Genomic DNA, 72089 nt, shown 5'->3' with positions numbered 1-72089 from the left:
GTACACGCGCCCGTGCGGAATTTCCACACGGTCGTGGATAATTTCCACACGCCCGTGTGGATTCTCATTCTCGCGATTTTCAGCCATTTGTGAACAAGAATGCTCTGCAGATGATTTCCTACGGTGATTTCCTACGATGAACCTACTACGAGTATTCTACCGAAATACTCCCGAATCCACTTTTTCATCGAGGGTAACATAAAGCGGGCACACGTTTATGCCGTGGATCGCTTTGCTTCTTCAATGACGGATAAGATGATGGAGATCTTGTTCTATGTGCATAAGTCGGAATACTTGAGTGTGACTGCCCTTGTGCCCCTCCAAATGGTTGTGTGAACTCAAATACGGGGAGGTTGGCACACACTCTAGCATCTCGCACCCGACTTATATCTTCAGCATTTGAACTTTTAGCAAGATTTCATCCAAAAATCGGTGCATTGTGATCCACATTGGCTTCTTTCCTTCATAATTGATTTCACAACCCTACATGCACGAAAAGTAACATAAAAACACACATATTAGTGTAAAAAACCCGAGGAAAGTAATGCTCAACATAAGGAAATAATGCTTCGCATTCATATCGCACAAGCACTTATCACATTCAGTAGTGGGATCAGTGGGTTTAGTCACCGAGAGATTGGGCTAACTTACTCACGAGGTCTCTAGGTCTCAACTATCGTAAATGAATCTTTAAACCATCCTAGTTTGGGACTTACTGATAACCCTAGGTGGATTCCTTGTCCAAACACTCCCTTCTCATTGCTTGATACTCCCTTGTTTGTTTATATCCGTGTGCTAGTTACCCGACCATAGGATTAGCTTAGGTTAGTTTATTTTTGTTTTTATTTGTTCTTCTTACTAAGGATTGTAGGGTAGATAATAGATGAAGAGTGAGTAATAATACTTCCTTGACCCCATGGAATACGACCCCTGTGTCACTCACAGGGTATTACTTGGCGATCCCATACACTTGCAGGTAATCAACCAAGTTTTTGGCGCCGTTACCATGGACTTCAAGGAATATTAAGAAAAATTGTAATCTATTGCTCTAGTCATTTTTCTTTTATTTGTACATATTAATCTTTGTACATATTTTGCTTATTTTATATTACTTTATTCTTTATATACTCTTTTGTGCAAGGCATAATTTTCTTGGCAAATGCAAGGGGCTTGCAGTTTGAATGATTCTAACTCAATTTCAGCAACTAAAGTTGATGCCCAAGTGGATTTTATTGGAGGGCAAAGAACTCAAGGAAATCCATACAGCACAACTTATGATCCTAGGAGAAATACCACCCATATTTTTCATTGTATCAAGGGCAACAACAACCACAAGTAAAGAGATTCACTACAGAGGATGTGTTGGAAAAATTCAGGATAAATACTGAATAGAGATTTCGAGATGTCAACACCAAATTTGATGCCCTCACCACCAAACTTCATGCCCTTGACGCCAAATGTAATGCCCGATTTGAGGCCATCGATGCCACACTTTTGTTGGTGCAAGCTTCTCTTCACAAATTAGAGAGTCGTGTTGAACAATTAATTCAAGAGCGGGCAATGGAACTCCCAACCACAAACAACAATGAAATTGAAGAAAGATATGATGGAAGGGAGGTGGATGAGAAATTTGGTGTATTAGAGGTGAAAAAGGTAGAAGAAGTGACACAAATATCACTTGAGCTGGCCCTTAGCATGGAAGTAATTCAAAACACCAAGCACAAAAGAGAATTATTCGGGATGATTGAAGACATGGGTTGGAGGTTGAAGCCATCCAATGATCCACCGATGCTAATGTTAGACACGTCCCAACCAAAACTTTTTCCTTGGAGGCCCAAATGGTTTTTGTGGGTAATTAATGGAAGATTGACAATGGTTGAAGAAGGAGACGTGGGTAGGAGGTTTACACCATCCAAGGACCCACCAATGCCAAGTTTGAAAAATTTTCGACCTTACCTATTCCCTTGGAGGCCGAAACAATTTTTGAGGAAGCTCCAAGGAAATTCAGCCGGGACCAAAGTAGAAGCGGGGAGGAGGTTCAAACCATCTAAGGATCCGCCCAAGTTTAAATTGCACAACTCTGAGCCTAAACTTTTCCCACGGAGGCCTAAAGGTACCATGTTCTTGGTCTCCACAAGCTCATCATCCCGGAAGGCAATTCTTTTCTTTCATGGAAGTAGCTATGCTACATGTTGCCAGGATGAACACATCCTCTTCAAGCCTCCTTAAGGTAAGAAAGAGGTAAGTCGAGCTAATGACGTTAAACAAGCGCTTCTTGGAAGGCAACCCAAGCATTCGGGGGTTTATTTTGATGTTTGTGTGTTCTTTGTGTTCATGTTCTTGTTATTTTTCATATTCTCTTGGAGTTATTAATTTGAATATGTCCATGCTCTCATTATTTTGTGTATCATGATCAATGTCCATGTGGTTGTTTACTTATTTTTATTGTTGAGTACCACTTGTTTGAGCTATCATTTCATGCATTAGATCAAAATTTTGAACCATTATTTCATGCTGGAGATAATATTGGAACACTTTGTAGCCATGCCCATGTGTTTGGAGTAGCATTAAAAGCCTTAAAGCTTAATTTTAATTCCTAACGGCCTCAATGAGGTGCTCATTGAGGCTGTTTCCTCATTGAGTTCATTTGGAAAATCCAAAAACTTTACACTACTCCAAACGGCATCAATGAGGTGCTCATTGAGGCCATTTGGAGTCTAGTGTCACATGGGAACCTTGCCACCTTTTCTTTCTTTCCATTCTTCTTCTTCTCTAGCCGACCCCTAGCTTCCATCATTCATCAAACCATGGCCAAATCTCCTCATTTCATGTTCTAAATCATCTGCTAATATCTTTGAGAAGTCAATCTAGTGGTTTTCTCCAAGCTTCACTAAAGTTTTCTAGAGCTTTTGTCGGTAAGAATCTTGATGACCTAGATTTATTTTCTCTTTTTTTTCTTGTTTTCTTGAGCTTGTTTGTGGATTGTTTCAAGAATTTAGCTTGTCTTGTGTGGTATGAACATCATGGTTATGAATTTTCTTGAATTTATGTACAAATTTTTCGAATTTCATGATGATGGGAACCTCTTGCAATTTGATTAGTATCCATATGGCCTCCATATGCCCGTATGGATCCTATTCTTTTGTTTTTCTTCATGTTTTACCCATTTTTCATGCCACATTTTTCATTCTCTTGGATTCCTTTAAGCCTTATATGATTTATTCTTGATGTAGGAATGTCAAACATTAAGAAATTTGCCTCCAAACTTCCAAGAAGCATAATGCCAACTCCAAAGAACCCCACTATAAGCTTGCTCTTCATAAAGCAAAGTATGAAGTTTTGAAGACCAAACTTTTTGAGCACATTTCACCACATAAGAATGGGGTATTTTGGAAACACTTGGGATGGATGAAAAAGTCAAGAAATTTCTTTTACATGGTTGTTGGAGAATTTATTTGAAATCAAAGATCCTACCTTTCTCCATCTAACCTTGGGGGTGTTGAGCACTTTCGAAGCACACCAAGACTACCTCATCCACAACATCTTGTGATGACTAGTTGAACATTTGAGCATGGACATTTGTTTCATTTCTTTAGTTTGTTGTCTTTGTTTTACTTTTCATGCAAGTGTGTTTGTTTAATTTTAATAAGTTGGGAAGGGATACCCTACCAACCTTGTGTAGAACTTTGCTACTCTTTATCTAGTATTTGTGTGTTTTGACTACTCCCTAGTATTTATTTTTGCAATCTTAATTTTTGTTTGGAATGATGATGCCTCTTTATGCCTTGCAGGGCATTAAGGGAGCTTTTTGAGCCTCTCCACATTCCATGGAAGCCAAACCCGACATGGAAAGCGTGCAACACCTTTTGTTCGGGTCACATCTCGCCGTGTGCACAAGAATATACTGGGAAGTTCGTTCCACCCTCCTTCTTTGTTTTCATTGCATATATTATTATGTTCTTCATAACTAGTGTACATTGGGGACAATGTACAACACTAGGTGTTTGGATGGGTGTATTGTATGTATTAGGGTTATTGTTTGCATGCTAGTGTTACCCATGATGGCTTATTCATTCTTGTGAGACTCTTCAAGCATGGATTAATGATTAATTTGAGTTACATACTTGTTGTTGTACTGTATTGAATCTTGTTTCACCTCTAGTATTGTCTTGTGCACTGAATCTTGTGTTGACGCCCTGGGAATAGCCAACATGACTACTCTAACTCTCTTGTATGCTTAACACACAACTTTGAGTACTTGGCCTTAGAATTCTAAGTTCTTTCTTTCAATGAACTCTTAAGAACTTCTAAGTCTTGTTGTGCTAGCCCTAGTTTTGTGGCATGTAGAGTAGTTTGAAGACGTGATCTAGGGTGAATGTGAAAAAGAAAATGTGAAAAAAAAATGAACATGAATGAAAAAGAAAAAAAAATGAAAAAAATTCTAAGGTGGCTTTCACACTTTCGAGGTGGTAGCTCTTTCTACCACGGTGGCAACTTTCACTCATCCCATGAGATAGCTCTTTCTCTCATTAGGGCATAACTAGTATCCGACTTATGAGAGTAGCTACATATAACATAAATGGTAGCTCTTTCCACCCCTAATGCACAAACAACAAATATATATATATATATATTTTCAGCAGAATTAACAATGTAAGTAACACTAACTAGTCCCTTTAACATTAAACTTGAGTTTCCAAAAGAGTTTAAAGAGCGAGTACTGCAACAAGTGTCATTCGGGCAAAAATTCCTAGAAATTCAAGTAAAAACTAGAGCATGAGAACATTCAATGTTTAAAATTCTCATAAACTCAAGAATACAATCATTGCAACTAAGGTGAACCACCTTTGGCTATGTGAGCATGTATGTCAATCAAAACATATATAAAAGATGTGTGCAACGTGAACTCCCCCCACACTTAAGTTGTACATTGTCCCCAATGTACACATGCAAGCTCACTAATAATGTATATCAATCAAGAATATATGTGGAAGAAGCAATTAGAACAATACTCCCCTGACTCCTAGTGTTGCATTTGATGGAGCTAAATCCTTGGGAGCGATGTTCCATCGGGTTGTGGAGCACACACGGCCAAGTGCTAAAACACCTTGTCCGTGTCCATAACTAGTTCTTGATTCCCACACTGTAAGACCATCTATACGCATATACGAGGGGTTTAGTGAAGCTCAATAAAAACAAAAAATAACTTGAGTATATAAAAGATAGAGCAATGAATACAACTCGAGACAACAAAATGAAACTAAAAGACATACTTAGAAGGAAAATCCTTTCTAAGTAGTGCAAGTCTAACAACAATACAAAATAAGATAACAATAAAGAAATAAAGAACGACGCATCAAGTGTCGGTGTCACACTCTGGGTCTGCTGCTGCTGGATAATCAAAAGGTGATGGTGGATCTGGTGATGGTGAAGCCGGAGGAGCCGTAGGGATCCGAGGTCTAAGAATAAATGATGGGGCAACGTCTTGCTAAAGAATCTGCTATAATATATCAAAACGTGCTATAAATTATGTATACTGCGCGGCCTGTGTAGCCTGGACCTTAGCGATCTCTGTCCGTAGCACTCCCACCACATTCTCGAGTTTCTCAAAATGATCATATGCATGAGACAGTGAAAACATGCGTACTGGGGTGGCTCCTCAGCTATAGGAGGTACCTTAGTCTCCACCGGTGTATATGGGCTTGAGAAAATGACTCCTGCTCTGACATACTGCCTCTGGTGGCGCATGTACTCAGGCAGAATGTGCCTCAAATGAATCGGCTCTCTCTACACCATTGACTACAGAAAAGTAGCTCCTGTCTGCTTAGTACCCTTGTGCTATCACCTCACCCGTTCACTGATCAGCTAATAACGCCGTGGATGTATCTGTATGCTGGCCGAGAAAAGCACGTAGCCTTGGACACTCCTGGCTCATACTGCCCCTCCCCACAGAGTGTCCTATACGCCCTCTGGGGAGTCAGACTGCCATGATAATCTGTGGGTAATCGATCATACTTCTCTGTATCTGTGTAAACCTCATCATACAAGCCCAGGTAAAAGGAGAACTTTGTAACACTCATGCTGTGATGATGGCCGAGTGCTCTGAACTGTATAACATCGACACTATCAAAGCTCGAGTAAGATCGGTCAAACTCAAAGGATGAAAGCACCTCCAAAGTGAGCTGCTGAATAGCTGGGTCTCGGATAGACAATAGAGGCCTCCAGCTACTTACAGATAACATCTCTTCGACCTCATCTACCATGTCTTTCGCTGACTGAACTTCCCCGAGAATGCTCATGTCCGGGAATCGGGTTTGATGTAACCTCGAGCTTAGACAGCCGCTTAAACCAAGCCTGGTGCTCGGGAATAGCAAACTCCATGTGATCCAACTCAAGGGAATGCTCACGCGGACGCTTGTCAGCTTGCTTCTTCGACCGGGGTGCCATTCCTGCAAGGTTTGAGAAGAAATTCGATCAAGAATGCTCATAGGTTAATGTTGCAAAAATCCACACAGCCGTGTGGGATTTCCACACGTTCGTGTGGATCCACGGGGCGTGAAAAATGCACGACCGCATGCTAAAAACTCACAAATACATCATCAAATCACCTCTAACTTCTTTCTAAGTATGCATACCCCTTCTAATTGTAAAAATGAAACAATATTTACCAGTTTTGTCAATTATATCAAACATATACAAAGAAGAGAAGGGAAAAGGGTTTACCGATGAGTTGGAGATGTAGAGCCTAAAATCAGCCAGAAAAATCAAGTAAAATCCTTCTAAAATGATGATGAAAGGTCGAGCGAGTGAGTTTTTTATTTTTCTGAACAATTTGGAGTGTGAAGATAGAGAAACTTGAATAGATTTTCAAGAAAAACCCGTGACTCTAGAGTGTCTCGTGACATCCACACGGGCATGCAAAATTACCCACGCCCGTGCGAGCTTTCACAGAGAGCTTCACCGCGCACACATGCCCCTGTGTGCTCTCGGGTAAACACTCAAATCTCTCTGAACACATACACACGGGCGCATTTAAAAATACCCACACCTGCACCTGACCCATAGGGGGCATCCCCGTGATCTTGTGGCTTCTTCGTCCCAACCCGAGAAAACTCTAATGTTTCACACGCTCATGACAGGCCGGGCTTCACGTGGTACTCGCACTCGTGTATTCTCGGGATGAAAGAGTGCTCCTTTGCAGAGATCCACACTGGGGTGGGGAAATTAACCACTCCCGTGCTGTTATTTAAGGGTCATCCAAAGGAGCGAGTCCACGCCCCTGTGTATTCTCGGTAAAAATCTCTAAGTCTCTGCAGGAATACACATGCCTGTGCAGAAATTACCCACGGGCGTGTGAATATTACAAGGTCATTCACAGGGGCGAGTCCACACCCTTGTGCCTTCTCTGGATGTGCTCTCAGTAGAGACCCACAGGGCGAGTGAAAAATTCGCGACCACCGCGTATTTTTCTCCGGATGATTCGGAAAAACTCACGCAGCTCTCGTAGAAAATTCCTAAACATGCAAACACTCTCAGAGGCTGCCATATCATGCAAAATATACCATAGAAAAACACGAAACAGGCTCAAACGACCAACAACTTTGCCGTAGACATTAAAGCACATGATAACACCAACTCATCCACAAGAAAAATCACAGCAATGCATCAAAAATATATAGACACCAACACTCAATGTTTTATTCATGCAAACACTAAACTAACAACTAACAAAATAGTAGGTGCTTGTGTTGCCTCCCAAGAAGCGCTTGTTTAATGTCACTCATATTGGCGTACCTTTTGTTACCTCACGGGGGTTCATAGATGAAGGTTTCCCTCTTACCCATGACTTGAAAGCATGATGAGCACAATCTCTTGAAGGTAGAGGGAGAGTTGTCGAGCTTGTTACCACTTAAAGACTTGTCACCCTTTTTCCATTCATGCACATCCCCAATAGCCTTGGGGCGTTTCTTGTGGTGTCTTCTCACTAGCTTTATCTTCTAGTAGGTAGTGCTTTCTCCTCTAGACCAAACATTATTAGTTCCTCATGCTCCTCATCTTGGTCTAGCAACTCCTTGTATGTGTCTGGATTCAACATTTCCTGCACATATTCATAGATTAGTTCATCATTAGTGTCAAGAAAATATAAAGTATCATAAAAGTCAAGAGAATGTCGTATGGCTTCGGCGAGGCGGTATGTGAGCTTGTCATCTCCAACCCTCAGGTCAACTCCCCGCGTCCATGTCAATCAATGCCTTGGAAGTGCGCAAGAATGGCCTCCTAAGTATCAAAGGAACATCTGCATCCTCATTGACATCCAACACTATGAAATCTAAAAGAAATATGTACTTGTCCACCTTGACAAACACGTCTTCAATGATGCCCCTCGGATGTCTTACCGTCCGGTCCGCCAATTGCAAAGTCATCCAAGTGGGCCTAGGGTCTCCCAAGCCTAACGTTTGAAAGAAAGAGTATGGCATGACATTGATAATGGCCCCTGAGTCTGCCAATGCCATCTCTTCACCCAAGTTGCCAATGTTGCACTGGATAATGAAACTTCCCGGGTCTTTCATCTTGTTCGGTATATTCTTTTGCAAAACTACCGAACAAGAGACATCTAAGATCACCGATGCACTCTCTTCCAACTTCCTCTTGTTGGTCAATATATCTTTCAAGAACTTGGCATACCGAGGCATTTGAGACAATGACTCCACAAAAGGAATGCTATTATGCAATTGCTTGAATAGACCCAAGAACTTTTTGTATTGCTCATCATTTTGGTCATTCTTCAATCAAGAAAGATAAGGGATTCTTGGCTTGTAAGGTGGGGTTGCCACCTCCTTCTCCTTAGTTGCTCCCTTCTCAACCTCTACGACCTCCGGTGCTTCAACATTGGTCTTTTCACTTGGAAGCCTACATTCAACCTCAAGACCACTTCTCAAAGTGATCACCTTCACATGCTCTTGTGGGTTGGTTTCGGTGTTACTCGGTAAGCTTCCTTGTGGTCTCTCAGATAAAGACTTCACGATTTGCCTCACTTGATTTTCTATGTTATGCAATGAAGCGGTGTGGTTGTGAAGTGTAGCCTCGACCGGTTGTAACCGTGTATCCGATGATTGCACAAATTGGGTCAAGGCTTTCTCTAAGTCAGTCATCCGGGTCTCCAAACCTGAAACTCTATTTTCGATGTTCTGGGCTTGTTGTTGTTGGAAACCCGGTTGTGCTATGGCCTTTTGCTGCCCTTGGTTACTCCATGAGAAATTTGAGTGATTCCTCTATCTTTGGTTGTAGGTGTTGCTATAAGGATTGCCTTGGTTTCTTATTGCATTACCCACAAAGTCAACTTGCTCAATGATGAAGTACCACCAACGGCTATCCAAAGAATCGGATGGGGGCATGTCCTCCCCACATCCAACATACAATTCATTACGGCCGCCAATTTAGTAGAAGTTAGAGTGTCTAACTTACTCAATGCCTCTACTTAGGCTGCCAACTATGTAACCGCATCGATCTCATGAACTCTGGCTACTTTCTTCCTTTCCATTGCATTCCATTGGTAGCTATTCATGGCCATTTTTTCTACTAATTCTCAGGCTTCATCGAGGGTCTATTTCCCCATTGTACCTCCTGCAGTGGCATCTAGAAGTTGTCTTGTACTTGGATTCAACTCATGTAAAAGGTTCGAATGATCATCCATTCGGGGAATCCATGCTCGTGAGCACTTCCGAAAAGATCCTTTTAATTGCTCCCATGTCTCAAATAAGGATTTGAGCTCCATCCGAACAAACGATGGTATATCATTGTGAAGCTTTGCCGATTTCCCTAGAGTAAAGTACCTTGAAAGAAAAGCTTCGACCATTTCATTCCATGTCGTGATGGATGCTCGTGGTAAACAATGTAACCATGTTTAGCTCTTCCTTTTAGAGAGAATGGGAAAGTCCTCAATCTAATAGCATCATCCGTAACACCGTTGATCTTCAGCATGTCACAAACTTCCAAGAGGTTCTCAATGTGATTGTTTGGATCCTCATCAGCCCCAACCATTGAACTGCTACCGATCAGCAGATCATTTGATGAATGTTGGGTTCACTCAAGTTCGAGTCAGTAATCAGGGGCCACATAATGCTAGATTGTGTACCCAGTACCGACGGTCTGGTGTAATCAGAGAATGTTCTCTGTTGTTCATTCTGGTCGGCCATGTTGTCAGATCCTTCAACTTCTACTTTAGCTAGATTCAGCGGTTCTTACACAGGTTCTTTACCTTTTTTTCTGAGTGTACGTTCAAGTTCAGGATCTCCTTCAATTAGAATCGAAAGGTTCCCTTGGGTTATAACATGTAGCTGCACCAAAATAAAGAAAACAAAATTTGAATGATGATAGGATATGAAGATATGAAAGAGAATGAATGAATAGCTAAGATAGCAAAGTGCAAAGTATCTCTAAACACCTATTCCAAGGCAACGGCGCCAAATACTTGATAACACCCCTTGTGTGTCACCCGCAAGTGCATCGATTTGTCAAGTAATAAATCCCAGGTCAGTAGGGTATCGTATCCACAGGGAGTAGGGAGTAAAAATACTTAAATTGCTACTTAACCACGTGAAAGTGAACAATGATAATGTTGATAAAATATAATGAAAACAAAGATAAAAAGAAATAAGAATAAAAGGCAAAAGTAAGTGAGAGGTAAGCCAATCAATAGAAATAGGGTACTCGGGCAATGCTCCCCCTAGAATTAATGTTTCAAGTGCAAGACCAACTATTGTACTTCCTAATCAATGCTCGATGAGTCGTGGAAATCCTTAAGCACACGGTCCCAAATTTAAGGTCACCGGTGACTAACTTTACACTATGTCTCGGCGGAGAAATCGCTCAGTCTGAACACCTCACACTGTGTAAAGATGCATGGAGTTCAAGGGAATCCAAGTGATAAAACCTCTTCCTATGTATAGACCTAACCCTTTGGTCCAGGCGAAAGGCCCCTAGTTACAACTAACCCCAGACACCTGGTTGCTCGCGCAACTAAACCCCAGTGGAGTTCATACTCTAGAACTTCCCTCTATTGTGACCGCCAAGAACTCAAGGAAATGGAGGTAGGATAAATCACACTGGAGGTGAAAGGGGATGCTTCGCTATCTCTCGACTCACCCTCTCAATCCTCTCCAATCAAGCAATGTCTAACCCTCGTAGTGTGTCACTCATCTACAATGATTACCAAGATGGACTCTCAACCCTAGTCTCACTCTAGGGGAGAAATTATTTCGCAAGCACTCATGATTGGAACTGAATTGAAACATCAATTACGGAAAGCATAATAAAAGATCAATAAAACAATAACATCCTAGGGTTTATAAAATCCAAGTACCCACTAGGGGGTTTAGCTCTCCATGGAGCACAATACAATGAACAATGAAATCGAAAGTGAAAACAAGTGTTCCATAAGAAAACCCCCTCTGTAGTCGTGTTGATGGTCTTGTGGAGTAGCCAAGTCTTCTCTAAAGGTCTTCTTGTCCGGCCTAGGGCACACCTCGCCGGATCTATGCCGATGAAAGCTCCCCAAATAACCTTCTTCCTAGCGAATCACGGTGTCAAATCCCTCAAACCACTCTAAAGACTTGCCAAAAGCCTCTCCAAATCCTAGCCGATGGCTTCCCAAACGATGGAGAAAAGTGGAAGAGAAGAGGGGAAAAAGATCCCTAAAATCAGGCTGAATCACAACTTAAATAGAGTTGGAATCGGGAATCCACACAACCTTGTGGATTCTTCTCACAGGTATGTGGAATTTCCACACGGGCGTGGGGAATTTCCACACACCCATGTGGATTCTCTGGAAATCTGTTTTCTGGCTAGCTGTGAATAGGGACTACTACAGTACTTTGCTACGGTGCCCTGCTACAGTACTTTGCCAAAATACTCTCGATTCCACACTTTTTATCGAGGCAACATAAACGGGCACACGTTTATTCCATAGATCGCAACTCTTCTTCAATCAAAGGTTTCGTTAGTGATGATCTTGCTGTCAATGCACAAGTAGAGATACGTGAATGTAATTGCCTTCGGGCCCCTCCGACTCATTGTAATAGTTTGAGTACACGGAGGTTGGCACACATTTACGCATCATAAGACACCACTTGTGCCTTTGCATTTGTTCCTTCCAAGATTCCACCAATTAGTGTGCTTACGATCTACTTTTGGCTTCTTTTCTCAATACTTAGCTTCACAACCCTACATGCATAAAAGTAGCACAAATGCACAAGCATTAGCCCTGATAAAAGTAATGCTCATCATAAGGAAAGAACATTTCGCATTCTTATCACATAAACACATATCAGATATATTACTTGTTGACCCATGCACTTGCGGGAGCAACCAATGCTTATGAAAACTCTAGAATTCCCAAGGAGAAATTAAAGCATTGGCATAATAAGAAAATTCTTTGATGTGAATTTCATCAAGGTGACTGGTATTACTTTTTAATTATAGATTGAAGCCCTTTCCAGGGAAGTTGAGGTCTAGGTGGTATGGTCCATTTCAAGTGCTCAAAGTATATCCCTATGGGGCAATTGAATTATGGAGTGAGGCCAGCGCTACCTTTAAAGTGAATGGGCAGAGGTTAAAGCATTTCTATGTTGATGAATCAAATGGTAGGGGGATAACAATCACCCTCTCTAATCCACTGGAGTTCATCCCATGACATAAGAAAGGGGTCAAGCTTAAGACTTAAAATAAGTGCTTCTTAGGAGACAACCCAAGCATTCTATCTCTTAGTTTAAAATTTTTTATTTTCTTTATCTTATTATATTTTATATCTTCACTGATATCGGCTTGATCTGTGTGTAATTTAGTGCATGTTTTTATAGATCTTTGCTCTAATATGAGCTAGGGATGTCTAAGGCCACATGCCTTTCCCGACCTACGTACCGCTATCTTCACGCCATTTTGAGTAAGTCGGTGAATGGTTGTGGTGACAGTACTGGAGTCCTGAGCCGGCAGGAGCTACTGTATTTATATTCGATAGTGCAGCGTCAGCTGATACATTTGGGGCTCATACTAGACGACTATCTGCGCCACTAGGGCTAGTACATCGGAGTTGATGTCATCTTTTCAGGCATGTACATTACCAGACTCATCATGGGCATGCATCTGGTGGACACATCTCTTTTATATTAATTTTGATTGATATCCATGCTCATATAGCAAATGGCGGTTCACCTTAGTTGCAAAGATTGTATTCTTGAGTTTAGGAGAATTTTTAACATTGAATGTCTTCATGCTCTAGTTTTTGCTAGAATTTGTAGGAATTTCTACCCGATTGACACTTGTTTCACTACTCACTCTTTAAATTCTTTTGGAAACTTATGTTCGATGTTAAAGGGACTAGTTATTGTTGTTTCTTTTGCTATTTATGAAAAAAGGGAAAATGAAAAGAATGAACAAAAATAGTTTTATTGTTTAGTTGTGCTTGTTTGGTGGAAAGAGCTACCACCTATGAAGTATGAAGCTACTCTCATAAGTCGGATACTAGTTATGCCCTAATGAGAAAAAGAGCTATCTCATAGGATGAGTGAAAGCTACCACTCCGTTAGAAAGAGCTACCACCTCGAAAGTGTGAAAGGCACCTTAGCGACCGCTTTGGAAAGGGCTACCTTAGAGGATGTGTGAAGCTACTACCATCTTTGAAATTTTGTTACTATTTGTAGATAAATAAGTCCCTTGTACTTAGAACTTTGAGGAGTATACTTTGGGTTGTTTTGAGTGAGTTCACACACCTACACAATTTCGGGTTTGTTGTCCTTTTTGATTCAAGTTTTTAGCTAGAGCATTGATTTTTCGTAATTAGTGTTGAAATTTTCTTTACTTTTAGAATGCTCTCTTTGTATGCTTTGGTGAACCTAAGGTGAAGAATTTCCAATATTCCTATCATCCATGCAAATAATGTTTTAATTTTTGCTTGAGGACAAGCAAAAGCTTAAGTGTGGGGGAGTTTGATAAGTGCTTGTGCGATAAGAATGCGAAGTGTTCTTTCTCTATGATGAACATTACTTTTATCGGGTTTTAACACTAATACAAGTGTATTTATGTTACTTTCATGCAAATAGGGTTGTGAGGCCAAATATTAGAGAAAGAAGCCAATGTGGATCGTAAATGCATCATTTGGAGGAAATCTTGAGAAGGTTCAAACGCAAAGACATAAGTCGGGTTCAAAAATGTGAGAATGTGTGCCAACCTCCTCGTATTCAAGTTAGCACAATGATTTGGAGGGGCACAAGGGCAGTCACATTCAAGCATTCTGGCTATAGCAAAACAATGTAGCAAAACACTGTCACAGGTACTGTTTACAGCCGCCCGAAGAAGGAGTAAAATAGAGAATCCACACCGGTGTGTGGAAATTCCATACGCCCGTGCGAAAAATCCACAGGGGCACCCACATGGGCGTGTGGATTCCCTATTCTAGCCCTATTTAAGGCCGATTTCAGCTTGATTTCATAATTCCTTTTCTCGCATCTTTTCCCCAACTTGACAGAGGTCTGCGGCTAGGGTTTAGAGAGGTATTGGCTAGGGGTTTGGAGAGGTTCTACAGCTCCGACATCACACTCCATTTGGAAGAAGGTTAGTGGGAGAGCTTTCGTCGGTACCGATCAGGCGAGGTGTATCCTAGGCCGGACAAAGGGACTCTAGGACGAGTAGAGGACTCTACACAAGACCATCGCCACGACTATCGAGGAGGTTTTCTATGGATTCTTTGCTTTTACATTTGATTTCATTGATTGTAATTAGCTAAATGAAGAGCTAAACCCCCTAGTGGGTACTTGGGTATTTGTGAACCCTAGGATGTATTCGTTTCATTGAGCCTCTTTATTATGCTTTCAATTAATTGATGTTTTATTTGAGTTCCAATCTTGAATGCTTTATTGTATGAATACTCACTTAGAGTGACACTAGGGTTGAGAGTTCTTGTTGCTAACCCTTATGAGTGAGTGACACACCACGAGAGTTAGACAAAGCTAGATTGGAGAGGGTGAGTCAAGAGGTAGAGGAGCGTCCCTTTTCTCCTCCGGTGTGAAGCATCATAGTAGAGTGAATGGGCTAAAGGATGACCTTCCGTTGGGGCTTAGTTGTGGGTGCAACGGATTGAAGCGTTGAAGTGATTTTAGCACCTAGGGCTTAATTGTGGCTAGGGACCTTCCCCCTGGACCAAAGGGTTAGGTCTACATCTAGGAAGAGGATTTCTCATTTGGAATCCCTAGAACTCATTGCAATTCTGTACGAGTGTAAGGTTGAGAGGTTATTTAATTTCTCCTCCGGGACATGTATAGAGTTAGGTATGGTTGACCTTAGATTTGGGACCATGTATTTAAGGATCTCCACTACTCATTTTTGCATCAGTTAGGAAGTATAATATAGGGTTCTTGCACTTGAAACGATTGTCCTAGGTGGAACAATATCCGGGTACATCATTTATATCGATTACCTTACCTTCTCCTTTAATTGTGCTCTCTTTTCTTGTTCTTTTACTTTTAGTTATTTCACATCTTGTCACACATATCACTATTCATCTTTCCCTTAGTTAAGAAACAATTTAAGTGTTTTTATTCCCTACTCCCTGTGGATACGATATCCCAATCATCTGGGATTTTATTAGTTCGACAAACTCATGCACTAGCAGGACATACGCAAGGGGCATTATCAGCATTCTATTGCATATTTAGAGGACAACCTACCCATCACCAACATGACATCAAAATCTTTCATGCTTAGGCATGAAAATTAGCTAGCAACTCATGATCATCAATCACCATATGACAGTTTATACAAACTCTATGAACTACCAAAGCATTACAATTGGGTGTATCATTACTTAAGTTATGGCACATATCAATAGTAGAGCAATACATGCTTCTAAACAAATGTTAAAGAAATAAAGGAATGCATAGCTCTACAATCAAACAAAATCCAGCATAAATAGAATATACCAGTAAGGTACCTAGAACCATAGCATTAGAGGCATGCACATCTTTTTGAGTCAGTGCATAGACTCACCCCTAAGTCTTTTGGTATTCCTATCTTCTGTTGAGTTGGGGAGGATAGGTGCTCACTAATAGCCTTTCTTGCCTTCTACTCCTGAGGAGCTTAAGACTTTGCATTGGTATGACACTGGAAATCTATCAACTAAAACTCTGTTGGGGCTTAGAAAGGTGTTGTGAATACTTTGCAATACACTATACCTAGCTACCACAACTGAAAAAAGCTCCGAAAGCATGTTAACAATATTCAGTCACATACCGCCTTATTGAATAAGTTAGTATGATTCTGATCATCCTCAGCTATATTGGATGCATATTTAGACAATTGATCAAACTATAGGTCAGGCAGAGAAACTACCACTCAAGATGTTTCTTCCTGTCCCCAGTAAATACTTGCCAAAGAGTGCCTCTCTTAACTCTTCAAAAAATTTGAACACCTTTTCTTGTAGGGCACTGATTTCCCCATTATACTAATCATTTGCGGGTTCTTAAATCATATAGACACGGAATCTAAGCTTTCACTCATCCATGCATTTCATTATGGCAAAAACATTTTCCATCTTTGCAAACCACTGATCAACCTCATCAACGTTTGTGGTACCTACTAAACTCCATAATCTTCCACTACTTCAAATCCTTAAAGTGAGAATAATGAGGTGGTGATGATGGTTGCACTAATTGCCTCTGTTCTATGCAAATCCCACTTCTTGTATAAGTTTTAGCATTACTCCTTGGTTATTAGAGAGTGAGCCCGGTCTTCCATGGGAGTCTCTTGGGTGGCTGACAACTACCCTAATAAATCATTCAAACTCATGCTAGTAGATCTATGAGGCATTCTTCAATATCCCACTTTGGTCAGAAATAAGGCACGAGCACTATAAGCTTTACTAAAATCAAGCCTTGAAAACAACGTAGGAAAATTACTATAACACTTCAAGGTAGATTACTCTAACGAAGGCACTTAACCCAAGTCTAGGTAGCAATATCTCAGAAAACTAATAAGGGCCAACACATCATAAGAAGGAAACACAATAGTTGAAAAGAGTACAATCATAACAAGAAAACTCAGGTAACTACTAGCCTTATATAGAAATAAGCACAAAACATATAAGGATAGAAGTTTAGCAATTTTACACAGTAGGGTTGGAATGGATTATAGGGCTAATGACTTGCCTCTAGTTACTAATAGTTTTCACCAGTTCATGGGAAACAATTCCCACACCTTTCACAGTTTGAGTTTTCCTTAATAATATTGATAAACTGAGTAAGGTGGATGACTTGGCTTTCCACCACTATCTTTTTCTTCTTTTCCTTGGCTTTATGGGCCACATGCATGATTTTGATTTCTCTCATCATGGCCATGTAATCTTCTCATATGGCTTAACATTCGCATCATGGCATGATTTTGGTGACTCTACAAACAGGCAGGAATTATTTAGATTAGGGTATGCAGGAGCAAGGCACGCGGAGAATCATTATTGAGCCATCACATGTGGTAGCTCCCTCTATTGGATTTCCATCCAAATGCTGCCAACTTTTGATGTCACTCCATAACATACGAAAGTGGATGACTTCCTTGTACACAGGGATGTTAATGAGCCCTAACCTTAAAAGGGAACCCGATTCCATGCCTTGTTGGGGCCAGAGTCGGGGAATTTTTTCTAGGGCTGAGGCTGGGGCCAGGAATAATTCCCTATCGGGGATGATGCCGGGGTTGGGTAATATCCTCCCCGCCCCACCTCGGCCCCAAAATATTAAATATTTGATTTAAATATTCTATATATATTGTGTGTGTGTGTGTGTTATTTTATGTTATAAATGTCTAAATAAATATTGAACAAAAGTACATATATTTATTTAATTAGCAGATTATTAATAATTATATGAACATTAGTATAAAAAACTAAATAAAATACTAAACTTATATTAACTATATTCCATTTTTTAAAATTTTCCAAATTTAACAAATAATTTATTTAAATCACTAAATAAAGAGTTACAGAATAAAATTTATATGGTGAATCCCATGGTTTAAAAAGACGGTCTCTTTTTATCTTTTATTTTTTAAGCTTAAAAGTTATTTATATTAAAGAATATATACTATTGAAGATAATACATTTGATATATTAATATTAACCAATAGAATAGATCGGTGAGACCATCCATATCCCAATTATATTAATTAATTATAAATTATAATTGAGTTAGGGATTGTGAGATTAATAGATGAGATTAAAGAATGAAGAGTCTAAAAAAATGGTTATATATTTATCTGTTTAAAAAGAAAGTTAAAAAATTATTTATATTACTTAGTCAATAGAATAGATTAGCATTTCAAAGCCAATGAAGAAATACCCTAGATGAAATGAAGAATAGAGTGGATAAGTGACCAATGGAAATAACTGATTATTTTTTTATAACCAATAATTTGAAATTCTTTATAAACTCTTCATCATAATTTTGTTATTATGTGATAATTGTAGGTTAAAAGGGTAACTTAAAAAATTTAACTTAATTGTTATAAGTGTTACAAATATCTAGTTATTTGTAAAAATTAAGAATTTTATTTAACCGAATCATTTTTTTATTTTAAAAAATATAGCTTATTAAATGAGTAAAATGTGATTTTTTTTATTTAAAAAGATAGTCTATCTAAAAACTTTTTAGTTTAAAAATCAAATAAACTAAACAAAATAAAAAAAGATATAGTCTCTTTTCATCTCTCCCTTGTGTATCTCTGTCACTTTTATTTATCTTTAATATATGCCTGATTTATACACTTTAAGAAAGCTATTCTTTGATTTTTTTCCTAAAAATTATAATTTAGTACTTACTATAAAAATATTTTAAAAAATAATTAAAAATACTTTCGTACAAATTAAACATTTATTCTTATAAATGTATTCAAATTAGTTCTTAGTTTTGCAATTATAAAACTATAAAATATAATATTTCGGAAGTTTTGATAAAAATAGCAAATAAAGTTATTATCTAGCATGGCAATGCAAGTAAAAACAATAACATAATGGACATGATACATTCATCATAAGAGTCATAATATATAGGGATCTTTCTCTCATTTGAAATAATAAGTACAAATATATTTATATTGTAATGATATTATTAAGTGAAAAGATTTTTTATATGCATATAAAAAATAAAACAAAAAATTTTAAAAATCTTGGAGTTTATTTGTAAAACTTTTAGAAAAAATTTGAAAAATGAAAATTTCTAGATGTTTTTACTTTTTTTAATTGATTTATTTTTTTAAGTTAAACCAATGACCTCTATCAAATGTTTCGAAATGGATTTAATTCGGTTACCTGTTATACACAAATTCAAAGGCCTACTACCCCAAATCCCTTGGTGACTAGGTCTAAATCACTAGGAACTTAAGATGAAATCTCTTCCACCCCAGCCTCTTATATTTGCCTTAAGTGCGGGAATCTCACTAGAAAAGACCAGCCAAACCCTAAGCCTAAGGGGAAATCAATCCCCTTATCTTGGAACCTAGCTATGCCTAACCTCTTAGAACATGTATAAATCTATCATGGCATGGGCGTCATCAACATCGGGCATAACCTCCTTATCTACATCAACAACAATAATCAATCGAGAACATGCAATGATTACAAAAAATAGAAACAATATATATTAATCAATCAAGATTCACAAATAATAACCAACGGATCTAGACATACAATTCCCTCGAATTAGGTTATTATCAATTATAAAAATCAAAGCATCAAAGCATCAAAAAGAGCGACAAGACCGAATAAAGAATAAAATAAGCTTTCAATATATTCGTAGACTAACTCTCTCCAAAAGTTCTCTTAAGGTCAGGGATTAGAGGATCCCATGGTTGTTCGAACGATCGGTATCACTTGCGCCCATCTGATGATGATCCTTGAAGATGCCTGTCATGCGCGATCTTCTTCGATGATGCTCGTTGACGCATTCTTGCGAAATCCACCAAGATCCATTGGAATATGAAAGAAATCCCATCTCCCACCACTTAGATCTCCAAAATTCCGGTCGCCCTACATTATTCAGCAAAAGAGTATCCTCGATTTCTGAGAAACCTCAAGTTTTTATAGAGTTAGGTTCCACCACGGCCTCACTACTGGGGTTCTGATAGCCGTGGTTAGTAAGTTGTTGCTTGTGCTTCAAGTCATGACCTGGCATAGACCTCCTGGCCATTATGTGTCTTGAGAAAGACCATCATGCTATTCACAATGCCCGTTGTGAGGCCATTGTGGCTTCTGTGTTGCTATCGATTGGTTCATGCTGCCACAACTTGATCACGATAGTGATAAGTGTAGACAATAGGTGTGGTAACTTGTCATCATGCTTGTTGTGAGCCATGGTGAAGCCTTGATTCAACAACTTGGTTCATTTCGCTTCAAAACACACTTGATTTTGCTTCTTTTTCCCTAAAACATAAATAAAGTTAGTTGTGAACAAAACAATGAAATTTCATATTATTTTGGTGCTAAAAATGTAAAATACAATGCTAAATGCAGTGTAACTGATATTGAAAATACGATTAGTTTAGCACTTATTATATATCCCCACACTTACTAAGTGTTTGCTTGTCCTCAAATAAATAAAATAGATAAAAATAGAATACATGATAAGTGCTTGATCTCTAGTAGCTAGGTTTAGAGTCTTGATAGTATGCAGGAACAATCAAACACCAGGTAGCATGGTTATTCCTCTACAAAGAGTAGTCTACTCTACGATGAAAAGTACTTTCCCAAGTGTTGGTCCCTTGGTCCACTATCATATAGTCTAGATTGCGTAAAGAAACTTTTTGGGCTTTTATTCAGCCTCACTTTTACACTTTTCATAATTTTTATGCATGATTACCCTTTCTATTTTTTTTTTCTTTTCTCTTCTCTTTTCTTCTCTCTTTTTTTTCTCATAATCAATAGCTTTCACACTTCCTAAGAGGAAGCCCTCTCTCCCACCACGGTATACACTTTGTATCCGACTTGTTGGGAATGACTACACACAATAAAGGATGTAGCTCTTTCTGTTGTGGATGTATTTCAACTTAGATAACTCTGTTATAACACATCACTCATTAGATAGACATAAGGTACAAGGTGTACTCTAGAGGGACACAAGGTAGAGCAAATATTCACATAGTATTGTAACTATTACAAGGGAACGAAAGAATTGCTAGTCTAACATATCATATCACTACACCAAAGAAACTCCAAGAAGCAAGTGCAATACCTTCAAAGAAGAACACTAGCATGTGTATAAGGTACATGTACCCAAAAAATACTTCACAAGATATTATAATATAGTACAATATAGTGCAAAGAAAAGCAATCATATACTTTCTCCCAACACATAAAATGTACATTTTCCCCAATGTACACATGCATGGACAAGTGTAGTGATATATAATAAGAAAAGAAAATAAAAGAGTCACTGGTCACTAGTACTCCCAAGATTTCTTGGTTTGACTGACCAGGGTGATGAAGTTACCCTTGTCCAAGCAATGAATTGTGTAGGCCAAAATAATAATCGATCATCTCAACCCCTGATGAGACACAAATGGACTAATTAAATACAATGATAACAAATCAAATAAAACTATATAAACTACTGTAAAATAAAATCCACTAGGATGAAGAAGTATAAAAGTAGCAAGGCAAGCGTTTCTTACTATAATAAAGTATACAATGTATTAAATATAAAAGTAGAAAAATGGTATATGAGAACGAAAATGAAAAAGATGGAAGTCGGTAGGGAAAGTCCAGCTCTTAATATGATCGATGAAGTACTGGTGGTGTCAGTGAAATAGGAAGACACTCCGACGCCACTTGAGCTGTAATAGTGGGTGAAGTAGGCACTGGAGTGGTCAAGGGGCATTGACGCTGCAGATTTACCAGGATCTACCGGAGTAGACCCTTGATCCTCACCTGACCCTCCTTGAGATGGGCCACGCGCTCCCTCAAGAGCTAGTGTGATGGATGGAGTCGGCGCAGCAGTTGTAGGACGAGGAGCAACCACGGCTGAAGCGATAGTTGTGGGATGGTTAGTGGTAGTAGTAGTAGTCTCAGGTAAGGACCCTCATTATCCGAAGACTTAGAGTTAGAATCATGGACCACCCGGAACGGCAACCCACGGGGTGTGACCCACCACTCTATCATGCGCATCACCTAGAGTGCGGTGACCCCGAACAATTGCATGCCTCCAACTTGCTGCATACCTAAATAGAGGTCGATCAAACCCAGGTCCCATGCAAGCTTGTTAATGTATGGACCAAGAAATATGGTCGCTAGCTATGGGATCCTGTGCCTGATGACATAGTTGGCAGGCAAGGGCATGGCCAATGTGAATTGGCTCCCCAGCTACCATGCTCCACAGGAAGTACAAGTCACGAACATTCATGATGACCATGCTGCCTCCTCTCCCAGTCAATGTCCGAGATAGAATGGTGTGGAGGTACTTGAAAGCAGTAAATCCCAGGGTAGATGCCTTCGAGGTACCGTATACGTATGTATCACTACATTAAATTATCTAAGCCTAGATCTAATCAGTGATCGTGTATGGGTCATCATGTAATACCTCATGGGTGAGCACGAGGGTCATATTTCCCCACAAATGACAAGAGGCCCCTATTACTTCATTTTCACTTAATCAATAGCCTAATCATTTATGCCTTTTCTTTAGTTTACTTATACAACACTATTGAATAATACAATTATAGACGTCATTAATCACACTTGGAAGAGGGTTGGGAATATGTACTATAGTTACCTTCATTATTAATTAAGCTAGATGTTATGTGTCAATCATATTCTAGGATCGAACTGGTTGAATTCAAAGGCCTACTAGCCCTAAATCCCTTGGCGACCAGGTCTAAATCACTATGAACTTAAGATGGAATTTCTTCCACCCCAGCCTCCTATGTTTGCCTTAAGTAAAGGAAATCCCATAAGAAGAGGCCAATCAAAACCTAACCCTAAGGGGTAATCAACTGACAATGCCCCTTGCATGTTACCCACAAGTACACGGGTTTGTCGAAGTAATAAATCCCAGGCGAGTGGGGTTATTGTATCCATAGGGAGTAGGGAATAAAAATTTTAAGATAGCTACTTAACCAAGTGAAGATGAACAATGATTATGTTGATGAAATGTAATGTAAACAGAAATAAAAAAAACAAGAACGAGAGGCATAAATAAGTGAGAGGAAAGGCAATCGATAGAAGTGGGGTACTCAGACAATGTTCCCCCTATGACTAATGTTTCAAGTGCAAGACCAACTATTATGTCTCCTAATTGATTCTTAATGAGTCGTGGAAATCCTTAAATACATTGTCCCAAACCTAAGGTTAACCGTGACTAACTCTACACTATGCCCCGGTGGAGAAATCAAGCAGTCTCAACACCTCACACTGTGTAAAGTTTCAAGACGCTCTAGGGATTCCATGTGATAAACTCTATTCCTGTATGTAGATATAATCCTTTGGTCCAGGTAAAAGATCTCTAGTCACAATTAAGCCCCAAAGTGCTAAAGTCACTTCAACGCTTCACTTTATTGCTCGCGCAACTAAGCCCTAGTGGAGTTCATGCCTTAGCCCCTCACTCTACTATGACCGCAAAGATCTCTTGGAATATGGAGGTAGGATAAATCACATCGAAAGGGAAAGGGGACCCTCTGCTACCTCTCGATTCACCCTCTTGACCCTTTCCAACCTTGCTTTGTCTAACCCTCATAGTGTGTCACTCATCGACAAAGGTTACCAAGATGGTCTCTGACAAGTTCCCCTTGATTATATCCCGCAAGTGCACGGGTTTGTCGAAGTAATAATCCCAGATGAGCGGGGTCGAATCCACAGGGAGTAGGGAGTAAAGACACTTAATTCGATTCTTAGCTATATGGAGTATCAACAATGATAAGTGTGATAATGATTCAATTCTCAACAATTAAAAGAAACAAGTAAGAGAGCAAAAGTAAGGAGGAGGTAAGGCAATCGATAAAGATGGGGTACTCGGATGATGCTTCACCTAGGATAATCGCTTCAAGTGCAAGAACTCTCTATTATGCTTCCTAATCAATGCAAATGTGAGTCGTGGAAATCCTTACATACATAGTCCCAAATCTAAGGTCAACTATGCCTAACTCTATTCATGTCCCGGAGGAGAGATTAAATAACCTCTCAACCTCGCACTCAAATAAAGTTGCAATGAGCTCTAGGGATTCCAAGTGATAAATCGCTTCCTAATTATAGACCTAACCCTTTGGTCTAGGCGGAAGGTCCCTAGCCACAATTAAGCCCTAGATACTAAGATCCCCATCAACGCTTCACTCCATTGCACGCAGCAACTAGGCTCCCTAGCGGAGGTTCATCCCTTAGACCATTCACTCTATTATGGCCGCAAAGAACTCCAGGAACGGAGGTAGAATCTATCACGTCGGAGGGAAAGGGGACGCTCCCTGCACATCTCGACTCACCCTCTCAACCCTCTCCAACCTAGCTTTTGTCTAACGCTCGTGGTGTGTCACTCACTCACAAGGTTACCAACAAGAACTCTCAACCCTAGTGTCACTCTAGGGGAAATGTTCATACAATCAAGCATTCAAGGTTGGAACTCATAATAAACATCAATTTATTGAAAGCATAATAAAGAAGTTCAATAAAACGAATACATCTAGGGTTCACAATCACCCAAGTACCCACTAGGGGTTTAGCTCTCCATGGAGCTAAATACAATCAATGAAATAGAATGTAAAAGCAATGAATCCATAAAGAAACACCCTCGATGGTCGTGTCGATGGTCTTGTAGCGAGTCCGCTACTCGTCATCCAAGGATTCCCTCGTCCGGTATAGGATAAGCCTCAACGGAAGCTCTCCTACCAACCTTATTCCTAAGGAATGACGATGTCAGAGCCGTAGAACCTCTCCAAAACCTTGGCCAACACCCCTCAAAACCCTAGCCGAAGCCCTCTCTCAAGTTAGGGAAAAGATGGAAAAAAGAATGCTGAAATCGGGGCTGAAATCAGCTTTAAATAGGGCTGGAATCGGGCGACTCCACGGGCGTGTATGATGTCACACGCCCTGTGGAATTTCCACACGGTCGTGGATAATTTCCACACGCCCGTGTGGATTCTCTGCTTCTCGATTTCTCGGCGGGTCGCTACAGATTTACTTGCTACAGTTGTTTTTACTCACAGTAGCTTACTACATTACTCTGCCGGAAATACTCCCGAATTCCATACTTTCATTGGGGTAACACAAACGAGCTACACGCTTATATCGTGAATCACTTGCTTCTTCAGTGATGTACACATTGGTGGATCTCTTGTTCTTATATGCATAAATCAGAATGCTCGAGTGTGACTGCCTTTATGCCCCTCCAAATGAATATGCTCACTCGAATACGAGGAGGTTGGCACACACTCTAGCATCTCACACCTGACATATGTCTTCGCGTTTGAACCTTAGCAAGATCTCCTCCAAAATAGGTGCATTATGATCCACATTAGCCTATTTCCTTCATACTCGGCCTCACAACCCTACCTGCATAAAAGTAACATAAAAACACACATATTAATGTAAAAACCTCAGAAAAGTAATGCTCACCATAAGGAATGAACGCTTCGCATTCATATCGCACAAGCACTTATCAAACTCCCCACACTTAAGCTTTTTCTTGTCCTCAAGCAAACATTAAAAACATTCCGTGCATCAATGAAGAAAAATGTTGAAAGTGCTTGGCCTTAGGTTCACCAAAGTATACAAAGATAGCATTCTACAAGTAAGGAAAATTTCAACACTAAATATGAAAAAAATCAATGCTCTAGCTAAAAACTTGAATAAAAAAGGATAACAAACCCGAATTTCATGTAAGTGTATGAACTCACTTAAAACACCCCAAGTTATACTCCTCAAAGTTCTAAGTGCGAGGGACTTATTTATCTACAACAAGAAAACAACAAACATTTCAAAAATGATAGTAGCTTCACACATCCTCTAAGGTAGCCCTTTCCCAAGCGGCCGCTAAGGTGGCTTTCACACTTTCGAGGTGGTAGCTCTTTCTACCCGAGTGGTAGCTTTCACTCATCCTATGAGATAGCTCTTTCTCTCATTAGGGCATAACTAGTATCCGACTTGTGAGAGTAGCTTCATACTTCATAGGTGCTAGCTCTTTCCACCCAACAAATACAAATAAACAATAAAACTATTTTTGTTCCTTCTTTTCAATTCATGAATTAGCACAAGAAAAATAAACCTAACTAGTGCCCTTTAACATTGAACAAGAGTTTCCAATAGAGATCAAAGAGTGAGTAGTGCACTAAGTGTAAATCGGGCAAAAATTCCTAGAAATTCAAGCAAGAACTAGAGCATGAAAAACATTCAATGTTAGAAATTCTCCTAAACTCAAGAATACAACCATTGCAACTAAGGTGAACCAGCATTGGCTATGTGAGCATATAACAATCAAGAACAATAGAAAAGATGTGTGCACTATGAAACTCCCCCACACTTAAGTTGTATATTGTCCCTCAATGTACACATGCAAGCTCACTCAAAATATATCATTCAAAAAAATAGATGTCGGGAGAAGCAATCAAAAACAATACTCCCCCGACTCCTAGTGTTGCGCTTTGATGAAGCTAATTTCATTGGGAGTAGTGTTCCAATGGGTTATGAAGCTCGCACGGCCAAGTGCCAAAGCACCTTGGCCGTGCTCCATGACTAAGTCTCAATTTCCAAGAAGACAAGATCATCTCGCACGCATACATGAGGGGGTTCAAAGTGAAGCTCAAGAAAAAACAAAAAAATAACTCGAGTGTATAAAAAGATGAAGCAATGAATACAACTCGATAATGCAAAATAACATAAACTCGTAAAGGAAAAATCCTTTTCTCGAGTGAACAAGTCTAAAAAAACAAGAAAAATAAGAGAAAGTAAAATGCATGAAAGTGAAAAAGAAAGGTCAAGTGTCAAGTCGATCCTAGTCTCCGCTAGCACGTCAAGTGGAAGCATATAGTGGGTCCTCCGTGTCGGGGTCAAGGATGGAGGTGCTGGAGGTATCGATGGTGCTCAAGAGTCCTCGGGCTCGCAGGGACGAATGATGAGGCAACGCCTCAGCCTAGGATCTCGCTGTAATATGTCGAAAAAGCGCCATGAACTCTGTGTACTCGAGTGGCTGCAGTAGCCCTAGTCTCAAAGCAACCCTCGGCTCGGACCACTCCTATAGCATTCTCGAGCCTCTCAAAGCGATCATTGGCTCGAGAAGGTGAAAAACATACGCACTCGGAGGTGGTTCTCCTCGACCGGAGGTGCCTCGGTGTCCATCGATGCGGGTCGAGGCTCGGGGGCGGGACCGAGATGCTCCGCATCATCACCCTCATCCTCGCCTATCTCTCGGGTGGTAGAACTAACGCAAAAACCCTCGTCTCGAACCCCTGCGGACCATGCCCATCAACCGCGATCATCTCTAGACCTAGGGGAGCGGGTACACCTGCCTTCTTGGCCCCACGAATCGAATCCAAGAGACCCATGCCCAAGACTAATCTCGTGAATGTAAGGACCCGAGAAGATCGCCTCCCGCCTAGTGTACTATCCCTCGATGTCCGATGTAATCGACCCAAGATGTGCCCTAAAGTGTATCCGCACGCGCTCCACCATCGAGTACAAGTACAACAACTCCTGGCGGCTCAGGACACCAGTACTATCACCACGGCCATTCACCGACCTACTCATGATTGCGTGCAAATATCTCAGTAGGGTAGGCCGGGAAAGGCACGTGGCCTTGGAGACCCCTCAGCATACGACCTCCCACCACATAGCACTCTATAAGCTCTCTCAGGGGTCAAGGTTCTAGGATAATCGAGAGGTAATCGTGCGCATCTCTCAAATCTGTGAATGCCTCCCTCGTATAAACCCAAGTAGTATGGAAAATCGCGTAATGCTCAAACTATGGTGGTGTCCAAACACTCGAACCCGAATGGTGCCCAAACTGCTGAAGCTCGTGACATGCTCTATCAAACTCAAACGAGGAGAGCACCTCCAATGCAAACTCTCGGATAGTCGGGTCTCTAATCGCCAACAAACTGCCGCCAAACCCCTCTCGAAACAAGGTCCTCAACCTCATCGCTGAACTCATCTCCCCCGTCAAGATCTCGTGAATATAGTCGCTGTCCAGAATCGAGTCTCGTCCGAGCGGAGTCTCGATAAGCGCTCATAACGGGCTCGATGTTCGGGAATCGCAAAATCGCATGCCCTCGGGCTCGAGAGGATGACTCACGTGGCCTCTTATCGCTTTGCTTCTTTGTCCTAGGTGCCATGATCCGCCAAAATTTAAACAAAAATTAGTCAAACAAGTTGATAAAACAATACCGCGTAAATCCACATGGTCGCGTGGAATTTCCGCACGCCCGCAGTGGATTCACGGGGCGTGAGAAACGCACGGCTAGGTATCAACAATCCAAAAATACACATCAATAATATCTCTAACTTCGTTCTAAACGTAGATCATTGTTCCAATTGAAGAAACGAAGCATTTTTTACTAGATTAATCAATAGAAATCATGAATTGATGAAAAAGATGAAGAAAATGAATTTACCGACGAGGAGAAATGAGAAAAATAGAGAGCCGGCCGGAAAAACTTGCTAAAATCCCACCAAACTGGCGCAATGGACTCGGATAATGTTGTGAGAGTGTTTTCAAGGGAAAAAGAGTCGTGAAGAAGGAGAGAAATCATCCTCTTTTTAAACAGAACTCGCGACTTTTGACGTTCTGTGCATCCACACGGCCGTGTGGAAATTCCCCACGCCCGTGTGCCTCACTTCAAAAGCTCCATAGGGGCGTATGCACGCCCCTGTGCGCTCTCGGAAAAAACTCTCACTGACATAAACGATCTCCCACGGGCGTGCGGAAATTATCCACGCCCATGCGCCCTGACCCACGTAGGGCGCACGCACGCCCCGTAGTTTCCCCGGGTTATTTCGAGAAAAAAATATCAGTTGCCCACACGCCCTGCAGCGGAAATTCCCCATGGGCGTAGCATTCATAGCCTCAACTCACGTGGGCGGCCGCAAGCCCTTGTGTTTTCTCGGGATGGAGGGAGCGACCTGCAGAGTTTTGCACGGGCGTGCGGAAATTACCCACGCCCGTGCTTAGTTCACAAGGTCACCCACAGGGGCGAGTCCACGTCCCTATGTATTTTCGGGAAAATCTGCCCAACTCTGCAGGAAGACACACGCCCATGTGGAAATTACCCACGGGCGTGCGCTAGTCGGATGGTCATCCACAGGGACAGCCGCACGTGCCTGTGCCCTCTCTGGAAGAGTTCACAATACACACCCAAGGGCGTGTGGAATTTCCACACGCCCATGTGTTTTCTCTGGATGACTTAGAAAAACCTGCAGGCTCTGCAGAACTAGCCTGAACATGTTTACACACTCAGAGCCTGCCCTATTGTGCAAGATATACCAGATAAAAACACAAAATAGAACTCAAACGACCAAACTTCGCCAATTCTCAACAAAACATACAATGAAATCTTTTTAAAAAAAACCCACAATAAAATCGCAGAACAAGCACTCAAAAATTGAAACACCAACACTTAACAATTTATTCATGCAAACAAACTAAACTAAAAGTACGAAAAAACAGTAAACATTTTGGTTGCCTCCCAAGAAGCGCTTGTTTAACGTCACTAAGCTTGACGTATCTTTCTTGCATCACGGTGGTTCATGAATGAAGGTTGCCCTCTTACCCATAACTTGAAAGCATGATGAGCAAAGTCTCTTGAGGATAGAGGATGCACTATCGGGCTTCAGACCACCTAACAATGATTCGTCCAACTTTCTTGGCTCATGTACATCTCCAACAGTCTTGGGGGCGTTTTTTTGGTGGCGTCTTCGAGCCCTCTTCATTTTCCGGAGCACCTTCTTCAAGATTCTCGGGGTAGATGTTTCCTCTCTAGTCGAACCAAGTATCATTACCTCTTCATTGCTCTCCTCTTGGTCGAACAAACCTTCATACGGATCCGGGTTGAACATTTCCTCGTATATATTCATCAATAATCTCATCAAGTAGTGTCTAGAAAATACAAAGTGTCATCAAAATCGAGAGAATGCCGCATGGCTTCAAAGAAGGCGGTAAGTGAGCTTATCGCCTCCGACTCTCAACGTGAGCTCTCCACCCGTCCATGTCAATCAATGCTTTAGAAGTCCGCAAGAACGGGTCTCCCAAGTATCAAGGGTACATCCGCATCCTCATCAACATCTAGCACTACAAAGTCAACTGAAAAAAATATACTTGTCCACCTTGACAAGCACGTCTTCAATGATGTCTCTCGGATGTCGTACTGTTCGGTCCGCCAATTGTAAAGTCATCCGAGTAGGCCTCCAATTTCCTCTTGTTGGTTAATAGGTCTTTCAGGAACTTCGCATACTTAGGCATTTGAGCCAAAGCCTCAACAAAAGGAATGTTGATGTGGAGTTGTTTGAACAAACTCGAGAACTTCTTATAACTGGGTCATCCCCTTGGTCATTCTTTAATCTAGAGGGATAAGGAATTCTTGGCTTGAAAGATGGGGGTGCCACCTCTTTCTGTTTGTTTGCTCCCTTCTCAACCTCTACGACCTCAGGTGCGTGTTCTTTCGGCTTTTCACTCGGAAGCCGCCGTTCAACCTCATGACCGCTTCTCAAAGCGATAACCTTCACATGTTCTCTCGGGTTGGTTTCTGTGTTGCTTGGTAAACTTCCATGTGGCCTTTCGGAAAGAGATTTCGCAATTTGCCCCACTTGATTTTCAAGGTTGTGCAAGGAGGTGGTGTGATTGCGAAGTGTAGCCTCGACTGATTCAAACTTTGTATTTGTCGATTGAACAAATCTAGCCAAGTGCTTCTCCAAATCCGTCATTCGGTTTCCAAACCTGAAATTGCTTTTTCCACTTGAGGGGCTTGTTGTTGTTGTTGGAACCCCGATGGCCCCATGGTCTTCCGTGGTCCTTGATTACTCCATGAAAAAGTTGGGATGATTCTTCCAACCTGAATTGTAGGTGTTGTCTGTATGGATTCCCTTGAGGTCTCATTCCATTACCTACAAAGTCAACATTCTCAACTGAAGAAACATCACCTATGACGATTGGGCAATCGGAAGGAGCATGTTCCCCACCACAACCGGTACAATTTGTCACGGCCATAACTCTATTCGAGCTATAAGATCTAGCTTCTTACTCAAACTCTCCACTTGGGCCGCCAATGAAGTTACCGCATCAATTTCATGGAGTCCGGCCACCTTTTTCTTTTCCCTAGCGTTCCACTGGTAGCTATTTAACCCCATTTCCTCAATCATTTGACATGCCTCGTCGGGGGTCTTGCTACCTAAGGTACCTCCCGCCGCCGCATCCAAGAGTTGCTTTTGTACTCGGGTTCAAACCATTGTAGAAGGTTTGAACAATCATCCACTCCGGGAATCCGTGTTGCGGACACTTCAGCGCAGAGTTCCTTGAACCTTTCCCATGTCTCAAATAGAGACTCCAATTCAAACCCGTATAAAGGATGAGATCTCATTCCTAAGCTTTGCTGATTTTCTGGGAGGGAAATAACGGGCTAGAAAAGCTTCTACCATCTCCTCCCATGTAGTGATTGATGCCCCTAGGTAATGAGTGTAGCCAACGCTTTGCTTTCCCCTTTAATGAAAATGGGAAGGCTCTCAATTTGATGGCATCATCCGTCACACCATTTATCTTTAGCATGTCACACACCTCAAGGAAGCTCTCTATTGAATGTTTGGATCCTCATCGGCCAAACCGTTGAATTGTGCGGACTCGCTGCAAAGATATGGATGAATGCCGGCTTTAGCTCAAAATTCTGAGCTGTGATTGGGGGACGCACAACACTCGAATGTGTCCCCAACACTGAAGGTCTGACATAATCGGATAGTGTCCATTGTTGCTCATTTTGTTCTGCCATGTTGTCAGATCCTTCTACTTCCAAATCAGCTGGATTAGACAGTTCTTGTACAGGTTCTTTCCCTTTCCTTAGAAGTGTACGTTCAAGCTCAGGGTCTCCTTCAATCAATATTGATGGATTCCCTCGGGTCATAACCTAGAGCTGCACTCAAAAAGTAAAGAAAAAGAAAAATCAGAATGATGATAGAATAAGAAGATATGAAATAGAATGTGTAGTGAAATAGCTAAGAAAAACAAAGTGCAAAGTATCTCTAAACGCCTAACTCCCCTCAAGAACTGGCGCCAAAAAAACTTGACATGTTCCCCTTGCTTATATCCCGCAAGTGCACGGGTTTGTCAAGTAATAATCCCGGATGAGCGGGCTCGAATCCACGGGGAGTAGGGAGTAAAGACACTTAATTCGATTCTTGGCTATGTGGAGTATCAACAATGATAAGTGTGATAATGATTCAATTCTCAACAATTAAAATCAACAAGTAAGAGAGCAAAAAGTAAGGAGGAGGTAAGGCAATCGATAAAGATGGGGTACTCGGATGATGCTTCACCTAGGATAATCTTTTGAAGTGCAAGAACTCTCTATTATGCTTCCTAATCAATGCAATGGTGAGTCGTGGAAATCCTTACATACATAGTCCCAAATCTAAGGTCAACTATGCCTAACTCTATTCATGTCCCGAAGGAGAGATTAAATAACCTCTCAATCTCGTACTCGAATAAAGTTGCAATGAGCTCTAGGGATTCCATGTGATAAATCGCTTCCTAATTATAGACCTAACCTTTTTGGTCCAGGCGGAAGGTCCCTAGCCACAATTAAGCCCTAGATACTAAGATCCCCTCAACGCTTCACTCCATTACACGTGCAACTAGGCCCCAGCGGAGGTTCATCCCTTAGACCATTCACTCTATTATGGCCGCAAAGAACTCCAGGAACGGAGGTAGAATCTATCACATCGGAGGGGAAAGGGGACGCTCCTGTACCTCTCGACTCACCCTCTCAACCCTCTCCAACCTAGCTTTGTCTAATGCTCGTGGTGTGTCACTCACTCACAAGGTTACCAATAAGAACTCTCAACCCTAGTGTCACTCTAGGGGAAATGTTCATACAATCAAGCATTCAAGGTTGGAACTCACAATAAACATCAATTTATTGAAAAGCATAATAAAGAAGTCCAATGAAACGAATACATCTAGGGTTCACAATCACCCAAGTACCCACTAGTGGTTTAGCTCTCCATGGAGCTAAATACAATCAATGAAATAGAATGTAAAAGCAATAAATCCATAAAGAAACCCCCTCGATGGTCGTGTCGATGGTCTTGTAGAGAGTCCTCTACTCGTCGTCCAAGGATTCCCTCGTCCGGTATAGGATACGCCTCAATGGAAGCTCCCCTACCAACCTTCTTCCTAATGAATGACGATGTCGGAGCCAGAGAACCTCTCCAAAAACCTTAGCCAATACCCTTCAAAAACCCCTAGCCAAGCCCTCTCTCAAGTTGGGGAAAAAGATGGAGAAAAAGAATGCTCGAAATCGAAGCGATCGCATCGGACGTGTATGATGTCACACGCCCCTATGGAATTTCCACACCGGCGTGGATAATTTCCACACGCCCGTATGGATCTCTTGTTCTTATATGCATAAATTAGAATGCTCGAGTGTGACTGTCTTTGTGCCCTTCCAAAATGAATGTGCTCACTCGACACGAGGAGGTTGGCACACTCTAGCATCTCACACCCGACCTATGTCTTCGCTTTGAACCTTAGCAAGATCTCTTCAAAAAAATAGGTGCATTATGATCCACATTGGCCTATTTCCTTCATACTCGGCCTCACAACCCTACCCCGCATAAAAAGTAACATAAAAACACACATATTAATGTAAAAACCTAAGAAAAGTAATGCTCAACATAAGGAATGAATGATTCGCATTTATATCGCAAAAGCACTTATCAGTCTCTCAACCCTAGTATCATTCTAAGGGAGAAATCATTCAACAAGCATTCAACATTAGAACTCAATTAGAGACATCAATGAAGGAAAGCATAATAAAACTGACTAACTTTATACCAAGTCTAGGTGGAGAAATCAATCAGTCTCAACACCTCGCACTGTGTACAGCTTGTAAGATGCTCTAGGGATTCCAAGTGATAAACCCTATTCCTATTGGTATACCTAACCCTTTGGTCCTGGCGGAAGGCCCCTAGTCACAATTAAGCCCTAGGTGCTAAAATCACTTCAACGCTTCACTTTGTTGCCTTTGCAACTAAGCCCCAGCAGAAGGTCATCCCTTAGCCCTTTCACTCTACTATGACCGCAAAGAACTCTTGCAATGTGGAGGTAGAGTAAATCAAATCTAAGGGGAAAGGGGACGCTCCACTACCTCTCGACTCACCCTCTCAACCCTCTCCAATCTAGCTTTGTCTTACCCTCATGGTGTGTCACCCATCCACAAAGGCTACCAATATAGACTCTCAACCCTAGTGTCACTCTAACGGGAGAAATCATTCAACAAGCATTCAAGATTGGAACTCAATTAAAACATCAATTAAGGAAAGCATAATAAAAGGTTTAAAAAAACAATAGCATCCTAGGGTTCAGAAATCCAAGTACCCACTAGGGTGTTTAGCTCTCCATGGAGCTAGTAACAATCAACAATGAAATCAAATATAAAAACAAGTAATCCATAGAAAAACCACCTCGGTGTTCATGTCGATGGTCTTGTGGAGCAGTTGAGCCTTCTCCAAGGGTTCCCTTATCTCGCCTAGGACGCACCCCGCTGGATCTATGCGACGAAAGCTCCCCCAATAACCTTCTTCCATGTGAATGGCGATATTGAAATCCTTTAAACCACTCCAAAGACATGCCAAAAGCCTCTCGAAACCATAGCCGACGGCCTCCCAAACAATGGAGAAAAGTGGAAGAGAATAGGTGAAAAAGATCCCAAAAATCAGGCTGAATCGCGGCTTAAATAAGGCTGGAATCGGGCATCCACACGCCCTTGTGGATGTTTCCCACGTGCCTGTGGAATTTCCATATGGGTGTGGGGAATTTCCAAACGCCCATGAGGATTCTCTAGAAATCTCATTTTTGGCCGGCTGTGAACAGAACACTCCCAATTCCACGCTCTTCATCGAGGCAACATAAACGGGCACGCGTATATGCCGTAGATCGCACGTCTTCTTCAATCAAAAGCTTCATTGGCAGAGATCTTGTCATCAATATGCGAGTCTGGGATGTGCAAATGTGACTACCTTTTTGGCTCTCCAATCCATTGTAGTGACTTGAATTCATGGAGGTTGGCACACATTCACGTATCTTGGAGTCCCACTTGTGTCTTCACGTTTGTTTCTTCCAAGATGCCACCAAACAATGCGATTAAGATCTATTTTTGGCTTCTTTTCTCAATACTTAGCTTCACAACTCTATATGCATGAAAGTAACACAAATGCACAAGTATTAGCGCTAAAACTTGATAAAAGCAATGCTCATCATATGGAAAGAACACTTCGCATTCTTATCACACAAGCACTTATCACCCTTCTATGAATTCTTCGTTCAATGTCCGGATTTCCTTCAACCAATATAGAAGGGTTTCCTCGGGTCATAACCTAGAGCTGCAACCAAAGAAAGAAAAACAAATCAGAACAATGGAAAAATAAGAAGATATGAAATAGAATAAATGATGAATAGCTAAAATAGCAAAGTTCAAAGTGTTTATAAAATGCCTATTCCCTGTCAATGGCGCCAAAAACTTGACATGCCCCTTGCGTGTGACCCACAAGTTCATAGTTTGTCGAAGTAATAAATCCCAAGTGAGTGGGTTATCGTATCCATAGGGAATAGTTAATAGAAACACAACGATCGCTACTTAACTAAGTGAATATGAAACAGTAATGGTGTGGATAAAATCAATGTGAACGAGACTGAAGAAAATAAGAAAGAGAGGCATGATAAAATAAGAGGAAAGGCAATCGATAGATAGTGGGACACTCGGACATTGCTCCCCCTAGGGTTATTGCTTCAAGTGCAAGACCAACTATTATATCTCTTAACTGATGTTTAATGAGTCACGGAAATCCTAAAATACATGGTTCCAAACCTAAGGTCAACTCGTGACTAACTCTACACTATATCCCGGTGGAGAAATCGCTCGGTCTCAACACCTCACATTGTACAAAGTTGCAAGAAGTTCTAGAGATTCCAAGTGATAAATCCTATTCCTATATGTATATCTAACCATTTGCTCCAGGTGAAAGACCCCTAGTCATGATTAAGCCCCAAATACTAAGGATTACTTCAACGCTTCACACTGTTGCTCACACAACTATGCCCCAGCGGAGTTCCTCTCTTAGCACTTCACTCTATTGTAGAGGTAGGATAAATCACACCGGAGGGGAAAAGGGAAGCTCCGCTACCTCTCGACTCATCCTCTCAACCCTCTCAAATCTTGCTTTGTCTAACTCTCATGGTGTGTCACTCACTCACAAGGATTACCAATGTAGACTATCAACCCTAGTGTCACTCTAAAGGAAAAATCAATCAACAAGCATTCAAGATTGGAACTCAATTAAAGACATTAATTAAGGAAAACATAATAAAAGATCAATGAAATAATAACATCCTAGGGTTTACAAGTCCAAGTACTCACTAGGGGGTTTAGCTCTCCATGGAGGAAGATACAATCAATAATGAAATCGAATGTAAAAACATGTAATCCATAAGAAAAACCCCCTTGATATTCATATCGATGGTCTTGTGGAGTAGCCTCGTACTCTCCAAAGGTCCCCTTGTCAAGCCTAGGGCACACCTCGCCAGATCGGTGCCGATGAAAGCTCCCCCAATAACTATCTTCCAAGAGAAACGCGGTGTTGAACCCGTAGAGCCACTCTAAAAGCCTTGCCAAATCCCCTCTGAACCCTAACCGCAAGCCTCTCAAAAGATGGAGAAACGATGGAAAGAAGAATTCTGAAATTGGGCTGAGTCACGGCTTTATAAAGGGCTGGAATCTAGAATCCACACAGGCGTGTGGACTTTCCACACGCCCATGTGAATCTGCAGAACTTGGTTTTTCAGCGGCTTGTGAACAATAACTGCTAGAGTAAATTGCTACAGTTATTGCTGCAATACTCCGCCAAAATACTCCTGAATCCACACTTTTCATCGAGGCAACATAAACTGGGCGCACATCTATGTTGTAGATCGTGTTGCATCTTTAAGTAAAAGCACATTTGTCGGGAATCTTGCTAGCCTTGCACAAGTCAGAACACATGAGTGTGACTGCCTTTGTGCCCCTCCAATTTACATATTCCATCAGGCATAATGGAGGTTGGCATATACTCATATATCTTTGAGCACAACTTGCATCTTCTCATGTGTCCACTTCAAGATTCCATCAACATAATGCATTTGCAATCTACTTTGGCTCCTTTCTTCTCTTATTGGCTCCACAACCCTATATGCACAAAAGGACACAAAAACTCACATATTAGCGATAAAACCTGATAAAAGTAATGCTCATTGTAAGAAAAGAATACTTCGTATTCTTAATACACAAGCACTTATCAATATCCCAAGTGCTTTTTTTTATTTTTCTCTTTTAAAATGTTTAAAAATAGTAACCGATCCAATAAATCTACTGAATTCCCAAATCAAATAATTAAGCAATTTAAGTATTTTTCATTTTTAATAATAATCAACCGATTCCTATATAGCTATAATGACCCTCTAAAATTGCAAATAATAATTTGTTAAGAATCAATTGGCTTGAAGCTTGTTGGCTAGAATAGAAATATCTATAAGATCTGGGTTACCATTTATATCGATTAAACAAATTGTCAAACTCCCAAAAATGGCACATTCTTGAAAAGCCATATATATATTTTTTGCTTGATCAACGATGGTTACAATTTTGGGCAAACCGATCATATATTTGATCCCACCCAGATATGATTGCAGGGCAGATAATTTTCTCTTCAACATCGCTGCATCTCTTTTGGGGAGACGGTTCAGTTTCCCCATGTTTTGTTCTGCTCTTAAGTCCCTGAACTTATGAAGTCTCGTTTCCGTAGTGGACCAATTCGTTAACATACCACCAAGCCATTTTTTATTAACATAATGACACCGAGCCTTTATTGCGGCCGATGCTACTGAATCCGCTGCTTTATTTTTGGTACCAACGATTAAAAAGCTTTTTCCTCTACTTGCTGCATCAAAAACTAAATCACAGGCTTCTGATAAAAAACGAGCAGTTATAGTAAGATTTGTAATATGAATTCCTTTACGTTTTGCGGAGATGTAAGGGGCCATTCTAGGATTCCATTTCTTAGTACCATGACCAAAATGAACTCCTGCTTCCATCATCTCCGGCAAATTGATGTTCCAATATCTTCTTTTCACTTTCCCCCACATTCCCTCTTTGTTTTTTGCAAAGAGACGAGATACCCTAAAAAAAATAATGATTGTTCCGAGGGAACCTTCTAACGGGGATTGACCGTCGATACGCGGTTCAAACCATTACATTAATTTCTTTTTATTACTTATTTTTTTTTTACCAAATCAATGATCGGACCAGATAAAATAAAATAAATAGTGAAATTAAAAAAAGGGTAAAAAAAAAAAAAATGAATCAACCCTTAGGAATTCGTAAATGATTGTTCTGATGTCTCATATAAATTAATTGTCTTGGATGCAAGAACAAAATAATTCTCTATGGTGTAACAAAATATCTCTCATCTCTAAGTCGAATAGATTATTCTTTTTAATTTCCAAATGAATGTTCTTGTCTTGTCTTGAATGGTGCACTAATTTTTGGAATCCAGTACTAACAGTTAATATTCCGCTTCCCCTGAACAATGTTCTCTTTGGAATATGAAACTTTGAGTATTCAAAGATGCCCTCATTATTCCCAATAAGATTGACTGATAACAAATCGTTTCATCTAAAGCATGTCCTGCGTGCTTTTCTTGCAATAATCCTATTAGTTCTCTAGGTGAAAAGGTAAAATTAGATATCCCATCTTATAAAAGGAACACTCTTGATCTTGATACCAAATATAAATGGATCTAATTGCATCAACTTTTAGTGGGGGCTCATTCAAGACTTACTCGAACAACTACTCAACAAAAAATGAGAGCCTTAGTTTCTTCTCATCGAGATAGAGACAGGCAAAAGAGGGATTTTCGTCGTTTGTGGATCACTCGTATAAATGCAGTAACTCGCGACAACGGGGTATTCTATAGTTATAATAAATTCATACACAATCTGTACAAGAGGCAATTGCTTCTTAACCGTAAAATACTTGCGCAAATAGCTATAGAGAATCAAAATTGTCTTTACATGATTTCGAATAAGATCTCTCAAATAAAAGAGATTATTTAGTAATATACAGGAATGATTGAAAAAAAAGTCCCCGGAGAATGAACTCCGGGAAGATAGAATGAAAATAAATTATAAGATACTTATAAGATAAGTATAAGTAGTAGGAATGAACGAAATCTTTCAATACAAGAATTCCTTTTTCTTAACAAAACAGCAATTTGATGCTTGAGAGTTTTGAGTCAATTGAGGGGTATGCCTATTTATTTCTGGTTCTAGGACCAGTAGTTCGAGGGATCGACTCGACTCTCTCAAATTGTTTCTCATTATTAAGAAAAGGTAACAAAGATAAAATACGAGCTTGTTTTATAGCAATAGTAATTAATCGTTGTTGTTTCAAGGTCAATCTATTGACACGTCTAGATAATATTTTTCCTTGTTCACTAATAAATCGACTAATTAAACTCATGTTTCTATAATTGATTTGATCCCCCGACCCAATTGGGGGCAAACGCCTACGAAAAGATCGCTTGGATTTACGAAAAGGTTGCTTGGATTTATCCATGGGTTATTTTTTTTATTCCTTATCTCGAAAATTCTATTTCTTTTATATGTTGTTATAGTATTGTTTATATGTTAACTTCTTCCTTTTCTCTTCTCATTCCTTGGAAAGATCGTACACATGTTCCTTAACTTTGACTCTAACATCCTTAACCCTGGCCATGAACCTCCTCTGGATTTTAGATCAACTTAATTCTTCTATTTTTGATCCGAACTAAAGAAGAAGAAAAGAATAAGAAAAATTAATATAATTTACTAACTAGAAATTCAATTCTAAATATTTGGTTGTAAATAAATTAATATTAATCAAGTAATAAATAAGAAAAAGATAACTACCTGCAAGTTTGAGTTTCAAGTTGCCTTGCCAAACATAAATTATGTCTTCATTTAGCCACATATCAAACTAGGCTCCCAATATAAACTTGACCACCAAGTAGGCACTCCAAGATGATCCAAATATATTATCAATAGTTTTGCCATTTAATTTGATCATCCTTGGTTTTATAGCTTTTTTAAAATATAACTCTTTCTTCAACAGTCTTTTAGCCCAAAATTTTTTCTTCAAGCTGATGTTTCTCTAGTGACACATCCCAAAGCTTTGCCATCAATGGCATATTATAATAGTTGCCATTCTACATGATGCCATCTCAACATGACCCTCAAGCTAGACAAGTTGTCAAATAATGCTAGTTTTGTGCTTTTGCACTGACAGATATGTAATTCTAATCTTCTCTTTTATTTGGATGGTAAGAACTTGAGACAATAAGTAGAAGATTTGATCTAAAGAGTGCATCTCATTTAATACACGAGACAAAACCCAAGAAACACATGTCAACCTTCTCTAAAAGATAGGCTACCTAATAAAGTGATTTAATACAAATGATGGTGGCGTACTAGCTTAACCCAAAAGTAATATGCCAAGATGAAAACTAGGCTGGCTTGCAAATAAATTATAGATAACTTAATTGACAAATTTTTAGAAAATTAACTTAAGGAAGTCCACCATTATCATGATGATACTGGTGGTCTCAATAGGAATAACTAATTATAAGCTCAATAGAATCTGTATGAACAATGGTAGTTTGACTATTATTCTATTCTAAGATGCATACAAGAACATGGACTTGGGTACTAGTAAAACTCAACTCTATTAAGTCCCTTTTGGTTAGATTCACAAGGCAAGTCTTATTGTCCAAATAAGTAATTAGACTACCACTTATAGTAGGAGAAAACCCCAATAAGCAATGGCAACAAAAACCTTCCTATTAGTTAAATGCTTATGCTTTTCTTTTTATAACTTTACTATTTGTAGGCAAACTTTGAATGCCTTGAAGGAAATGGTCTCTACATACTATCTTATAATAAAGTTCTTGACTAAACATAGATGTGGAGAATTATGAGGAGATCTAGTAGCCCTTTTAACAGTTCTATATTATATGGCCAAATTTAAGGACAAAGTTTCAAAAATTTTATTTGGTAAAGTTTCAAAACAATGCTAAAAGAAGTTTCACAATAGCTAACTCCTATAGAATAGTTAGTCATAGTAGTACTAGATGAAAGCCACCCACCAAGATTATGAATATTATAGTAGAATTATAATCTGATAGCAAAGAAGAGTATTCAATTTGCTCCATACAAAAATAGACATCTTTGATGGGCCTGAAAGTTCTCTTTATGTACATCAGAAGGTCATAAAATAACACATGAATATAAACACCACACACAAACCTACTAAACAGAAAATACTATTTTAGTTTAGAGAAACAATAAGTAACTGATGAAGAAGTATAGACTATGTATAAATTTTCTAGACCTGAATAAAGCCAATGAGAAGTAGAGATATTTATAAATTTTATAGACCTAAATAAAACCTATCCTAAAGATAGTTTCCCACCTATTATGATTGATAAGCTAATATATTTCACCTCAAGGCATGAGCTCTTTAGTTTCTTTAAAGCATTCTCTAATATAATCAAATTCAAAAATAGAATCTAGTGCGGTGAAAACGTCCTTCATTATTAATAAAAGAATGTAATGCTACAAAGCAATACCTTTTAAGTTCAAGATTGCTGGAGCAACCTTTCAAAGCTAACTAAACAATATTTTTAATAAATGGAATGGGATAAATGCAAAGGTATATGCGGATAGCATGCCATGAAAAATGAAAAAACCTATGCATACAGTAGACTTAGAATAAACCTTTCAAGCCTTTTAGAGTTTAATGTGCTCTTCAACCCTAGTAACTATGTCTTTAAGGTTAATGAGAAAAATTAATTGGTTACATGTGAAAAGGAGAGGGATCAAAGAAAATATGGAAGGATCCTTGATCTTGGAAATAAGTTCTCTCATATAGTAAAGAACATTCAATAGTTAAACAACTAATTAGCAACACTAGGACATTTCGTTTCAAAATTTGGAGATGAGAGACCTTCTTCCTTAAAGCCCTTTAAAAAGTACTGAGAATAGAATATAACTTTCTAACAATAGAAAGTGACTTTAAGGGTAAAAGAATCTTTGAAATGTTCTAACACTTTTTTTCTTTCTTTTGTGTGAATTTTATTTCGCTAGTTTGTTTATATCTTTTTATGAGAACATGTCCAAAACTTTTAATTGTAGGAAATTAAAGCATTTTACAGCCAATCTAAATTAAGCCATTTAGATGTTATGAATATAAATGCTAGCCAATCATTCATATTTGGAGGATCCAACGCTTGAAATTTCATATTATGAATATTTAGATGTTTTGGAGTATTGAAAGAATCATAAGCATAGATTCCCAATCCTTCCATTAATGTGAAGTGATGTCTTGGCTATCCCAAAAACAACTGTTGTATTTGAATCGGCTTTTTCTATTGGTGCTCATGTGCTCAACAAGTACAGAAGGGGTATCCCTTTTGAAAAAGTACAAGCTCACATTTTGCATTTGGAATTGGTTGTATGGTTATAATATTGGTAATTATACTTACAAATTATTATTTACATTTTTCATTTAGCTGAAAATTTGAAATATTGGTTTATTTGAATTTAATTTTCATCTAACTTTTATATTTTTTTTAAGTAGATAATAGAAATGGAGTAAATGTTAAAACAGTTGTCTCCGATGAGGGATCAAACATTCTTTAGATTATTGATGAAGATAGAAGGGAAGGAGGAGATGGGGAAGAAAAAGATTTTAATGATGTGATGGTTGATTACGTTTTAATAATTTTCAATGTTGTATGCCTTAAGAGGGATAAGGGATGAAGAACATTTTAATGGAATGATATTTTGGTAAAAATTGTAATAGTAATGGATATTTTTAGATGGATTTTGATAAACATTAATGTTATATCTCTTTTTAGCTGAATTCTCTTTATGGTTTTAACTTGGAGCATTTTTAGTTGAGTAACTTTGGCATTATTGATCAGTGAAGTTGGGGATTACAAAGGGACAAAAGTATGGGTGTTATTGGGAATCTAATATATTCTGCTTGTGTAATTGTGCATATGTATAGCATTAGAACCCTAAATTTTTCAAGTACTACCCTTGCATCTATGTTTGTTCAAACTTTGTTAATCAAGACTACTAAATCCCATATGTTCTTAACTGGCACATCAAGTAATTAATTCACTAATATGTTTGACAAGAAAATTACTCCAACATTTAGACTAATATATATATATATATATATGAGTTTTGATGGGCTAGCCCGTCCAACACATAGTCGAAGATGGATTAGGTTGGGCTGGCATTTTGCAACCGACCCCACTCCGAAGGCCCATTTTGATAATTCTACCCATAATTTTCAAACTATTGAAATTGGGTATTTATGCATTATTATCATACTAGCCAGATCCTTTCTTGAAGATTCTTGGTCAAATGTGTAATTGGTTACATACATTTTCCCATCCATCTTCCATTGTTTTTGCACTAATGTTTTTTGTCTTATGTTGTTAAATGGCCTAATTTTCGCAAATTTTATGATCATCATGTGAAGATCTTTTCCATTCTTGCTTCCTCTTTCAAGTAATTTCATACAATAATTGCATTCTGCTTTATTGGATTCACATACTTTGATCTTTTTAAAATGTTTCCAAACAATTAATTTTAATCTCTTCACACCAACTTGTGCCTCTTCATCACTAACTTTAGTAGGATAGTCTATAGGTGACTTCATAGGAGAATCGAGTGGAGTTAATGAGCCATCAATTCCTATAGCGGAATAACTACTACCAACCTGACACACTCCTTGCGTTTGTGTACCACAAGTGCACGGGTTGTCGAAGTAATAAAGTACCCGATGAGTAGGTTGTCGTATCCACAGAGAATAGTGCTCAGAAACACAAGTATTGCTATTTAACTATAGTGAAAGAGAAGTTGTGATTCAAGTGAACAATATCAATGCAAATAAAAATAAAGAAAAGCAAAAAGAAAAGCAATAGGAGTAAGGGAGGTAATCGATGGAAAGATTGGGTACCCGGACATTGCTCATCCTAGGACTATTGTTTCAAGTGCAAGACTAATTATTATGTCTCCTAACTGATATTTGATGAGTCGTGGTAATCCAAAGACACATGGTCCCAAAACTAAGGTTAACCGTGACTAACCCTACACTATGTCCCGGTGGAAAAGGGTACTCTCGACGCCTCACATTGTGTAAGGTTGCCTGAAGCTCTAGGGATTCCAAGTGATAAAGCCCTATTCCCTAGAATAGATCTAACCCTTTGGTCCATAGCGAAAGATCCCTAGTTATGATTAAGCCACAATACTAAGGATTACTTCAACACTTTACTCTGTTGCTCATGCAACTAATCCTAGTGGAGTTTGTCTCTTAGCACTTCACTCTATCATGACCGCAAAGATCTCTTGGAACGTGGAGATAGGATAAATCACATTGGAAGGGAAAGGGGACATTCCGCTACCTCTCGACTCACCCTCTCGATCCTCTCCAACTTTTCTTTGTCTAATCCTAATGGATTGTCACCCATCCACAAGGATTACCAATACAAATTCTCAACCCTAGTGTCACTTTAAGAGAAAATCAAATCAACAAGCATTCAATGTTGAAACTCAATTAAAACATCAATTAAAGAAGCATAATAAAAGTCAATAAAACAAAAACAGCCTAAGGTTTACAAGTCCAAGCACCTACTAGGGGTTTAGCTCTCCATGGAGCAATACACAATCAATAATGACATCGAAACTAAATGCATGCAATCCATAGATAAAAACCCCCTTGTAGTTCATATCGATGGTCTTGTGGAGCCGCCTCGTCTTCTCCAAAGGTTCCCTTGTCAAGCCTAGGGCACATCTCGCTGAATTGATGCCGGTGAGCCCTCTTCCAAAGGAATTCGAAGTCAAAGGCTATAGAACCACTCTAAAAATCTAGCAAAGGCCTCTCCAAACCCTAGCCGTGAGCGCCTCCAAAGATGGTCAAAAGATGGGAAAAGTATCCTTCAATAATCCTCCAAGCGCGGCATTTATAGGGACTGGAATAGAAGTTCATCTCCCCTGGTTCTGGAACTAGGGAATACACTATTTCCAGCCTATCATATTCTGACACATGTCCCATGTAATGTTATTATATTTTTTCTATTGTAATTGGGGACACGTGTCAAGTTTTAATAAATTAGAAACAGGGTATTCCCTAGTTCCAGAACCAGGGGAGATGAGTTCCTGGAATAGGGCATCCACACGGGCGTGTGGAATTTTTAGATAGCCGTTTGGATTTCTCGGAATCAGTTTTCTATGAGCTTTGAACAGTAACTACTATAGTAATTTTGCTACAATGATTTACTACAGAAAATATCACACTTGACAGGCATCATCAGAGAATATAAAAAGCCTATAGGACGGGGGAAATTCTAGAAATTTGAGTGGTGGGATATGGGGTTTCTTCCATATTCTAGTGGATCCCGGTGGATTCCTCAAGAGTAAGTCAACGAGTATCATCAGAGAATATCACACTTGACAGGCATCATCAAGGATCATCATCTTCTAAGTGTGATTAATGATGTCTGTAATTGTATTGTTTAATAGTGTTGTACAAGTAAACTAAAGAAAGGGCATAAATAATTAGAATATTGACTAAGTAAAAAATGAAGTAATAGGAGCCAGTTGTCATTCTCGAGGATATCGATTAGGTATTACTTGACGACCCATACATGAGTGCTGATCAAGTCTGGACCCAGATACTTTGAGGCCATGAGATATATATATGTGGTACCTTGAAAGGCGTGTACACTTGGGATGTGCTGCTTTCAAGTACCTCCGCAATATTCTATCTCAGACATTGATTGGGAGAGGAGATAGCACGATGGTCGTAAACCTCCATGACTTGTAGTTCATGTGGAGAATGGTAGCTCGGGAGCCAATTCACATTTGCCATACCCTTGCCTGCTAACTATGTCATCAGGCATAGGATCCCTTCCTAGAGACCATATTTCTTGGTCCTTACATTACCAAGCTTTCACGGGGCTTGAATTTGATCGACCTCTATTCAAGTATGCGACAAGTTGGAGACATACAACCGCTCAGGGTCACCAAGCTCCAGGAGATGTGAATAATAGAGAGGAAGAACATACCCTATTGAGTGCAGTTCCTAGTGGTCCATGATTCTGACTCTAAGTTATCAGACAAAGAGGGTCCCTACCAGAGACCACTACTAGCGCTGACCCTCCCACAACGATGACTATAGCCACGGTTGCTCCTCCTCCTCCTACGACAACTGCACCGACTGTATCCATCACACTAGCTCTTGAGCAGCGCCTGGCCCATCTCAAAGATGGTCAGGTGAGGATCAAGTGTCTACTTTGATAGATCCCGATATATGTACATTTTCAGGACCCCTGGACCACTCTAGTGCCTACTTCACCCATTGTTATAGCTCAGTGGTAGCGGATTGTCCTCCCATTTCACCGACAACACCAAGACTTCATCGATCATATTCAGAGCTGGACTTCTGCTGCCGACTTCGACCTTTTTATTTTGTTTTTCATATACCACTTTTGTACTTTTAAATTTCAGTACATTGTATATTTTATTACAGTAAGGAGCGCTTGCCATGCTATTTATGCACTTCTTGACCCTAGTGGATTTTGTTTTTTACAGTAGTTTATATAGTTTTATTTGATTTGCTATCATTATATTTAATTACTCCATTTGTGTCTCATCAGGGCTTGTAATGATCGATTGTTGTTTTGTCCCACACAATTCATTGCTTAGACTAGGCTAACTTCATCACCGTGGTCAGCCAGACTAAGAAATTAGGGGAGTACTAGTGACCATACACTCTTTTATTTACTTTTCTTATTATATATCACTACACTTGTGCATGCATTTGTATATTGGGGACAATGTACATATTTAAGTGTCGGGAGGAGTGCATGTTTGCTTTTTCTTTGCACTATACTGAGAATTTTGTACTATACTATACTATATTAAAATATCTTGTGATTTAATTTTTTGGTGCATCTACCTTATACACATGCTAGTGTTCATCTTTGAAGGCATTGCACTTGCTTGTTGGAGTTTCTTTGGTCTAGGGATATGATATGTTAGATTAGAAATTCTTTTATTCCCATATAAGAGTTTAACTGCTATGTGGTTATTTGCTCTATCTTCTATCCCTCTTGAGTGCACCTTGCACCTAATGTCTATCTAGCAAGTGATGTGTTATAATAGGGGTATCTAAGTTGAAATACATGCACAGCAGAAAGAGCTACATCGTTTGTAGTGTGTAGTCGCACCTAACAAGTCGAATTCAAAGTGTATGCCCTAGTGGGGAGAGGGTTGCCTCTTGGGAAGTATGAAAACTACTGACTGTGAGAAAAAAATGAGAGGAAAAACAAAAGAGAAAAGGAAAAAAACAGAAAGGGTAATCATGCATAAAATTATAAAAAGTGTAAGAATGAGATTGAATAAAACCCGAAAAGGTTTCTGTACACGATCTAGACTATAAGATAGTGCACCAGGGGACCGACACTTAGGGAAGTACTTTTTTCCATAAAGTTGACTACTCTTTCTAGAGGAATAACCATGCTACCTAGTGTTTGATTGTTTCCCGTACTATTAGGACTCTACATCTTGCTGCCAGAGATCAAGCACTTATCATGTATTCTATTTTTATCTATTTTATTTGTTTGAGGACAAGAAAACATTTAAGTGTGGGAATATTTGATAAGTACTAAACTAATCATATGTTCCATATTAGTTATACACTGCATTTAGAATGGAGTTTCATATGTTTAGCACCAAAATAATATGAAATTTCATTCTTTATTCACCACTGCCTTTATTTATGTTTTATGGAAAAAGAATCAAAATATAGGGTGTCTTGAAGTGAAATAAATCATGTTATTGAATCAAGGCTTCACCATGAGCACAAGCAATAACTTACTCACCCCGGGTATCACAACACTAGTGGTGAGGCCGTGGTGGAACCTGACTATATAATAACATGCGGTTTCTCTGAAATTTGGGGAACTCTTTTGCCAAATAAGGTAGGGTGGCCGGAATTTTGGAGACCTGAGGGGCTGGATACAGGATTTCTTTCATATTCCAACGGATCTTAGTGGATTTCGTAAGAGTGCGTCAACGAGCATCATCAGAAAAGATCACGCATGATAGGCATTAATGAGTGCATTTCATATATGTATTTCCATACCCTTTTCATGTATTTATTGTGTCTTCAAGTGTTTATTTATGGTGATTCAGTAATACTTTGGGTATTATAGTGTATTTATGCAGGAAAATTGGTCCCTGTGCAAAAAAGCAGGATTCAGCGCAATTACAGTACGAAAAGATGATAATTTATAGTGCTCTTAGGCCAGACACGGTCTCGACATGATCATGCACATTCCACTGAATATTCTAGGTGATTTTTGGTAGATGAGTACTGCAACAAAATTACTGTAGCTGAGTCAGTGTATCATTTTACTATAGCGAATCACTATAGCACAATCTAGAGAAGGATCAGTCTGTGTCCTCCTATAACGATTGTGTCGAGCCTAAAACTTCTTTTCAGTAATATTCAGCAGGGGTGACACCCCTTGTCGAGGGTGTGTCATGCCTGAAATCTGCTTTTGAAGCCAGATTTAGGGTATTCTTGGTGGATCTTCTCTTCACCTTTTCTCCTTCTTCTTAGGGAGCGGCTGCCATGGTCTTATCCTTCACATTTCTAGGGCTGGACTAAACTTTGGTACTAGGGCACGAGTAGAGTCAGAGGCGTAAAAGAAGTGGGGCTAGCATATGAAGCTCAACATTGGAGGTGATCTTCTAGAGAAGGGAGCCTTATCTTCTTTCTTTAGATCTATTGTTGTTTTCTCCATATTGTACCCATCCCTAGGGGACTAACCGTCCATGGTGCCCCAAGATGTTGAATTTTGATGCTTTGTATATTTTGAATACTTTCTTCTTATGATCTACAATGTTCTTTTGGTTTCTTGTGTTTAACCTTGTGTTTACATAACTTCATGTGTGGATTGCCATAGTTGTAGTTGCCTTATTCGATTGTAAAACTTGATGTGTATGAAACCACAACTACGTTAGCAAGAACTGTAGAATGTACCTAGTAGGCATTAGAGGTCAGTCGGCATACGATTGCTCATAGGAATTATCCCGGGGCATCGCTCTCTTGTTGTTGAAATATTAGATCCTAATCTACCTGGTAATTCCACCTGCTCTATCTTTGCATCTCTCACCTAGTTCAGTTCCATCCCTTACCTGTCATCCTTCACTCTTTTAATATTCTTAGTTATCATCTTTACCATGATTTTGTGATCCGGTTAGACATTAGAAGATCAATTAGTACTTTGGGTCTAGTCCATGTGGTTCGACAGCCCAACCCCTCATGGGGTACCACTTTACTACTTGTGTGCTACCTGTGCACTTGTGGAGAACACATCAAGTTTTTAGCGCCGTTGCTGAGGACTTGCAACTCTTAGGAACGTTAGGATTCTAGTGATGTAGCCATTTATCTTTTTCTGTATATATTTCTTTCTATTTTGTTTTTGTTTTGTTACTTAATTCTTTAATTCATCACTTACTTTCGGAAGGTCAAATAATGGACAAATTGCGTGCAACCTTGGAAGATCCAGACTTGTTTCAAAATCCCTTGAAACTCCTACATATTATGAGGCACCTTCACAGTGTTATAGTACAATAAGTTTGTGTAATGGGATATCATTGAAGGACTTGGAAGATTTAGAGGTGTTTCAAAAATTCCTTGAAAATCCTACATTATATGAGGCACTTCATGAGAGGTATGGTACCGCCAGTGAAGAAGATGGGCTACCATTGTGGGAATTAGAAGATCGGTATTGTGCTCAGAAATTTTCTACAACTCTTCCACACTATGAATCACCTCCACTCATAAATCCGGATTCGTTGATTGCATCCAAAAATTCTATTATGGATAGTTGGAAATATTTGAGACAGGAGAATGATTTGAATCAAAGATGAAGCTTTGATTTCGGATGAGACTTGTGACATGGAAGGATATGAGAGCTACAAAGTTTATATACAAAAATTAGTAGAAGCAATTCATGCACCATATGATCATCTTGAGACTAACATACCACAGGTGGAGGAACAAGCCCTTACAAATGCTCCTATTCTGATTGAAACTTATGATACACAAGGAAGTGATTGGTACAATGACTATATTCAGAATTTGATGAAGGAACTTCACGCACCATATGAGTTTTATGAGACTGTAATTAATTGAGTTCAATTGAGTTGGAGCAATCATCATGAGACTGATGTCTTACAGGTAGAGAATAGATGCTTGTATAGAAGAGACCTTCCTCGGATGAAGAGTATCAAGAGTTGATCACATATATTCCGGAGCATACACCACCAACAATTCCAGCCGGGGAGCATTGGGAGAAGAAAAAAATTGAAGAGGTTGAAGGAACATACTTAATTGACTTTGAACAAGTTACCTCTTTTGACACAAATGAATGGGTTTATAGGAAGAAAGTGCTTCATGGAATTAATTTAAGTCTTGCAAAGAGGTTGAAGCAATCTTTACACCTTTCTTCTAAAAAATTGAACAACTCGTGTCCCGGTTGTTTCCCTTGGAGGCCTAAGTGTCAGTTGATGAAAAATATCTGTAGTTATAGAGGGCTCAAGAGATGAGATATAAGGAGGTTGATTGTGGAAAAATTAGAAATATGAAGACAACCCCTTATAACTTGCTTCATATTTTGGAGTTTGACCAAGGTTGTCTCAAGGAACTCACCGGCAAGCTTACACACTTCTCTTTCTTTGGAATCAACTTTGCAAGCTATGGCCGAGGGAACATGTTTGTTTTCAAGCTAAAAAATTATATGAAGAAGCAAACTCCAAGACATTGAAACAAAAAGCTTCTTGTATGCTTGATGAGCTCATCTTTGGCAAGAAGAAGATGTTTGGAATTCAAGAATATGTAGGTAAGAAAAAGGAGGCATGCAATGACCCACATGTGCATGTACTAATCCTGGATAATTCCCAACCCAAATTGTTCACCTGGAGACCTAAATCAAGTTAGTCAAAGCCTATTACATGTATCCCTCCACAGCAAGTAAGTTTGTGCTTTAATGGAAGTAGCTATGCAACTCATAGCTGGGAGGAGCCCACTCTATTGAAGCCTCCATATGGTAAGTAATAAGGTACGTCAAGCTAGTGACGTTAAAAAAGCGCTTCTTAAGAGGCAACCCACGCATTGGTTGTCTTTGCCCCTTTTGTTTTCTTAAGTTTAGTGTAGTTGCTTGCTTTGAGTTTTTGAATAATTTGGTGCTGCTCTCACTTAATATAGGGTTTGATCCTTGGTATTTTTGCTTCTATTCATTGCATATCTGTTTTGTAAATTATTGGGGTTAAATGCCTATGTTATAGAAGTTTTGTATAATTGAGAAAATATAGTTATGAGGGATTTCCAGCATGGACACGGGCTGGACACGAGCATATCAGTGAGAGCGACATGCTTTCCATTCACCTTGCACGATCGTGTGTCTTATTTTCTTACCATACAATAATTGTGGAGCCAATTATATTTAAAAGAAAACAATAGCTCTATGACCATGATTGTTCCTTGTTTTTGTTAAAAAAAACAGAAAGTCAGATTCCCTGTGGGATGCCCTGCCGGTTCTTTGTAAATACTTTGTAAAAAGATGGTAGAAAGAGCTATCACCTTAGAAGTGTGAAAGCCGCTCTTGAGTTGTCAAATTTTTGGCATTACAAGTGTACATTTGATGACATACTGGGAGAAAGGGCTACCTCTAGGGCGTATGAAGCTACTACTCATTTAGTATAGTGTGAAATAAGGTCATTGTTAGCTAAGTTGATACAACATTGCATGGGGCACATAAATTAGGGTAATCACACACACACTTGTGGAGTACAAGGTAAGAGTGAAACTTGTCATTTTTTTTATCAGCTGAACACACTGACAACTGGTTTCTTATTCCACTTTTGAAATTCCTATATTACTAAGATTAGAGGTCATGCACTCATCTTCTTTCTTGTGTTTGATGTGTTTTGCTTGAGGACAAGCAAATGTTTAATTGTTGGGGTATTTGATGAGTGCATTTCATATATATATTTCCATATCCTTTTCATGTCTTTATCATGTCTTTAAGCGTTTATTTATGGTGATTTGGTGCTACTTTGGGTATTATAGTGTATTTGTGTAGGAAAACAGATCCATTTGCAAAAGAGCAGGATTCGGCGCAATTACAGTGTAAAACGATGAGAATTTACAGTGCTCTCAGGCCAGACACAGTCTTGACAGGACCGTGCGCATTCCATTGAATATTCCAGGCGATTTTTGTAGATGAGTACTGTAGCCAAATTACTGTAGCTGAGTTACTGCACCATTTTTTTATTATAGTAAATCACTGTAGCACAGTCTGGAGAAGGGACACGGTCTGTGTACTCCTAGCACGACTGTGTCGATCCTAAAACTACTTTTTAATAATATTAAGCGGGGGTGACATCCCCTTGTCCAGGGCGTGTCATGCCTGAAATCTGCTTTTTAAGCTAGATCTAGTGTATTCTTGGGGATCTTCTCTTCACCCTTTCTCATTCTTCTTGGGGGCGTTTGCCATGGTCTTCTCCATGACATTTCTTGGGCGGACTAAACTTTGTTGCTAGGGCGCAAGTAGAGTCGAAGGTACAAGAGAAATGGGGCTAGCATATGGAGCTCCGCATTGGAGGCGATCTTGAAGAAAAGGGAATCTTCACTTCTTTCTTTACATCTATTGCTATTTTCTCCATGTTGTACCTATCCCTAATGGGCTAACAATCCATGGTGCCTCTGAATGTTGAACTTTGATGCTTTATATGTTTTAAATACTTTCTTCTTATGATCTACTTATTTCTTTTGGTTTCTTGTGTTTAACCTTGTGCTTGCATAACTCGATGTGTTTGATTTACACAGTTTCCTAGGTAAAACTTGGTGTGTGGATTGCCTTCAGAGATTCCTAAAATCGATGTATATAAAACCACAACCACCTTAGCAAAAAATTGGTGTACTGGAGAACCAAAGATGCAACATTGCTTTTGAGCACACGGAAGAACTATAGAATGTACCAGGTAGGCATTAGAGGTCAGTCGGCATACGATTGCTCATAGGAATTGTTTGGGGGCATTGCTCTCTTATTATTGAAATATTAGATCCTAATCTACCTGATAATTCCACCTGCTCTATCTTTGCGTCTCTCACCTTGTTTAGTTCCAGCCCTTACCTGTCATTCTTCACTCCTTTAATATTGTTAGTTATCATTATTACCCAATTTTGTGATCCGGCTAGATATTAGAAGACCAACTAGTACTTTGAGTCCAGTCCCTGTGGTTCAACAACCCTACCACTCACGCGTAATACTTTACTACTTGTGTGCGACTCGTGTACTTGCGAAGAACACATCAGGCATCTTCTAGGATCATCATCAGAGGGGCACATGTGATAAGCGTCATTTTGACAACCTTGGTATCCTCTAATCCCCAACCTTCTAGAACTATTGGAGAGAGTTAGTCTAGGAATGTATTGAACGCTTATTAATTCTTTATTTGGTCTTGTGGATTTTTTGTGCTTTGATGCTTTGCTTTTTATGATTCATAATGACCTAATTCGAAGGGAATTGAATCTCTATGTCCCTTGGTTATTATTTTTGAATCTTGATTGATCAATATATGTTGTTCTAGTTTTCGTAATCATTGCATGTTCTCGATTGATTATTATTGTTAATGTGGATGAGGAGGTTATGCCCCCATGTTGATGACACCCATGCCATGATAGATCTATGCATGTTCTAAGATGTTAGGCATAGCTAGGTTTCCGGATTAGGGATTGATTGCCCCTTAAGCTTAGGGTTTGATTGGTCTCTTCTAGTGGCATTCCTGCACTTAAGGTAAATATAAGAGGTTGGGGTGGAAATGATTCCATCTTATGCTCCTAGTGATGTAGACCTAGTCACTAATGAATTTGGGGCTAGTAGGCCTTTGAATTTCCCCAATTCAATCCTAGAATATGATTGACATTTAAAATCTATTAGAATTAATAATCAAGATAACTATAGTACATACTCCCAACTCCTTCCAAATGCGCTTAACATCTCAAGTTGTATTGTTCAATAGTGTTGAACAAATAAACTAAAGAAAAAGCGTAAACAATTAGGCTATTGATTAAGTGAGAAGGAAGTAATAGAAGCCTCTCGCCATTCCTTGGGAAATACGACCCTCATGCTCACCCACGAGGTATAACTTGATAAACCGTACAGTTGTGGTATTACGGACCAATTGTTGTATTTGTGTATACTTGCATTTTTATATATTTGTGTAATTTACACACCCCATAAGTGTCCGTCAACATGCAAACAAATGAAACAACCTAGAAATCTTCAACAAAAATAGATTCAACTCTTTCAATATAAATCATCAAATAAAAACCCAAAAAATAGCTGCAAACAAACAATCATATATTAACGGGTAGTGATACAAACAAACAAACCCGGTAGTGATAGAAGCAGACTCATTGTCAAAGAGATCCGAATCCATTAGTTTGTTATGACATTGATCTGAATCAGTTTATGTATAACGGGTCACCGAGTTAAATCCATTTGGAAACATTTGATAGAGGTCATTTGTATAACTTAAAAAAATAACTCAATTAAAAAAAGGAAAAACATCTAGAATTTTTCATTTTTAAAATTTTTTTAACCCTTTTCTAAAATTTTTACAAATAAACCTAAAAAATTTTACATTTTTCTATTTTATTTTTTATATGCATATAAAAATTCTTTTCACTTATTAATATAAATAGGATATAAATATATTTGTACTTATTATTTCAAATGAGAGAAAAAGATCCCTATATATTATGAGTCTTATGATGAATGTATCATGTCCATTATGTTATTGTTTTTACTTGCATTGCCATGCTAGATAATTACATTATTTGCTATTTTTATCAACACTTCTGAAATATTTTATTTTATAGTTTGATAATTTCAAAACTAAGAATGAATTTGAATATATTTATAAGAATAAATGTTTAATTTGTACGAAAGTTTTTTTAATTATTTTTTGAAATATTTTTATGGTAAGTACTAACTTTTAAATTAAACAAAAATCAAAGAATAATTTTCTTAAAGTGAATACATCAAGCATATATTAAAGATAAATAAAAGTGATAGAGATACACAAGGGAGAGATGAAAAGAGACTATCTTTTTTATTTTGTTTGGTATATTTGATTTTAAAGTAAAACCTTTTTAGGGAGACTATATCTTTTTAGATAAAAAAAAATCACATCTTCTCATTAAACAAGCTATAGTTTTTCAAACAAAAAAAAATGTTTGGGTCAAATAAAATTCTCAATTTTAACAAATAACTAGATATTTGTAGCACTTATAGAAATTAAGTTAATTTTTTTAAGTTACCCTTTTAACCTACAATTATAACATAATAGTACGCCGTTGGAGATTAAAAATAAAAATAAACAAAATTATGATGAAGAGTTTATAAAGAATTTTAAATTATTGGTTATAAAAAAATAATCAGTTATTTCCATTGATCACTTATCCACTCTATTCTTCATTTCATCTAGGGTATTTCTTTATTGGCTTTGAAATGCTAATCTATTCTATTTGCTTAATTAATATAATAATTTTTTTAACTTTATTTTTAAAAAGATAAATACATAACTTTTTTTCGTGAGACTCTCTATTCTCTAATCTCACCTATTAATCTCACAATCTCTAACTCAATCATAATTTATAATTAATTAATATAATGGGTTATGGATGGTCGCACCGATCTATTCTATTGTTTAATATTAATATATCAAGTATACTATCTTCAATAGTATATATGTTTTAATATAAATAAAGTTTAAGCTTAAAAAAAAAAGATAAAAAGAGACCCGTTTTTAAAACATGGGACTTACCATCTTAATTTTAATATATAACTCTTTATTTAGTGATTTAATAAATTATTTGTAAAATTTTAAAAAATTTAAAAAATGCAAAATAGTTAATACAAGTTTAGTATTTTATTTATTTTTTATACTAATGTTCATATAATTATTAATATTTTTCTAATTAAATAAATATATAGTCTTTTGTTCAATATTTATTTAGATGTTTATAACACAAAATAACACACAATATATATAATATTTAAATTAAATATTTAATATTTCGTTGTTGGGGTGGGGCGAGGTGGATATTCACCAACCATGGCACCGGACACCGACGAGAAATTATTTCCTGCCCCGACCTCACCCCCGAAAAGAATTCTCCGACTCTAGCCAAAACAAGGTGGGGAATCGGGTTCCTCTTCAAGGTTAGGGCCCATCCCTGTGTACAAGGAAGACATCCATGTTCGTATGTTATGGAGTGACATTGAAAGTTGGCAGCATTTGGATGGAAATCCCATAGAGGGAGCTACCACATGTGATGGCTCAATAAAGATTCTCCGTAGCCTTTCTCCTCTATACCCTAATCTAGACAATTCCTGCCTATTTGTAGAGTCACCAAAATCATGCCATGATGTGAATGTTAAGGCATATGGGAAGATTACATGGCCATGATGAGAGAATTCAAAATCATGCATGTGGCCTGTGAAGCCATGGAAAAGAAGAAAAAGACTATGGTAGAAAGCTGATAAATGCCTAAATGTATGTATTTTATACTGTAGCAACACTGTAGCACATTGTAGTAGCCTGAAACATGAAGATTTGAAGAAAAACACTAAGTATGGAATTCAAACGGGCAACATAATGGCCATGAAGACGGTCGCAAGCTAAGTGAAAAAACAGCACTGTATCAGTATTGTAGTAGTGTTGTTATAGCAGTGTTGCTGTAGAAGTTATTGTAGAAACTTGCTGGAAATTTGATAGAATTCTAAGGATCCTTATGGCCCATTTGGTGACCATGAGTCAGGTCGAATGCCATTCCTTGATTAGGCCCATTTAGCTTTTAAAAAAGGCTTTTGAAGGCATCTTTTGAGGGAAGAGGAAGGCTATGATTAGGGCTCATCACCACCTTCCTTGATCCGAGCTAGAAGAGGTCAAGAGAGAACATCTGCGAGCTAGAAATCGATAGGGAGAGAGAGATTTCCCAAGATCCACTCCAAGAATGACATTTAGAGGAGGTTGAAGACACAAGGGAAGTCACCGCTTAAGTGGCATCTTTGGAAGCTTTTCTACAAGGGATTCCAAATGTCATTCAGCATCCAACCTTTGTGGGAGTTTGTCGTGCTTTATTTAGTTGTTTTCATGGACTTGATTATGTATTTTGCTAGTATGGACAACTAAACCCCTAAGGTCACTAGATGTAGATGAACTTTGGGGTGAACTTGTGTAGATTGGATGTTATGACTTGTTTTATTGCATTTGGTGTGTTTGTGATCCATGCTTGGTGTACTTTATGGTATTGGTATGCATAAGAACTCTATGTATTGATTTTCTAGGTTATGCAAGGTTGTGTGACCATCGCCCTTGTATTAGATACACAATGCTTGGAAGGGATGTATGTATGAATACGATGTGGCCAGCGGGTATTTTGTACCCCTCCAACTCTAGGGTTGCTCCTAGCTTGTGTTTCAACTCTAGATTGAGAAATCCATTACCATCATTGTAATCATAGGAAGAATTGGTTGAAAGAAATTCCGTATCAATACTCGTACTAGATTAGGGGTTAATCACCATGATCATCGGGTTGACCTAACTTAGGATTTTCTTGGTCCAAACTACCTTTTGCATGATAATTGTAGCATCCTTCACACTTTAGCAACCCCAAGGTGATCCTCATCCGTGATCACTTGCACTCCTTAATTATCACCCATAATTTGCCTTCGTAGTAGACATTTTAGTAGAGTTTTATTTGTTACTTTGTAATTTCATTGCATCACTCATAGTTGTAGGTTAAATAACGTGTGAGAGGTATTACTTGATGACCGTATACTTGCAAGATTGCACATGCATCAAGTTTTTGGCGCCGTTGCCATGGAACAACAAGAAATGTTCAGAAAACTTAGAGCTTGTTGATTTGACCATTGTTTCGTTTACCTATTTAGCTTATTTTTTTATTTTTTTGTGTACATATATCTTTATTTTCTTATTTGTGTTTCCTTTTCTTACTATCTTTTCGATTTCTATGTGTTGGCCTTAAATATTATGCAATATACCCATCTTATGACACGTGCAAGACAAGCAAACTTAGTAGAGCCCGACGATGAGATTGAGAGGACTTTGCATCAAAGGTTAAGAGAAGGGGCCGAGAGTTTAATACAACAAGAAATTCAGGTTGAATCTAGTGAACCTTCAGTTATGGCCAAGCCTATAAGAACTTTATCTGACTATAAGATGCCATAGTTCAATGGTGAAGAGTTTAGTATACAAGCATCGACTGTGGCAGCAAATAATTTTGAAATTAAATCAAGAAAAATTGGGATGGTATAGAATTTAGTGCAATTTGATGGTTTGGTCGATAAAGATCCGCATGCTCATCTATCCTGTTTCCTTCAGATTTGTTCCACTTTCAAAATCAACTCAGTTTCTGATGATACAATCAGATTGAGACTATTCCCATTCAGCCTGAGAGGGGTAGCTTATAGATGGCTTACTGCCTTGGCTCCTGGATCGATCACTACATGGAAGGAAATGGTGGAGAAGTTCCTTGCTCGATACTTCCCACCAAGTAAGGCAGACAGACTAAGATAAGAGATTCCTGTATTCTGAAACACTCTTTGAAGCCTATGAGAGATTCAAAGATCTTCTGAGGAAATGCCCACACCATGACTTCTTTTCTTGGATGAAGGTACAGATGTTGTGTGATGGTTTGAACTATCAGACTCGTCAGCTTCTTGATACTGCGGGTGGGGGTTCTTTGAGCAATAAATATCCTGATGATGCAGAGAAGTTAATTGAAGACATGGTGAATAACAAATGTCATTGGAATACATGATAGAAACCACCAAGGGCTATAGGCATTTATGAAATGAATGACAACACGGCGCTAGCATAAAGATTGAAGCCTTAACCAAGAGGTTTAATCAGTTTTTGATACGGTCGAGCTCAAATTCTTTGGCAATTTTATCTTATGAAACATGTGGTGCCAGTCATGCAACTACACATTGCCCTATTTCTATTGCTTCTTCCGCACCTGTAGAGACAGTGGATTATGTTGGTGGAGGACAAAGAGGGCCGGGAAATCCCTATGGTAATACCTATAACATGGGTTGGAGGAACCATCTGAATCTTTCTCTAAATCAAGGACTATTACAACCGAGGCCTCCAACACCTCAATGGAATAAGTATCAAGCATCTCCATAACAAGAAAGAAAGTACAGCATTGAAGATGTTCTAGCCATGTTCATGATCAACATACAAGCAAAGTTTTTAGGTGTAAACACTCAGCTTGATGAATTTGGCATAATTCTTAGGAATGTCCAAGCTATAATTTAATCCCCCGAAACCCAAGTTGGATAATTTGCGAGGGCCAACTTCTGAACATTCGACAGGTAGCTTACCAAGCAACACTAAAAAATAACCCGTGGGAACACTTGAAAGTCGTTACACTGAGGAGCGGAAGCAATTAGAAGAAAGGGCTAAGGATGGCCCATATGCTTTAAATAAAAGGGTAGAAGTTTAGGAAGACCCTAGCCCAACTGAAAATGCAAGTGAAATGAGTGGGAGAAAGGAAGATGAAACTTGTCCTCAACCTCTAGCTTCAAGGGTTCCTGAATACAAGCCTTCAGTACCATACCTGACAAGGCTTAAGCAAGATAAAGAAGATGCTCGATTCAAGAAGTTCCTTAACATCTTCAAGCAACTTCACATATATCCCCCTTGTAGAAGCCCTTTCACAAATGCCCAAGTAAGCAAAGTTCATGAAAGATCTCATCACCAACAAGAGGAAATTAGAAGACTTGAAAGCTATGACTCTTTCAGGGAATTTCTTCGCAGTGATAAAAACAAATTCCCCAAGAATCTAACTGATCCCAACAGCTTTATCATCCCTTGTGTGATTAGGGGAAGGAATGCAAGAGAATGCCCTAGTAGACTCAGGGACTAGTATAAATATGATGCCCTATGATTTGTTCTTGAAGCTAGGGTTAGAAGATCAGAGGCCCACAAGGATGACCCTAGAGTTAGCAGAGCATTTAGTGAGAAAACCGCAAGGAGTGGTTGAAGATGTACTTGTGAAAGTAAACAAACTCATTATCCCAATGGACTTCATGATCCTTGATGTGGACAATGATGTCGTAGTCCATTTGATCTTTGGGCACCCATTCCTCAACACTTTAGGTACTTTGATCAATATTAAGGGAGGAAGGATGACATTGAGAGTAGGGGAAGAACAAGTGGTGTCTTCACTCTTCCAAAGGCTATGAAGCACACACTAAACCATGATGACACTTTGTATTTCACTAATGAGACTAACTTGATTATTTCTAATTGTGTTCAGGAGGTCTTAGCATTAAACCCTTTGGATGAATACTTGGATGAGATTGAAATCAAGGAAGTTGAAGAAAAGATCTCCACTGTTCCACCAATACAACTAGTGACCCGAGTGATAAATTGATTCACCATCCCCATGGCTAGAAAAAGAAAACTTTGAAGTGGATGTGGAGGAAAGCAAATGAAAAACTTAAGAAAAATATTGATATTACCATGTTGCCACCTCGAGAGGTAAACCATTTATACTTTGAGGACCAAGGTAAGTTTCAAATATTTTCATCTCTCGATGAATTTCCCATGTGACAACACACCAAAAATAGGAGGTAACTCTCCTTCGTTCATCCGACAATGAAGGAAAGAGAAGGTACGTCAAGCTAACGACATTAAACAAGCACTCCTTGGGAGGTAACCCAAGCTTTTAAATTCATTCCATTCATGTTTTCTTATTCTTTGTGTATTAGTAGTAAGTGTTCTTTAGTTATAATTGTGTCTAGTAGTGAGTGTTCTTAACTCTTTTACTTGTGTAATCTCATGCATGTTGTGAATTCCTTGAGTTATTCTTTGTCTTGGTGCAAAGTTTTATTCTTGATTGTTTGTGTGATGAAATCGGCTTTATTTTGATTGTTTTTATGATTGTTAGGAGAAAACTTGGAGAAAAACTGGAAAATACCGGTTTATTGACTATGAAAGGGCCTATAAGCAATTCAGTGGGCCTTCGTGAGCAAGCTTTCCTGCAAGGCACAGATCATGCTTCTTAAGGAGCCACCACCTTTTATCTCTCACTATTCCTCCTTCTTCCTCTATTTTCTCCTCCATTCTTCACCTTTTCTCTCATTGTTTTCTTGCTCTAAATCACTCTCCTCCTCCTACCAACTGATTTTGTGAAAAGATTTTGATGTTTTATCACTCTTTTGGCTAGTTTTCTCACTAGATCTCCTCCATAATCCCTAGGGCAAGGTTTGTGTTCTTTCACTCTATTCTCTTAGATTTCTTGGTTGTTTGGGGTGAGATCTTTGGGGTTTTTTTTATATCCTTTCTAAACAACTTGTGGAATGATTCTAAAGCTTTGTAAATTTTCTTGGCTACCTTCTCAAAGTTCACTCTTGCAAATTTTTTTCGACTTTTACTGTAGCACTAGCAATTTTTCACATTTTTTTCATTCCATTGAGCATTGCTTTCTTGTTATCTTGGTTTGATGATGGACAACTTGTCTTTTAGGTATGAGGATCAATAAGGTGCCCTCGAAATGAGCAAGGAGGTATCACACACGCCCCTCAGTGAGCTACGGCTTACAAATGAAGACCACAAGACTTTGTTCACTATATTGTCCCAAAAAGTGTTTGGCATCGTCTGAAAGATTGATTGGGATGTGTTACAAAATTTGGAGTTGGATGGTGTCATCTTGGAATACATTTCTTATGATGGGTGGGAATAAAAATATTTTCCATTGAAGAAATCACATATGGATAACTCACCTTGGAGGTGTTAAGCACGATTGAGGTTGCAAAACAATGTCCTTTCACCCAACAATAGAGTTCCATCTCCTTTCAGGAATTTGGAAAGAAACACAAGATATTTCAGGACCGATTGGGCATTCTTCTAGGACTCTATATGGAGGCATTCACATAAACACCAAAGTTCAAGGCTTTGCCTCAAGATTTACCATATCTAGTGTCAAATGACTCATATTGGACTTCCATTTCAAATGGCTCAAAGGATAAGGAATGCCTCCCAAATGTTGAACCCTACTCATCGCTACACCCATGCCTTATTTACTAGAGGCATAAATGGTCGACATGACTCGATGAGGGTAGTTTCGCACGTTGACCTTTTGATGCTTTATAGTATTCTTGAGCACTACCCCTTACACATGGGACACCTTTTCACCGAGACCCTTGCAAATCAAGGAAAGTTTTTCCGCCTTGGAGCTATTTTTTCTGGACTGTATATTACATGATTAATTAGAGGCATAGGCCTGATTGAGCGCACCCAGGGCATGACGGTTGTGGGTGCCATTGCCTCGCTTGGAATGTAGACTCTTGCTTCTATTGGGATAGTTAAGAGACTGGGGAACACGTACCACCTTGCACAACATCATGGGAAGAGTGCACAAGACCTTAGGCCCTCACATGGGACACAAGCAGAGTCTGATTCTGAGTCAGAGCCCAAGAAGGGTCAACCATCACTTGAGGTGAGTTTTGAGGAGTTATGTACGGAGGTCCACAGCTACAGGTTCTTAAGAAGGGGCAGAGGGACACAGCTTCATCACAACACCACATTAAGAGCAACATGGCCGAGATTCTGGGTTTTATTCGTGGTTTATCATTGATGTGTTGACCGCAAGTGCACGGGTCACACACAAGTAATATAATGGTGCCCCGTTAGGGGTAGGGTTGTCAACCTACAGGACATGAACTTAAAGTACTAACTTATCACTGATCTCTAATAAGAATCAAAATGAGGATTAGATTAACACAAAAAAATAAAAAAATGAAAAAAGAAAAAAAAAGGAACAATTGAAGATAACAGGTAGAGAGGATCGAGTGTCAACAACAAGAGAACAATGCCCCGGTATGTTTCCTATCCACTTAGTGAAGCTCACTTGCTCTCATGATTTACCAGGTACATTCTAAAGTTCTAGTGTGCTCAAAAGTGATGTTGTAACTAAGGCTCTCAATTACATTGAGTTTTGCAAAGATAACAATGGGTTCATGCTCAGCAAGTTTTGCCATTGCCTGGGGCAACAACAACTGTGACATTCCACCATCAAGTTTTACTTAAGATCCTACGCAAATCAAACACTTCAAGTTTTGCAAACACAAACATTAACACAAGAACTAAAAGAACTCTTTTAAATCAAGAGAGTACAAGTATTCAAAGAATACAAAGTGATATAGTTCCCATCCTGGGGTACCACAGCCAGCTAGCCCCGTCATGGGTGGGTACAACATTGAAAAAACAACAATTGATTTAAAGAAAGAAGACATGACTCCCTTCTCTTTAAGATTTGTCTCCAATATCGAGCTCCATGTGCTAGCACTACTTCCCTAGTGCCTCCAACTCGCCACTTGTTGCCTTAGAAAGTGTGGAGAAGCTTGATCTTCGCTCTCATCAATGTCCTCCTAGTGAAGAAGATCCCTGAACAAAGATGATTGAGAAACCCTAGCAACTGCAGTTAAAAAGGAAGATTTCGAGCCTGGCACAGTTGGCGCATGAGTGTGTTTGGACAGTGTTGTATCGTGGAAGATATGAGTTAAATAGTTAAGTGCTCGCCAGGAAAATTCAGTAGGAGGGACACGGTTCTGTCCCAACCGTGCAGTGGTAGATCACGATCGTATTAAGGGCACCGAGCCTGTATTTCTTCTTCTTGAATAAAATCGTCTTTGGGATGAGTTTTTCAGTAGTGAGTACATGATCATCTGAAGACCATGTAGAGCTTAAGAACATCCTCCTTCTTAGATTTCTCACTGTAACACACACTAGGCTGAAATGTTTAATGGGATGGACATGAGCGTGTATCACCCGTGTCCAGCTTGAGCACTTAGAACTTGTAAAGCATTCTTTCTATTTTCTTCTTGATTTCACTCCAAGTTGCGTCGAGCCCCTATTCCTACACAAACACCTGAAAATACCCACAATAACACTGCACATACAAAATAGTATGCTTCAGAACAAGTGAAATGATGGAATTAGGGTATGAAAACATGTATATAAAGTGTACTCATCAAATACCACCCACTTGAATTTTTGCTTGTCCTCAAGCAATCACAAAATACTCAACAAAAGAAGAGATGACTACAATGCTTCTGATCTCAAGAAAGTGGTAAAATTTTAAATGAAGAGGGAACAATGAGAGTTAGTAAGAACGTGGATACTCAATAGTAACTAACCTCTTACTTCCAAAACCTAGTACGTGTTTGTTTAAAGAACCTAACTTATATACCCCATAGTCACAAGGAATTTGAATGATACGGTTCTCAACAGGTAGTAGCTTCATACACCGTAGAGGTAGCCTTTTTCCTTGGTAGGCCATCAAATGTACATTTGTGATGCTCAAAATTTTACTACTCAAAGAGTGGCTTTCACTCATCTAAGGTGATAGCTTTTTTCTACCATCTTTTCACAAAATAAAACTTTACCAATTAATTGGTAGGGCATTCCTATAGAGGAATCCGACTTTCCAATATATATATGTATATTTTTTATATCCCTGGACATGTTGAACCACAATTAGGGTCAGGTTATGAGATGTTTAGGTCAAGGAACTAAAAGTAAGTCATGACTATGCTAAGACGAGCTACCGACACACACATGTCCCCCTATGTTTAAAAATCACAAATAACTAATCATAGTTCATCATTACCAAGGGACTCATCAATCACAAGCATGCAACCCTCCCCCACACTTGAAAATTATGTTATCCTCAATGTAAAACTGTCATGCAACATGAAGAGAAAAAGGTAGGGGAGAGGGTTAATCGACTGCCCTGGATGGAGACAGTGATGGTGCCGCTCGCAATAGCTATTCTCTAAATTCAAACACGGAGAGTGATGATGCCGCTCTCAACCTGTTGCTAACTCCAAGCACTCACACAATCCCTGAGATACACGGAGGACACAAGGGAAGCATATATAAGTGAAACAACAAAAATATAATAAATACGTAAGTAAATAAGCCAAAATGTCAATATAGTAGAAGCCTCCCCATACAGATTGAACTACACAAAAAAAGATAAAAATAAGCACAAATCACCAAAGGAAAAATACAATAAAACAAGGATCATTGGAATCAAAACAAGGCACTCTCAACTTTGGAATCATTTTCAGAGGGGGTGATAGAGATATCAGACTCCCACAAATTGGCAATATCAACACTAGCTTGTCACGTGGGGCGCACAGGGAAGGTAGGCTCAAAGGACAACCGCATCCCCAAATGCTCGGTATTACGCACCACACTCCTCTGTAACCATCGTAACTCAGTAGATGAATAGAAAATATGCTCGGGAGCATGGGGTGGTGACTGTGATTACGGACAAGAAGATGAAGCCTGTGATGAAGGGGTTGGTGCAGCGATGTCAACAGTAGGTGGATCATCGATCGGTATCACCTGGTACTCTATTCCTCGGATGGTGTGAACCTTGTGAACCATCCTCATCGAACGTAATGTCTCAATGGACATAGGAGCCACGCCTCCTACCATTCTCATCCGATCGGCCCCCTATAGACCACTTAGATGGTGTACCAACCTGGTAATATATGGACCGACAAAAGTGCACCGACATGAGGAGATGTCCCCTGATGTGAATAGATACGATGACCTCATATAACAAATGCATGTGGAAACTATCCACCATGCTCAATAGAATATCGAAATCTCACAAACTAACAATGCCTGTACCATCGCCACGATGTATCAGGGTGTGACTGAGCAAGAAATGGATTTAGTGCAGGGTTGGGGATTAGAGTGTGGTAGCGTTGTTCTGATGGGGATCATAAGTAGGAGAGGAACTCAACCGTTGCGTCACTAAGTGGCTCCCTAGCAGGTCAGGAGGTCAGCAAAGCATCATAGGCAGGGTTGCGTGTGAACTCGGCGTTGTATAAGCCCAAATGGATAGCGAACTCAGTGAGGCTCATACGAAGTAGCGCACTGAAAACATGGAATTGAATGAAGTCGGTGCGGTGAAAAGCAATAGTGCCACACGATAGCTCGAATCTAGACAACACCTCGAGGGCCATCTGCAATAGGTGTTGTCGGTGATCTGAAATAGCTGACGCCATGCCCCAAAACTCAGCAATTGCTGCACTTCGGCCTCCGACCCCACCTCATGTAAAACATCCCAATCTATTTCTCTCGATTCACTAAAGCGTCGCCGAGAAGGATGTGCATAGCACTCTGTATGTGGCTCAGTATGGAATGTGGGCCTGTAGTCTACTCCAAAGGATGAGGCATTAGTTCTAGGCCTCTTAGAAGGCCCTGCAGTGATTTCCTTCCTCGATATTGTCTGCAAAAGAACAAATGAAATAGCTTAGTTCAAAATATGAAAAAAATTAGGGTGGACACGATCGTATTAGGAGCACAGTGAATGTGTCTAGAGTGATAACAAGATAGTGCAAAATGTTGTATTTAGCGATATCACAATCGTGTCATGTTGAATAACACGATTGTGTCAGTATCGATCATCATCCCCAAAAGGACTACGACACTCAACCACGACCATTGATTTAAACAATAATGTCATCAGAAGTAAAGTACACCCATGTATAAACTCTAGAGCCCACAAATCGCAAACCAAAACCTTGAAATCTTGAAATGCTCAAAGGAAAATGAAGGCCACATACCAGATTCTAAGAGAGGATGAAAAAAAAGAAATAGTTGAGCAAATCTCTTGATGGAATACGACAAACGAATGCACAGTGCTTTATATACCCAATGAGGAGAGGAAGAGTTGAACATTATAAGAGATGAGGTGCGGTGAAAGGGCATAGTAGTTGGGCGTTAGGGTTTTTAAACAAAACCGCGGAACCTGAACGGTCGCGCCCGAACATGCAAACGACATGTGCATGCCCGATCATGGGGATTAGGGTAAGAAGAACCAAGACAAACACAATCGTGTCATCAAGTGTGCTAAACCCACTAAAAATCACAGAAGGGAGATAAAAATTCAAAATAGTCATGACACGATCATACCCGGTGGGTAGCAACAGTGTCTCTCCATAACACGCTTGTGCCCACCCTGATGTTCGTCATGTAATGTTTCAGAAGTTGAAACTAGTGAAATTCAGTGGCACGAGCAGGGGCGTGTTCTGCTCATGTCGTGCCTGTAAATTTACAAGACAATGGTTCTTCTCCCCATATGAACACTATAGCACATGGTCTACATCAAAACAAACAACGGTACAAATGTTGAATCAAAGGAATACTAAGAAAATCATAAGGGAATACAGATAAAGCGCAACAAAGCAAACTAACGATCCAAGAACAATATAAATAGTCACACAAGAGAAAAACAAACTTCAAACCAACAAAACAATCAAACGACTTGGGTTGCCTCCAAAGAAGCGCTTGTTTAATGTCAATAGCTTGATGTACCTATTTTGTGCTTAAGGAGGTTCGTTCAATCGAGATCTCTCTTGGCCACTTGTGACACAATTGCAAGAATATGGTAATAACATGTTAATCAAATGGACTTCACCAAATGTCTACGTAGCGGAATGATCAGTGTTGTGTGGTGCTGGAGGTGAGATGAGTGGCTTCTTCTTTCTGGATGTAACTTTATTTACACCACTTCCTTGCTCTGGAGATCCATTTCCTTGGTGGTTTCTGATGGTTCCATATCCTTCCTGTCCACCAAGTTCAAACCTTGAGCTTCTTCTACTACCTCCTCAAGTCCCTCATCACTCAAGGGAGTATCCTCCAATAGTTCTGCAAGTTCATCCTTTCATGAAAGTATCCTGTACAAAATCTGAGATGAACTCATCAACAATGTCAACAAAATAACATGTATCATTGAAGTCAATGGTATGTTTCATGGAGTCACAAAGTCTAAAGGTGGTTTCTTCATCGCCGACTCGATGTGTCATTCGTCCATCCTTGACATCAATAAGAGCCTTGGGAGTTACTAAAATTAGTGAACCCGAAGGAATCCCAATATTATAGGAACTTCAACCTTATCATCAATTTCTAAAATTTTGGAAGCTGTTTTCCACTCCTCAAAGTTACACCCTTCAGGAATTCCTTCGGGTTCACTAATGTGTTGCTCGGGAGGGTCCCTAGTAGCCTTTCCTCTAGTAGCTTAGACATTTGGGCTACATGGTGCTCCAAGTTCCTCATTGTTGCATTGGTGTTCTTGATCATCTCTTGATGACTGGCAAACCGAGTCTCTGTACTCTTGATGAATAGAGCCATTAAACTAGTAAGCTCATTGGAAGGCTCTGAGGAGAATGAGGACTATGATTGTTATGCAATCTGAGGTGGAGGCTTGTACTGCTGCTGCTGTTGTACCAACTGTCCATATCTCAGCTGACTCCCAAGAAAAATTTGGATGATTCCTCCATCCAGTATTATATGTGTTGCTATACGGGTTGTTCTGATAATGACGGTTCTGACCAAGGAAATCCACTTGTTCATTATGTTCTACACCTGCATCAATGTAGGAGGGATATCTTGGGTCACATGAGACACCAGAATGATCATAAGTAGGTCCTAAGCTTGAAGATGGAGATTGCATGGTGTCCAATATCTTAGTTATTGCTTCAACGTATGCTACAAGAGTGGTGATAACATCCACTTGATAAATACCAGTGGTCTTCACCTGTTTGTTCCTCTCCGAACTCCATGGATACCCATTGTTTACCATCTCTTTCAATCAGACTTTACTATGCAATTGGTTGCTTGTTACACAATGAACCTCTAGTGGTTGCATCAAGCCTCTGTTTGATGGAAGAATTTAGTCCATTATAAAAGATTTAGATTTGCATTCATTCAATAATTCCGTGTTGTGAACATTTTCTCAACATCTCTTTGTACCTCTCCCATGTATCATATAATGATTCATATTCCAATTGGTGAAATAGAGGAGATGTCGCTTCTAATTTTAGTGATCTCAGTCAGGGGGAAAGTATTGAGTAACAAATGCTTCAGAAGTCTGCTTCCATGTTGTGAGAGACCCATTGGGCAAGGAATTTAGCCACTGCTTGGCCCTTCCACGCAATGTGAATGGAAAGAGTCTCAGACGAACTGCTTCCTCAGAAACATTGCTCGCCTTATAAGTGTCACAGATTTCTGAGAAGTTTCTAAGATGCTTGTAAGGGTCTTCATCCTGAAATCCATTGAATTGACACATTTGTTCTACCAATTGGATTAAATTTGGCTTCAAACTCAAAATTGTCTGCCACAAAAAGAGGAGGAACAATACTCAACCCGACTACCTCAAGATTTGGCCATGCAAAATCTGAGATGCTTTCTGGTTGATTACCAACCATTTCTTCTTCCTGACACACTTCCAAACTTATCTCAATAGATCCTATCTCACTCAAATTAATATGACGGATCCTTCTTCTAGAATTTTGTTCAGCTCTGGATCAGGGTTTGCTAATAGGGAAGAAGTGCTTCCACGGGTCATGCAATTATACTTATACGTACAAGATAGAGCAATGTAAGCTCATGCAAAACTAAAGAACAAAGGTAAAGATGAAACTAAAATAAAGAATACTATGAAATGAAAGATATTCCCAAGAATAGACAATATAAACAAACTAGAACACCCAATTCTCAAACTTTCCTAAAAGTTCCATGTCCCCGGCAACGGCGCAAAAACTTGATGTGTTGACAGCAAGTGCTCGAGTCGCACACAAGTAATATAATGTTACGCTGTTATGGGTAGGGTTATCGAACCACAGGGATTAGATTTAAAGTACTAACTTATCGCTGATCTCGAGTTAGAATCAAAATGAGGAATAGATTAACACAAAAAAATAAAATATTAAAAGAGGAAAACAAAATGGAACAGGTGAAGATAACAAGCAGAGAGGATCGAGTGTCAACAACAAGAGAACAATGCCCCGGGATATTTCCTATGCACTTAGTGAAGCTCACTTGATCTCATGATTTACTAGTTACATTCTAAAGTTCTAGTGTGTGCTCAAAAGTGATGTTGCAACTAAGGCTCTCAACTACGAGTTTCACAAATATAACTATGGGTTCATGCTCACTAAGTTTTGCCATTTCCAAGGGCAACAACAACTATGGCATTCCACCATCAAGTTTTACCTGAGCAACTATGCAGATCAAACACTTCGAGTTTTGAAAACACAAGAATTAACACAAGAACTAAAAGAATTATGTAAATCAAGAGATTACAATTGTTCAAATCATACAAAGTGATATAGTTCTCATCCTGAGGCACTGTGGCCGGCGAGCCCCTCATCGGTGGGTACAACATGGAAAAAACAATAATAGATCTAAAGAAAGAAGACGTGACTCCCTTCTCTTTAAGATTCTTCTCTAATGTTGAGCTCCATGTGCTAGCACCACTTCCCAAGTACCTCCAACTCACACCTTGTTACCTTAGAAAGTGTGGTAAAGCTTGATCTTCACTCTCATCAATGTCCTCCCGGTGAAAAAGAAGATCCCCAAAACAAAGATGATTGAGAAATCCTAGAAATAGGAGTTAAAAAGGCAGATTTCAGGCTCAACACGGTCGGCGCACGAGCATGTCTGGACCATGTTGTGTTGGGGAAGATCTGAGTGAAATTGTCAAGTGCTCACGCTTGAAAATTCAGTAGAAGGAACATGGTCATAACCTGACCGTGCAGTGGCAGATCATGATCGTGTCGGAAGCACCCAGCACATGGCTCTTCTTCTTGAATAATATCATCTTTGGGCTGAGTTTTTTTAGCAGCAAGGACAAGATCGGGTCAAGACCATGTTGAGCTTGAGAACACCCTCCTTCTTATATTTCTCACTAGAACACACACCAGGCTGAGATATTCAATTGGAAGGACACGAGCATGTCTCACGTGTGTCTAGCTTGAGCACTTAGCACTTACAAAGCATTCTTTCTATTATTTTCCTGATTTCACTCCAAGTTGCATCGATCTTCCTATTACTGCACAAACACTAGAAATACCCAGAATAGCACTGGACATGCACAAAAGTATGCTTGAGAACAAGTGAAATGATGGACTTAGGGTATGAAATCATGTATGTAAAGTGCACTCATCAATCATCATCAGTTGGCACCACCTCTACCACCACTACTTGCATGGCATCATTGCTTCCACCCGACCCTTAAGCTTACAACATACCTGAGCATTTTTCTTCTTGTGTTATCTTATTCTTGTAGTTTCATCGCACTTTGTATTGTTTTGTTGTAGCTTGTATTCTTGAGTTAGTAAGGGTCCAGTCCCTACTAAACTCTAATTATTTTGGTTCTTGCTTTCACGCATTGCTGCATTATTTTCTTTGAAATCTTGAATTTTAATAAGCTTCTTGCTAATTTTAGGATCATCATTAGTAGAGCTTTACATTCTATGGTTCTCATTTTGTGACGTACCCTATGTCCACGCTTACATAGCACAAATCTCACCAATGAATTGGGGATGTTTCTTTACTCCATTTCCTTACTTATATTACATATCTTTCACCTTGTTCTATTGACATATGTACATCGGGGACAATGTACAACTTTTAGGTGTCAGGATGGAGTATCTTAGTGTTTTGCATGCTTGAATTAGCTATTATTTTTTGTTAAGAACTTCCAACTAGAAAGAATGATGGATGTGAGTTGTATTTCTTTTCTATATTTGAATAAAGTCTTGT

The 72089-nt window shown here is 39.2% G+C and overlaps 1 protein-coding gene, 1 non-coding gene and 1 pseudogene across 2 annotated transcripts; 1 reads left to right on the top strand and 2 right to left on the bottom strand.

Annotated features, from left to right (window-relative positions):
* Positions 1-31476: 31476 nt before the first annotated feature.
* On the top strand, positions 31477-31585 carry LOC120269835. The gene has a single exon (XR_005539467.1). It is a non-coding gene; the product is annotated as a small nucleolar RNA R71 (small nucleolar RNA).
* Positions 31586-37727: 6142 nt separating this feature from the next.
* On the bottom strand, positions 37728-38760 carry LOC120269278 (30S ribosomal protein S2, chloroplastic-like). The gene has a single exon (XM_039276609.1). It carries the CDS (start codon positions 38379-38381, stop codon positions 37728-37730), a length of 654 nt encoding a protein of 217 aa, XP_039132543.1. The 5' UTR covers positions 38382-38760.
* A 20258-nt stretch (positions 38761-59018) lies between these two features.
* On the bottom strand, positions 59019-59111 carry LOC120269696 (annotated as a pseudogene).
* Between the last annotated feature and the right edge of the window lie 12978 nt (positions 59112-72089).

The sequence above is a fragment of the Dioscorea cayenensis genome, chromosome 9, assembly GCF_009730915.1.
Source record: "Dioscorea cayenensis subsp. rotundata cultivar TDr96_F1 chromosome 9, TDr96_F1_v2_PseudoChromosome.rev07_lg8_w22 25.fasta, whole genome shotgun sequence".
Classification (NCBI taxonomy): domain Eukaryota; kingdom Viridiplantae; phylum Streptophyta; class Magnoliopsida; order Dioscoreales; family Dioscoreaceae; genus Dioscorea; species Dioscorea cayenensis.
Note: the sequence above shows the minus strand (reverse complement) of the source record. Positions and strands in the feature narration are given on the sequence as shown.

Bases quoted from the DNA above. Each gene is read 5' to 3' on its own strand.
- LOC120269278 (XM_039276609.1), bottom strand. From the start codon at position 38,381: ATGTGGGGGAAAGTGAAAAGAAGATATTGGAACATCAATTTGCCGGAG.